This window comes from Triticum urartu, chromosome 2 (genome assembly GCF_003073215.2).
Source record: "Triticum urartu cultivar G1812 chromosome 2, Tu2.1, whole genome shotgun sequence".
Classification (NCBI taxonomy): domain Eukaryota; kingdom Viridiplantae; phylum Streptophyta; class Magnoliopsida; order Poales; family Poaceae; genus Triticum; species Triticum urartu.
The window spans coordinates 375,350,916-375,423,004 of NC_053023.1; the positions used below are offsets into that span (position 1 = coordinate 375,350,916).

The following is a 72,089-nucleotide window of genomic DNA, read 5'->3' on the forward strand; positions in this document are numbered from 1 at the left end:
TCCGAGATATATTGCCATGCAACTTTCCACCATCCCGTTTATCATGACACATTCATCATTGTCATATTGCTTTGCATGATCATGTAGTTGACATCGTATTTGTGGCAAAGCCACCATTCATAATTTTTCATACATGTCACACTTGATTCATTGCATATCCCGGTGCACCGCCGGAGGCATTCATATAGAGTCATACCTTGTTCTAGTATCTAGTTGTAATCATTGAGTTGTAAATAAATAGAAGTGTGATGATCATAATTTAATAGAGCATTGTCCCAATAAAAAAAGAGAAAGGCCAAATAAAAAATGAAGGCCCAAAAAAAGGGGAAATAAAAAAGGGACAATGCTACTATCCTTTTTCCACACTTGTGCTTCAAAGTAGCACCATGATCTTCATGATAGAGAGTCTCTTGTTTTGTCACTTTCATATACTAGTGGGAATTTTTCATTATAGAACTTGGCTTGTATATTCCAACAATGGGCCTCCTCAAGTGCCCTAGGTCTTCGTGAGCAAGCAAGTTGGATGCACACCCACTAGTTTCTTTTGTTGAGCTTTCATACATTTATAGCTCTAGTGCATCCGTTGCATGGCAATCCCTACTCCTTGCATTAACATCAATCGATGAGCATCTCCATAGCTCATTGATTAGCCTCGTTGATGTGAGACTTTCTCCTTTTTGTCTTCTCCACATAACCCCCATCATTATATTCTATTCCACCCATAGTGCTATATCCATGGCTCACGCTCATGTATTGCGTGAAGGTTTATAAAGTTTGAGATTACTAAAGTATGAAACAATTGCTTGGCTTGTCATCGGGGTTGTGCATGATGAGAGCATTCTTGTGTGACGAAAATGGAGCATGACTAAACTATATGATTTTGTAGGGATGAACTTTCTTTGGCCATGTTATTTTGAGAAGACATAATTGCTTAGTTAGTATGCTTGAAGTATTATTATTTCTATGTCAATATTAAACTTTTATCTTGAATCTTTCGGATCTGAATATTCATGCCACAATTAAGAACAGTTACATTGAAATTATGCCAAGTAGCATTCCACATCAAAAATTCTTTTTTTATCATTTACCTACTCGAGGACGAGCAAGAATTAAGCTTGGGGATTCTTGATACGTCTCCAACGTATCTATAATTTTTGATTTCTCCATGCTATATTATCTACTATTTTGGACATTATTGGGCTTTATTATACATTTGTATATTATTTTTTGGACTAACCTATTAACCGGAGGCCCAGCCCAGAATTGTTGTTTTTTGCCTATTTTAGGGTTTCGAAGAAAAGGAATATCAAACGGAGTCCAAACGGAATGAAACCTTCGGGAACATGATTTTCTCACCGAACATGATCCAGGAGACTTGGACCCTACATCAAGAAACCAACAGGGAGGCCACGAGGTAGGGGGCGCGCCTAGCCCCCCCCCCCCCCCCCCCCCCCCCCCCCCCCCCCCCCCCCCCCCCCCCCCCCCCCCCCCCCCCCCCCCCCAGGCGCGCCCTCCACCCTCGTGGACCCCCTATTGCTCCACCGACGTACTTCTTCCTCCTATATATACCTACGTACCACCAAACGATTAGATACGGAGCCAAAACCCTAATTCCACCGCCGTAACTTTCTGTATCCACGAGATCCCATCTTGGGGCCTGTTCTGGAGCTCCGCCGGAAGATGCATCGATCACGGAGGGCTTCTACATCAACACCATAGCCTCTCTGATGAAGTGTGAGTAGTTTACCTCAGATCTACGGGTCCATAGTTATTAGCTAGATGGCTTCTTCTCTCTTTTTGGATCTCAATACAAAGTTCTCCCCCTCTCTTGTGGAGATCTATTCGATGTAATCTTCTTTTGCGGTGTGTTTGTTGAGACCGATGAATTGTGGGTTCACGATCAAGTTTATCTATGAACAATATTTGAATCTTCTCTGAATTCTTTTATGTATGATTTCTTATCTTTGCAAGTCTCTTTGAATTATCAGTTTGGTTTGGCCTACTAGATTGATCTTTCTTGCAATGGGAGAAGTGCTTAGCTTTGGGTTCAATCTTGTGGTGTCCTTTCCCAGTGACAGTAGGGGCAGCAAGGCACGTATTGTATTGTTTCCATCGAGCATAACAAGATGGTTTTTTTATCATATTGCATGAATTTATCCCTCTACATCATCTCATCTTGTTTAAGGCGTTACTCTGTTCTTATGAACTTAATTGTAACACCCATGATGCGGCTATATCTCCCACGTGTCGGAGCACGACTTAGAGGCATAGCCGCATAGTAGGCATGTCGCAAGAGGGGTAATCTTTACACATCCATGTACTGAATAAGAAAGGGATAAAGAGTTGTCTTACAATCGCCACTTCACACAATACATAAATATAGCATTACATCATCCAGAATACAATCAAGGTCTGACTATGGAAGCAAATAAAGAAAGACAACCCCTAATGCATAGATCCCCGATCGTCCCGACTGGGCTCCACTACTGATCAACTGGAAACGAAACAACACAACAAACACGATCTTCATCGAGCTCCCACTTGAGCTGGGTTGCGTCACCTGCACTGGTATCGTCGGCACCTGCAACTATTTGGAAGTAATCTGTGAGTCAAGGGGACTCGGCAATCTCACACCCACGAGATCAAGACTATTTAAGCTTATGGGTAGGAAAACATAGTGAGGTGGAGCTGCAGCAAGCACTACCATATATGGTGGCTAACATACTCAAATGAGAGCGAGAAGAGAAGCAAAGCACGGTCGAGAAACTAAAAGCGATCAAGAAGTGATCCTGAAACTTTTTACGTTCAAGCATAACACAAGATCGTGTTCTCTTGCCGGACTCCGCCGGAAAGAGACCCTCACAGCTACACACGTGGTTGATGCATTTTAATTAAGTTAAGTGTCAAGTTTTCTACAACCAGATATTAAAAAATTCCCATCTTCCCATAACCGCGGGCACGGCTTTCGAAAGCTCAAAACCCTGCAGGGGTGTCCCAACTTAGCCCATCAAAATCTCTCACGGTCAGCTAAGGACATTCCTTCTCCCAGGAAGACCCGATCAGACTCGGAATCCCGGTTACAGGACATTTCGACAATGGTAAAACAAGACCAGCAAAGCCGCCCGAATGTGCCGACAAATCCCAATAGGAGCTGCACATATCTCATTCTCAGGGCACACCGGATTGTCCAAACTTCCGGTAGGCCAACCCAGAGTTTCCCCTGGTGGCCACCGGCGGCTGACAGGTTGGACCAACACTCAGAGGAGCACTGGCCCGGGGGTTTAAAATAAAGATGACCCTTGAGTCTACAGAACCAAAGGGAAAAAGGCTTAGGTGGCAAATGGTAAAACCAAGGTTGGGCCTTGTAGGAAGAGTTTTATTCAAGGCGAACTGTCAAGGGGTTCCCATTATAACCCAACCGCGTAAGGAACGCAAAATCAAGGAACATAACACCGGTATGACGGAAACTAGGGTGGCAGGAGTGGAACAAAACACCAGGCATAAGGCCAAGCCTTCCACCCTTTACCAAGTATATAGATGCATTAAAGTAAGTAAGAGATAAATAATGATATCCCAACAATACCCATCTTCAAACATGGAACAACCTTCATCTTCACCTGCAACTAACAATGCTATAAGAGGGGCTGAGCAAAGCGGTAACATAGCCAAACAACGGTTTGCTAGGACAAGGTGGGTTAGAGGTTGGACATGGCAACATGGGAGGCATGATATAGCAAGTGGTAGGTATCGCAGCATAGCAAAAGAGCGAGCAACTAGCAAGCAAAGATAGAAGTGATTTCGAGGGTATGGTCATCTTGCCTGAGATCCCGCAAGGAAGAAGAACGAGTCCATGAAGAAGACAAACGGACGTAGTCGAATGAATCCTCACAACGCGACATTATCGGAACTAACCCGAAGAAGCAACACCGGAAAGAAGGAAACAACATAGTAAACAACCATCACATAATCATGGCATGATGCACAACCAAGTATGATGCATGCCCGGTTTAAATATGCATGGCATGGCATGACAAAGTGCAACAAACAACACTACAAATTAAGTGGAACTCAATATGCAACGAGTTGCATATTGACGGAACACCACATTCAAGTTATTTAGTTCGATCTCGTTTATGTACCCAACAGTATTAAATGTTGATTAACATGGCAAGAGGTGAAGCATAATAAAACTACCTATCTAGGCAAGTTTTAATGAGGCCGGAAGTAACAAACAACAAGTCCGGTAAATCCCCACATGTAATATTTGAATTAGGTACTGTTCTGCCCTAAACCAAATTTTAGAGTTGTTAAACATGCAAAGTAAAGCCATCATGATAAACTAGGCATTTTTCTACCCCATTTACATATAAAGTTTATTTAAAATGGAGCTACGGTTATTAAGTTATGAATTAAGGCATTTTAACATGGCATATGGACAAAATTACACAAACAGCATTTTAAACATTTGAAACATAGATGAAAGTTGGATATTATTAAACTAGACAAAATTCTAGACATTTTACATATAAAGTTTGTTTTAATCGGATGCAAGGTTAATTAGTTAGGATATGCATGAAGTGCAAGGGTGTTTCTGCAAAACTGGCAAATCTCAGGAAAAAATAGAAAAATCGTTCTGGCAAGAAAAAAACATAACGGGCTGAAACTGGGGGCGGACTGGGCTGCAGAAGCAGTGCACAGGGCGATGGGCTGCCAGGAGCTGCTCACCAAAGGCACTAGGCCGGCTCGGTGATGGGCTGGTGGAGCTGGGCCGGATGCGGATGGCTGAGGCCCATGCATGTGGAGGAGGCTGACCCTGCTCGGCTGGGTTGATGACACAGTCAACGGAAGCGAGTGCTCGAGCATTAGTTTCCTACTCGATGCAGAGAGCTATGGGAGGCTCCTGGAGTTGGAGGGAAGTGGCGGCACGCACAGGAGGTCGGGGATGGATGGGTCCATGGTGGAGGCGGCGAGATCCGAGGCGGGGTCGCAGTTCCCGGCGAGGAACATGACCAGTGGCGGGCTGCTCCTGCTTCTTTTCAAAGAGAAAGGAGGGAGAGCAGGGGAGGTTAGAGCAGCTAAAAGGGAGACCAAGAATGGGGGGTGAGTGGTGGCAGGGCCTCACCGGTGAGGAGTGCCGGCTACCAGCGGGCAAGGCAGCAGAGCAGCAGCTGCAGAAAATGGCGACGGGGCCGGAGGGCGGGTCCGTCCAGGAACAGGGCGGAGGCGAGCTGGGCCTCGAGGTGATGTAGGCCATGGCGACGACGTGGTCCTGTCGACGAATGGAGAGAGAGCGAGCTAATACATTAAGGGAAGGAGAGATAAGCGGAGCAGGAAGGAAGGGAGGCGAGACAGGGACCTACTGGTCCGGCGGCTCTGCTCGGAGTGGTGGCCGGCGGCGTGGGAGGCTAGCGAGGCAGGGGAGCAGTGGCCTGCACGAGGGAGCAAGAGGTTCGTTGGGGGTCTCTGCTCACGGAAAACTGGGAGCGATGCTGCGGTGGCGACCATGGTGGTGCCGGATCCGGTCACGGGAGGTCACCGGGGTCCGGTTCCCTGCCGGATCGAATCGGAGGCGAGCCGGGCGGACTTGGAGCCCCATGGCGCGGGGTGAGGTGCACTACCGCGCTGGCAACTGGTGGGAGCTGCTCGTGATCCCCTCAGGATAGAGCAGAGGAGCCGTTGGTGGATGGAGGGGCTGGATTGATGGAGCGCACTGGTTGGGTGAGAAGCAGAGATTGGTGGAGCGCACTGGTTGGGTGAGAAGGGGATCTGGGAGGATCCCGAGGAAGATGCAGTGGACTGGTGGCGGCGGAGATTCTGGTGTGGGACAATGTCCCTAATTAGGTTTGCCCTGATAGTATATTATAGTAGGGTATGGTGGGGGCTATCTCGGTCCTTGCCGATTAAATCGGACGATCCGAGATAAAGGTTAGGAGCCCCGACGAATAATCGATGATGTTTTAGGGATGTTAGGGATGATTCCGACCCAATGTGCGACTGTCCCGGGTCGGTTCGGGAAGTTTTCGGACGCGCGAGGGGGTTCTCAGAACTGAGCGGAGAGGAGGTCTGACAAAAGGCCACGGAGGGAAGGAGGGTTGTGGCTCGAGAGAAGAGAGAGAGGCCGGCAATGTTCCGGAGACCGAAAACGTCCGACGAGACCGGCTATATTGCCGCTATAGTTATCCGTTGGGGCATCAAACGAACTCTGAATGCGATGAAACTTGGCAGGCGGCCTACTACAACATCAACCGCATGCCAACTTTCAACCCATTCCGAGAACATTTTCCGGCCACTTATAAAATACTATTTCGGACGTGCCGCGGGCGCGTGCAAGTGTGTCTGGGCTCAGAACGGACAACGAGGAACTGGGAGAGACCGGGACGGATGCAAGTTTTGAAAACATGATGATGCAATGCACATGATGACATGGCAAGATGCAACACGCAAGCAAATGACATGGCAACAACAGCGAATAACTGGAAGACACCTGGCGCATCGGTCTCGGGGCTAACTGGAAGACACCTGGCGCGTCGGTCTCGGGGCATCACATTAATGCTCTAGATGCATGCTGGATAGCGGTCGATGTGTGGAGTAATAGTAGTAGATGCAGACAGGAGTCGGTCTACTTCTCTCGGACATGATGCCTATATACATGATCATACCTAGATATTCTCATAACTATGCTCAATTCTGTCAATTGCTCAACAGTAATTTGTTCTCCCACCGTAAAATACTTATGCTCCTGAGAGAAGCCACTAGTGAAACCTATGGCCCCCGGGTCTATCTTCATCATATTAATCTTCCAACACTTAGTTATTTTCATTGCCTTTTATTTTACTTTGCATATTTATCATAAAAATACCAAAAAAATTATCTTATCATATCTATCAGATCTCACTCTCGTAAGTGACCGTGTAGGGATTGACAACCCCTTATCGCGTTGGTTGCGAGGAATTATTTGTTTTGTGCAGGTGCGAGGGACTCGCACGTAGCCTCCTACTGGACTTATACCTTGGTTCTCAAAAACTGAGGGAAATACTTACGCTACTTTGCTGCATCACCCTTTCCTCTTCAAGGGAAAACCAACGCAGTGCTCAAGAGGTAGCAGCGGCCGGTCGCGGTGAGCGTTCGCGGGCGCGGCCCGGTACTTCGAGGCGAGGGGCAGCAGTGAGGAAAGGGGGAGGGGTCCGCGGGCGCGAGCGGGAACGGGAGGGCGTAGGCAGGGGTGTTGGAGCGCGGCGCGTGCGGTGGCAAGGAGGGCGACGGCAACGCGGAGCTCGGGCCCGGGTCAACGGCGTGCAATAGGAAGGGAGGAGAAGAGGAGAAGGAGGCCGTGGCCTCACCGGTGGTGTAGGGGACTGGGCAGCGGGGCGTGGGGAGGACGACGGGGACGGTTCGACGCAGGGGAGGAGGCAGGCCAGTGATGACGTTCGGTGAGGAGGCGATCCGAGCGGCGGCGGTGTCGAGCACCGAGGCGCGGTCATGGGTGCGTCAGGTGCGGGATAGCGCGGGCCCGCGGTGATGGGGGAGTCCGTAGACGGGGTGTGGGCGAGGCATCGCGAGAGAGGGGGGGCGGTTTCGTCCCCGATCCATATTGGATCGGGAGGGGGAGAGGAGAGATGTGGGGAGTGGGGGAGAGTGTGCGGTCGTGGGGGGTTAGGGTTTAGGGGTAGTGGGGGATATGGGCGCGGCTGGTGGGCCGGCCTGGTGGCCTGGTTGGGCTGCTGGGCCGGGACCCAGTGGGGGGGGGGACTTTTCTTGTTTTTGTTTATTTTCTGTTTTGTATTTTTTTGTTTTACTTTCACCTTTTCTTTTTATTTATTTTCTTTTATGTTTTAAATCACTTTAAAATATTTATTCAATTTCTAAAAATAAGTTTTCTTCACAATAATTACCAGTGCAATATTTGGCACCCACCGAACATTTTTGTTTCAATGTTTGAAAAATTTTATCGTTCGACTCGATTTTGAATTTGAATTTTGTATCGGTTTAGAATCAAGCGAGTTTATCAATGGGAACCGAAGTGACGTGGCATCATTAGCAGAGTTTTACTGTGGCTTAATTATCCGGGCATTACACAAACTTGCCTTTCCCTGAGTTTTGTTCTTGTTGTTTTTGAACTTGTTGGGCTGGAAGTTCTTCTTCTGTACCATGTGGGCACTAGAAGCTCCCTCGGCAACTCTAGCACGTGTGTCCTTTGCTCTTGCCTTCTCTTCAACATCAAGAGTACTAATGAGATCCGCAACGGAAAACTCCTGTCTCTTGTGTCTCAGGGAAGTAACAAAATTGTTCCATGAAGGTGGAAGCTTGGCAATAAAGCCTCCGGCAACACACACTTGAAGTACTCAAGTTCTTTTGCGAGCGACTGTATCTCATGAGGCTACTGTACAACAGAGCGCTCATCGGACATCTTGTAGTCATAGAATTGCTCCATGACATACAACTCGCTGCCAGCGGCCGAGGCACCAAACTTGGCCTCGAGCGCAGCCCACATGTCCTTGCCGTTTTCAAATGACATATACGAATCCACAATGGAATCATCCAGAACACTCAAAAGAGCGCCTTTAAAGAGAGTATCGATATTCTTTAAAGAGAGTATTGATCTTCTCAAAAGCTTCTAGTTGTGCTGGATTAAGATCGCCCTCAGGCTTGCCCTTGGTGGCGTCATAGCAGCCCATGGTCTGAAACTAGTAGACTGCTCTCGTGCGCCACCTCTTATATTGCGCCCCCTTAAAGGCAGGCGGCTTCAGATGCGCAACAAAACCACTCGGAGTAAATTGCCTATAATCAGGTTTTTTGATTGTTGGAAATATGAGAAAATTACTACGAGATTTAATCTGAATAAACAAAAGATAAATCATGACTACAGTAGCAGAGATTGAACTAATCATGCGAAATAGCATAGTAGATGAGCAGATCACATCTAGGGAACATACTAGAAACATGAATTCTACCATGATCTTGAACACGAAAGATAGAATCACATACGGTGCAGCGGGAGCAGCACCGCCGGCGTTGACATTGTCGCCCATGTCATCAAGGATGATGTTGCCGAGGTCGGGGAAGAAGTCGTCATTCGCGAAGTCGTCGCTGCCAGCAGTCACGCGAGTGCGCTCCCCAAAAACCTGATCGCCCCTCTCCCGTACAGGATCACGAGAGGCGGGGTTCCGGAGGCCTGCTATCCCTTCTCCCAGTGCACGCCAAACAGAGGGGTGGAGAAGACTTGCTTGGTGGCGCAATGATCTGGAACGGTGGTGAGAAACCATATGAAGCAGTGGCGGCTAGGGTAGACGTCTGCCTGACTATATAGTGCGGGCCAGGTAGGTCATGGGAGTAAATCCACGTCTGAGTCATCACGATCCAAAAGAATCAGAACGGTTCAGTAATTAATGCGTTCGTTAATTATTAATTAATGACTCATTAATTTTTCCCGAGCAGCAAAAATATAGACAAACATGCATAGCTCTTTCCTCGGCTCGGCTCAATCCCGCAACCCGCGGCACGTCGTGACGAGGCGTGGCGTCGCGAGGCGAGCGAGGAGGAGGAGCGCACGTGTAGGTCTCCTCTTCTCATGCTCATACAAGTGGTAGAAGAGCTCACCTTATAAAGAGGTGCAACTCTCCCTCAACTTATGAGGTGGGACTAAACTTTAGCCTCACTCACTCCACTCACATGTGTGCATGAATGGGTCAAGAGAATTTCAAAATTTTAGTTGAGCTTTGGGCCAAAAGCCCACTAGCAAATTCCAACAATCCCCCCAAAGTCTCATTGGCACATCTCACCATTTGGTTCCAATACATTGTTTATATACCGGTGCTTAGTGGAGACTGTGAAGTTGAACTTCCACTTAGAGATTTATGCTACACTAGATCACAACTTGAATAGTGGACTATGCCTTGAACTACAAGTTTTCTACGAGACTAGTTTCACACAAATTCTTGACCGATACTGGGCTGCCATAAGGCTTCCCCGTGGGTGAAGCATATATGTCGTACTCCAGGGCCTTTTCATGAATTTATTAGAGAACACCCAATTCTCACACACTGCGACGTTAACAGTCAAATTCATATAGGTGTGTTCCTCAGAAGATGTTCTGCAGGACAACATCTCTGCTTACCCGAATAAGCCACTTGAAACACATTAAGATAAGTATCAACCTTCCATGCAGATCAGGAGAGTATTGCATCTTCACGGAGTGGGATAGTTAATATAGGGATACTCTCCTCCCAGCTGACCAACAGCTTGTCTCCCACTTCTACTTCACGGGATCTCCGATCACATAGAGTGGGTTACCACTATGGACAACTCATGTGGTGGGTCTCAGACCCATCTCCATCGATGCATTATCTATCACATTGCATGATAGACCCTTTGTGAAGGGATCTGCCAAATTTTTCGATGTTTGGATACAATCCAACGTAATAACTTTAGAGTTCCTCAATTTTCTGACAGATTTTAGTCTCCTCTTCACATGCCTTGAGGACTTTATATTGTCCTTAGAACTGTTTATCTTGATGATCACAGTTTGATTATCACAATTCATCATGATAGGGGGTATTGGTTTTTCAACCATAGGTAAGTCCATCAAGAGCTCACGAAGCCACTCTGCTTCAACAGTGGCAGTGTCTAATGCTGTGAGTTCTGCTTCCATAGTTGACCTCGTTAAGATGGTCTCCTTGCAAGACTTCCAGGAAACAACGCCACCACCAAGTGTAAAAACATAACCACTTGTGGCCTTAATCTCATCAGCATCAGATATCCAGTTTGAGTCACTATAACCCTCCAGTACCCTTGGATACACGGTGTAGTGAATCCCATAGCTCTCGGTGCCTTTCAAATAGCGCATAACTCTCTCAAGCGCATGCCAATGATCATCTCCCGGTTTTGACACAAACTGACTCAGCTTGCTCATACCAAACGAGATGTCAGGCCTCATGGCACTCGCCAAATACATAAGCGAGCCAATAATCTGAGAATACCTCAGATGATCTCTAGCAATCCGTCGATTCTTTCGAAGCAACACACTAGCATCATATGGAGTTGGAGAAGGCGTGCAGTCGCTATACCCAAAATGACTCAAGACCTTTTCCACATAGTGAGACTGAAGCAGTGTGATCCCACCATTCTCATCTCTCAACGGCTTGATGTTTAAGATAACATCAGCTACTCCTAGATCCTTCATCTCAAAACAGCGAGATAAGAAATCCTTAACCTCCTTGATTAAATCAAGTTTGGTTCCAAAGATCAATATGTCATCGACATACAGACAAAGAATAACTCCTTCGCCCCCACCATGGCGATTGTACACACACTTGTCACCCTCATTTACTACAAATCCAGTAGTAGTTAATGTTCTTTCGAACTTCTCATGCCACTCTTTAGGAGCTTGTTTAAGGCCATATAAAGACTTTAATAACTTGCACACCTTTCCTTCCTGACCAGGTACTACAAAACCATCTGGCTGATCCATGTAAATTTCCTTCTTCAACTCTCCATTGAGGAAAGCGGTCTTAACGTCCATTTGATGAACGAGAAGGCCATGTGAGGCAGCCAGTGATAGTAGCACCTGAATTGTGGTTAGTCTAGCCACGGGTGAGTAAGTATCAAAGAAGTCTTCACCTTCTTTCTGGGTATAACCCTTAGCCACAAGTCATGCCTTGTACTTTTCGATCGTACCATCAGGTCTAAGCTTCTTCTTGAACACCCACTTACATCCTACAGGTTTGCACCCATAAGGACGGTCAGCGATCTCCCAGGTTCCGTTAGCTAAGATGGAATCCATCTCTCTACGAACAGCTTCCTTCCAGTAGTCGGCATCAGGAGATGCATAGGCTTATGAAATAGTCCTGGGTGTGTCATCCACAAGGTACACAATGAAATCATTACCAAAGGACTTTGCAGCCCTCTGTCTCTTACTCCTTACAGGAGTTCCATTGTCACCCTCAATAGGGTTCTCAACGTGTTCCATCACGATGGTGGGTTCAGGAATTATAGTGAATTCCTCACTAGATGGACTAGGTATCTCCTGGTTTGATGAACTCGACATATCCTTCATAGGAAATATGTCCTCAAAGAAAGTCGCATCATTCGACTCCATAATCGTACCAACATGCATGTCGGATACCTCATATTTTATTATCAAAAATCTATAGCCAACGCTATGAAAAGCATAGCCCAGAAGAACACAATCCACGGTTTTTGGTCCAAGCTTGCGCTTCTTGGGAATTGGTATATCGACTTTCGCCAAACAGCCCCAAGTACATAGGTAAGAGAGTTTCAAACTTTTCCTTTCCCATTCCTCAAATGGAGTCATGGTCTTATGCTTTGTGCGAACTTGGTTTAGGACATGAGACGCAGTCATTAGAGCCTCCCCCCACCATTCCTTGGAAAGACCCGATGTGTCTAACATGGTGTTAACCATATCAGTTAGAGTTCGGTTGTTTCTTTCGGCTACCGCATTTGACTGAGGTCAGTAGGAAGGTGTCCTCTCATGGATTATACCATGTTCCGCACAAAACAGATCAAATTCATTGGAAAAATACTCTCCACCATGATCAGACCTAAGACGTTTAGTTTTCCGATCAAGTTGGTTCTCTGCCTCAGCTTTATAGTTCTTGAAGAAAGTTAAAGCCTCATCTTTTGATTTCAGAAGATACACATAACAATCTCTAGTGGAGTCATCAATCAACGTCATGAAATATCTCTTTCCACCTTTTGTCAACACGCCATTCATCTCACAAAGATCAAAATATATAAGCTCTAGTGGCGCCAAGTCTCTTGCCTCTACAGTCTTATGGGACTTGCGAGGTTGCTTACCTTGCACACATACTTGACACTTAGAGCCTTTGACAGTAGAGATTTTCGGAATTAAATTCATATTGGCTAGCCGCGTCATGCAACCAAAGTTAATGTGACAAAGTCGTGAATGCCAAATATTAGACTCATTATTGCGGTAAACATTATTAATAACTTTAGTGCAAATATCTGACAAAGACAGGCGGAACAAGCCTCCACTCTCATAGCCTTTTCCAAAAAATTGTCCATACTTAGAAATTACAACTTTATTGGATTCGAAAACCAACTTAAAACCATCTCACATAAACGGGAACCGCTAACGAGATTTTTATTGATGGACGGCACATGATGAATGTTCTTCAGACGCACGCTCTTCCCCGAAGTAAACTTCAGATCGACCGTACCAACACCTCGAACGATGACATGTGACGCGTTCCCCATCAGCATAGGAGAAGTCCCTGTGGCTTGGTAAGAAGAAAACATGAAGGCGTCAGCACAAACATGTACATTGGCACCGGTGTCAATTAACCAATCAGGGGATTGAAATACTGAAATGATGGTAGGAAAATACCGTACCCTGATCCCTTCATATCAGTATCACCAATGACAACATTAGTGGACTTGCCGCTCTTCTCATGTTTGCGCTCCTCAAAGAGGTTAGGACACTTCAGAGCCCAGTGATTAGGATCACCGCAGACATGGCAAAGTCCCTTCCCCTTCTTATGAGAATTCTTCTTGAAGTTGGTAGAATGTGATGGCTTGTTCTTTGTATCAAACTTGCCTTTGCCCTGAGTTTTGTTCTTGTTGTTTTTGAACTTGTTGGGATGGAAGTTCTTCTTCGGTACCATGTCGGCACTAGAAGCTCCCTCAGCAACTCGAGCACATGTGTCCTTTGCTCTTGCCTTCTCTTCAACATCAAGAGTACCAATGAGATCCGCAACGGAAAACTCATGTCTCTTGTGTTTCAGGGAAGTAGCAAAATTGTTCCACGAAGGTGGAAGCTTGGCAATAATGCCTCCGGCAACACACACTTGAAGTACTCAAGTTCTTTTGCGAGCGACTATATCTCATGAGGCTGTTGTACAACAAAGCGCTCATCAGTCATCTTGTAGTCATAGAATTGCTCCATGACGTACAAGTCGTTGCCGGCGTCCGAGGCACCAAACTTGGCCTCGAGCACAGCCCACATGTCATTACCGTTTTCAAACAACAGATACGAATCCACAATGGAATCATCCAGAACACTCAGAAGAGCGCCTTTAAAGAGAGTATCGATACTCTCAAAAGCTTCCAGTTGTGCTGGATTAAGATCACCCTCAGACTTGCCCTTGGTCGCGTCATAGCAGCCCATGGTCTGAAACCAGTAGACTGCTCTCGTGTGCCACCTCTTATATTGCGCCCCCTTAAAGGCATGCGGCTTCAGATGCGTAGCAAAACCACTCGGAGTAAATTGCCTATAATCAGTGTCGGAGTAATGGGCCACGGGTAGGCCAACCCGAGTCCCATAACCTTTCAAGACATCGGGGCAGGGTGCGCCCCTCAAGACCCCAGGACAAAGAGCCGCCTCCTGAGGAGTCGACGGCAAGGCGGCCGACTGCCCGCTCACGGCCGAATCCCAGGGACGACTTCCAGAGAAGCTGGCTTTGGGGAGTCGGCCTGCGACTCCAACAAACCCCATAACCTCATCAAAGGGGACGAGGCAGGGGCGTGGCTACAGCGAAGCCCACCCCCGCCCCTCACCAAGGGCAGGCATGGCCACAGCACGCCGTACCCCGGAAGATCTCTGTGCGGCGTGGCACTGTTGCCATGCCGGCCCTGACATCAGCACCGCAGGGCCGAATCCTGCACCCACGACGGCTTGTCTGTATGGCCTGGAGGCAGCAGGCCCCACCAGTCAGTGAGACCTTGGGAGACAGCAGGAGAACCACCAGTCGGACCCGTCGGGAGTCGGCCCGGGGGAGTCGGCCGAGCCCTCCCCCGGGGCCCACGCGCCATTAATCAAGATGTGATGGGGAGTGGCAACAGTGATCGCACGCCAGGCGGCGGGGCTGTTGCCACGACCTCATGATCAAGCCCGCGTCATCAGAAGCACGGCTACAGTAATCAGCAGCCGGCAAGACCCGCCCGCGACGGACGCGCCTGTCGGCTCCATACCAGGCCAGTCGGCGGGGCCCGCTAGTCGGCGGGCCCCAGCGGTCGGCAGAGAAGACGGAGGCCAGAGGCACTGACGGCTGGGTCCGTGTCCAGTCGGATTACCATTGTACCCCTGGGGGGATAGGCCTATATAAACCCCCCAGGGCACCCATGCAAAGGGTTGGAACCCATTAGCTCTAGACCAGATCATATAGAAGGGAGAGAGCTAGCCTTGCCCTCTCCTACCACCAGAAAACAGCTCAAGGAGCAACCGTGTAAACACTTGGCCCTAGTAATCATGCGGAGACCCCGTAGAGCAGCAGTAGGGGTATTATCTCCCTGGAGAGCCTCGAAGCTGGGTAAGATTCACCGGCGTGCATGTCTTCGCCTCATCCCGTTTCCAGGCACCGGCAACGTTCTACTCGCCCCCACCATGATAAGCCATCCATTGGCATATGTCGCACCAAACCCCCGACATTTGGCGCCCACCGTGGGGCCTGGTGCACCGCCGTCCGGAGATCTTCTCTGGACGTGAACCCTTTTCCTCCCTGGCGAGCGCAGCCAGCCAGGCACGCCAGACGGAGTTTGCGCCGACGCACTAAGCGGCGTCGAGATCGCCTGCGCGGTCAGCTCCTTGGCCGAACTTGTCGGCGAGGTCCGCCTCTTCGACGAACCTGCATCCAACGCAGGCACGGGCGGCCCCGAGAACCTCCTCGCGGGCCTCCTCGATCATCTCCACGTTTCTGGCGAGCCTGCCGTAGATCTGGAGTCCGTAGGCTCCACCGACCCGATGCTGGTCGACTCCGACACTACGTCGCTCGACGCGTTCACCACCAATGTGGTGGTCTATGACGAACCTCTCCCCCATGCAGAGAGCAACGGAAGCACCGTCACCGAGGTGCTAGTCATCAGTCATGACGAGCTCCCCGGTGGAGGAGCGCACGACTCACTCGGCGCGGCGCTGCAAGACCCGCCCGCAGCGGACGCGGCATGTCGGCTCCATACCAGGCCGGTCGGCGGGGCCCGCCAGTCGGCGGGCCCCAGCGGTCAGCAGAGAAGACGGAGGCCAGAGGCATTGACGGCTGGGCCCGCGTCCAGCCGGATTACCATTGTACCCCTGGGGGGGGTAGGCCTATATAAACCCCCCAGGGCACCCATGCAAAGGGTTGGAACCCATTAGCTCTAGACCAGATCATATAGAAGGGAGAGAGCTAGCCTTGCCCTCTCCTACCACCAGAAAACAACTCAAGGAGCAACCGTGTAAACACTTGGCCCTAGTGATCATGCGGAGACCCCGCAGAGCAGCAGTAGGGGTATTATCTCCCCGGAGAGCCCCGAAGCTGGGTAAGATTCGCCGGCGTGCATGTCTTCGCCTCATCCCGTTTCCAGGCACCGGCGACGTTCTACTCGCCCCCATCATGATAAGCCATCCGTTGGCATATGTCGCACCAAACCCCCGACAATCAGGTTTTTGGTTGGAAATATGAGCAAATTACTACGAGATTTAATCCGAATAAACAAAAGATAAATCATGACTACAGTAGCAGAGATTGAACTAATCATGCGAATTAGCATAGTAGATGAGCAGATCACATCTAGAGCACATGCTAGAAACATGAATTCTACCACGATCTCGAACAGGAAGGATAGAATCACATACGGTGCAGCGGGAGCAACACCGCCTGTGTTGACGTTGTCGCCCATGTCGTCGAGGATGAGGTTGCCGATGTCGGGGAAGAAGTCGTCGTTCGCGAAGTCGTCGCTGCCAGCAGTCATGCGAGTGCGCTCCCCAAGAACCTGATCGCCCCTCTCCCGTACAGGATCATGAGAGGCGGGGTTCCGGAGGCCTGCTGTCCCTTCTCCCGGTGCATGCCGAAAGGAGTGATGGAGAAGACTTGCTTGGCGGCGCAATGATCAGGAACGATGGTGAGAAACCATACAAAGCGGCGTCGGTTAGGGTAAATGTCTGCCTGACTATATAGTGCGGGCCGGGTAGGTCATGGGAGTAAACCCCACGTCCGAGTCGTCACGATCCAAAAAAATCGGAAACGGATCAGTACGTGCATAGCTCTGTCCGCACCGCACCGCGCGGCGAGCGAGGAGGAGGAGCGCGCGTGTAGATCTCCTCTTCGCGTGTAGATCTTCTCTGCAGTCTCTTGCCACTTGGCAACCAAACAAAATGCAAACGTAGTGTTTTACCCTGTGTTTCCTCAACCAGTCTATACTTAGCCTGACTCGTTTTTTCCATGCAACCACCAAAAATCGGTGCAAATAACCAAACATGCCCCTATTGTTATAGTTTATCAATCTGCAATGAGATATGTCTCCGTGTTGTAGTTGCATGAATGTTGTGTGTTGCCAAGACATTGTTAACCCAGATCCATAAGAGCAACTCTAGCAGACCCCGCATCTCGCCCCGGCTCGCAAAATAACCGCCAAAGTGCGGGTCGGGGCGGGAAAACCTGCCCGACCAGACCCCGCATCCCGCCCCGGCCCGCAAATATTTTTGCGGGGCGCGGCAAATCTTCTCCCCCAATCTCTAGTTTCACGGGCTAGGAGGCCGACCCGAGATTAGCCCCTATCCATAGCGAGATTTGGCGGGAGGGACATTTTCACGCGCCCTTTCCCACTCCCCACCCTCTGCCACGATCGCCCCGCCTCCCCACGCTCCGGTGCTTTCTCCCTGGCCGTCCCTCGCCGTCATGGACGACTCTCTGCTGTCCCCCGTCACCGCCGAGGTCGCGCACGCCCCTTCCCCTCGGGCAGATCTCGTCGCCGGCCATGTTGGCCTCGCTGCCACCACCCAAGCTAACGTCGCGCCTGCCCACAAGTGGTAGGGCAACGTGGTCTTGCAGGGCGGGAATCCGGCTGCCCCCGCCGCGAAGGCCCGCACTCTGGGCGCCAACGCCGTAGCGCGATCCCGGCCGGCGACGGAGAAGGTCGGCAAGGTCGTCGACGTAAAGCGGAGGAAGATTCCGGCTACAAAGAAGCCGCCTTCTTCATCCTATCACTCCATCCCGGAAAGATGTGCCCCGGGGATGCCGTTCAACGGTGTTGCCCCCCCCCTCGCAAGCGAGGTGCTTGACAAAATGGCCGGAAGGTATGCGTCTTCGGTCATGGCAATTTCCTTTCATTTTTCGCCATTTTTTGCGGTAGCTCGTGACTTGTTATCGTTCACTATAGCGGTGGTTCAAACAATGCAACTGCCGAGTTCGTGAACTTGTTGGACACCAACGCCGTTGACATTGATCAAACCCCGTTCGCCACATTCGACTACAATGAAACGGAGGGCGGTGTGGACGATCATGGTTGTGAGGAAGAATTGGAGAAGATCGAAGCGGAAGCGTATGAGCAATCGCAAACAAGAACTGGGAAAAGCCAAAAATCGAAGAACTACACGATCTTGGAAGATCAAGCTTTGATCAAAGCATGGAGTGCGGTGTCTCTTGATGCATGCACGGAGAATGGTTGGTCGGTTGGTACGTGCTACAGTTCCGGAGATGTTTTCTCTGCTCCATATGGTGGCAATGTCGATGATTTCGATGCGGGAGTTGGAACAAGCGCCGGAGGTGGATTCGTTGGTGGCGATGAACTTCAAGATGGACTCGACCAAGATGGTGCGGAGTGAAGATCGACCAAGATGGTGTCGGACATGGACGCAAACTTTTGCAGGACCCTCTTTTGCATTTGTCTTACTGAACTTGGTTTTTAATTGCGCGTAAAACTGTGTTATGTCGTTTGAATTTAAACTTATTTGTGAAAACCTATGTCAAATGCGAGAATTGCCGTTTTCTGTTTACGGGTCGTCGCGGCGGCGTCCGAGCAGAACCCATAGAAGCCGACCCGTAAAAAATATATTCACGAAATATGCTTTTTTACGGGTCCGTTTGGAGGGTTTGCATTTGTGGCCGTCCGAGCCAGCCCGCAAAAACGGTTTTCTATGACATGCAAGCGCGTTTTGCGGGCCGGTCGGATGCGGGGTTTGCTAGAGTTGCTCTAAGCTGGGATACGATTGTTCAAATCATAGACCCCACGAGTTAGTGACATTTGTTGAGATTATGTGATAATAATGTAGCGAGACCCCTCTCTCTCTCTTTTTTTAGGAATAATGTAGTGACTAGTGAAACCTAATATTCGACAAGTTTAGTCGGTGTTACTGTCACTCTGGTGGCAAACTGATGGCTGTCCAATCCTCAATTCCTGCTTGTACAAATAAGCATATATATTGTGATGCTCTGACAGGACACGCCGTCTAACTCTCACTCCATATATGTGCATCACGGTCTCTATGGAAATGGTTGCAGGTCACAGGCTGATAGAGTATGCAACTTGGTGCTCACCACTTTCTACTGTGTGCCCAAAAACGATGTGCTGATGCCTCTTGTTTGGTACTATGAATGGTGACTAATCAGCCAATGGATGAGGCCGTGGTTAACTTGCCTGACGTTGACGGTCTCTTCCGCAATTAAGACGCTATTGCTGCTCTGTTCCTTGGTGATTCAGTATGTTGCAACCATCAGTTGTTGGGGAACAGACAGGCCTTTCCAACAGTGCAAGAATCAGAATCCTTCAAAAAGTGAAAACACTCGTCATGGAATTTGAATCAAGTCCTTCTTGCTACACATCCCTGTCTGTTCTTTGCTTCTTCTCTCGAGTGAACAAACACTGCTCCAGCTCTGTGGTTACTGTCACCAAGTACTATTGCAGCTACTAGTACTGTTTGCAGGTGAAATGATAGTACAAGTGTACAAGTCATCATAAAGAGATCTGGATTTGAGCAGCAGCCAACATGCTAGTACTACTAGTTAGTAATTGGCAACAGTAGGATTGCTCACTGATTAGCTGCACTGTTACAGTTGGGAGGCACAGCAAAAGCCAAGAGAACTGTACTACCTCATACATTCACAAGGAATCTTGTATATGGCCATTATGCTCGTGTGCTATTAGCTTCTTTTTAAGGAAGCTTCTATAACTATTGCAATCTGATTGCAGAGGAAGTACAGACTACAGACACACTACTCGAGAAATAGTGCTCTCAGGTGCGCGTGAGCCCTATATGCGCCAAATAATTTAGTAATTTCAGAAAAAGCTACAAAGAAATGGATATTTTTCGGAATTAAATATGATCAAGTATTTTATTCATATAAAAAGATTGGCTAAGGAATGATTCTCATTGACTTCATGGTGAAAAAAACAAATCTGTGACGATAATATAGCGCGAATAGTATTTATATATAATGTTTTTTGTCCAATCTTTAACCCAGGATACAATCAAAGTCATTCACTGTCGATCTTATTTTTGTAAGAATGCAATAAATGATCATGTTGGTTCCAAAAATGCTTTAAACTTTTTGACCTTTTTTTGAATTACTAAATTATGTTTGCATAAAGATGATCTCGCACCCGGGAGCACCAAGTTCCCTTCCCACCCTACTCCTACTCCCTCCATTCGGGTTTACAAGGTTAATCCAAAATAATAATGAGAAATTTGGTTATTCAAAGCTCGTCCCACATCTTCAAATCTTGACATTAATTGCAAGCCAATGCATGCCAGTGTTGCATTTAATACAATGCATGCAAGTGATCAAAATACCAGGGCATGCAACGCATTACAGTTTGTTAGTACTCCGTCCTTTAGGGATTATCTCAAAATCTTAGTTTTTTCATTTTATAAGGCTCAATTTGGTTGTTCACCATCACAAGTTCAGAATCCAAGGTGCATTAAATAATTGCATGCAAGTATTAAGAGAAAATTGACCAATGCATGTACATTATGCATGCATGCATTGCAATTAATACATTGGTAAACATAATTTTTTGAGGAAAACAAGATCATTAATTGGGTGCTTTTGCAAATTACAAAAAGTATCCACCACTCACCATCTACCTTGATTGGTGAGATTTTTGAATTGAGCCCTATAAACCGAAAAGGAGGGAGTAGCACATACTCAGAGAGTTAATTAGCGACAGTAATGAGATTTTTTTTGAGGAAAACAACATGACTTTGCTATGTATTTTTATAGATTTTTGGATAAAAAATACAAAGAGAAAAACGACAAAAAGAAAAATAATAAGTTCAAGAAAAGAGTTACAACAGCAACAAGAAGAAGACCCAGTGAACAAACACCCAACCAAACAAACAGACAAAAACAGGAGAAGAAGAAAATTACAAACACAACAATAAACAAGGTGAATACACTAGGACATGATCTAAACCATGGTTCAAAGTGCTGATAAGATTTCCTCTGCGCTCTCATCAAAATCCACTGTAGCTCCTCTTTAAGCTTCTTCCCGCAGCTGTATAGATTGGGAGTCAATCCCTTGAAGATGAAGTCATTCCTGATGATCCAAATGGCCCAAGAGGCTAAAATAATAAGTTCAAGAGCAAACGGTACAATAATGAGATTTGAATGTCAAAATTCTATTTGATATCATCGGCTTTTGAAATGAACCCTCTATATATAAACGAAGGGAGTGGGCATTGAAAAGACTTTCTAAATACTGGAGTTGTATCTATATCTATACTACAATATTGTATGATTAAAATTGAATAACAACTGTACGGTGGAGGCGTAGTAAATCCGAGTGTTGCTGGCCATTGGATCTCTTCTTTACCACACTATATTCTGCAACATGTACCATCTAGAAGTTTTTATGGTTGGACTTAAGTCCTATATATGGACATTTTGCACAAAACTCAAAAAACACTTCTACTTTGTTCTAGAATCTCTCTAGCTTCTTTTTCTACTGAAACTGCCTTTAATCTTTTACTTGGTGACATTGTTATTTGTGTTCAAGGCTACGATGTACCTTCAGATAAAGCAATAGCTATTCTTGTTATTTACTATTAATAATAGCAATATGAGATACAAAAAAACACACCTAGACAAAACATGCTCAATATATTATACCCGACTTTTGCACCTTACTAAAAGGGTTGGGTGTGCTTTCCGCACCATTCATGTTGTTGGGATTTCATAAATAAAATATTTGGTTGACGTGTGGGGAAGATAATGGAGTGTGTTTCCTTTTATAAGAATGCGTTGTTTTTATGGGCTTTCTTAGTTGTGTGGTTATGTGTTATCTGCTAATCAACACATACTCTTATACTTATATGGTCCTCATTCGCCGGTGTTGGTCCAGGATGAACACTCCGGCATGGTAGCCGCCTCACGGCGGATTACGATGTCCACTGAAAGGTCTTTGCGAGTGATACTCTCCAAGATCCAGTGGTTGGTTTGACAGTGATATGCAATCTATGGAGGATGGCTTGATGCAGAGGGTGTGTTTGTGCAGCGGCAACTATTGCTTTAACCCAGCACATGCAGCTGCTAGGATCTCAGAAAGTGGTGGCGACAACAGAAGCTTGACTCCGATGGTAGTGCTTTTTGAGTACCCGGTCTCGAGTTCCGGGGTGAAAACCTAGGTCTGGCCCATGATGGATATACCTGGCAATGACGATGTTTTGACGTCGTTACCTTGTTGAAGGCATTGCTCGGATATGCTCAGACCGCTTCTTTAGGTGAAAACCTAGACTCTGACCTTTGGTGCTTGGTTCCAGTGACGGCGGCACTCGAGTGTCGCTCCCTTCCTGAAGACGTTGCTGTTGAAGAATCTCGTTGTCTTTGGGGTGTCATGAGATGGTTGGTGCAGATACGGTCATCGTTGTAGTTTGTCGATCACGATTTTGATCGCTTCAGGGTGGGTTTTTTCTCTCGCTTAGGCATAGTTTTGGTCTTATATGACTTTGCTATTTGCCGGTGTTTTTTGTATGCGTGCGTTGGTGTCGGCTCTGTGCATCTTAGTTATGCAAAGGCCAGGCGTGTGCTCACTATGTTAGTATCCTCTTGATGCTTCATTCTGAGTAATAAAATCCACCCATTGTCGAAAAACATATACTTATATGCGGAAGTTTCTTGCGCTGGTGGCCGCATATATAAGGTGCTACAGTGTCACAGGTTGGAACTTTTTCCGGATGGTGAGAGAGTGCACAAGACTTGATTTGTTTTTATACACTGGTTGATGCGCATTAATTTCATAGATTGCTGGCTCGGTCAAAATACTAAATCCAAAATTGTGAACCTCAATTAAATGCGAGAGCTCTTTTAGAAATTGTTGACCCAGACAAAATCGTGAACCAAATTCAAAATTGAACACCTCAATTGAATGGAAGGGTTCCAAAATTAGGGAGCATGGTGAATTAGAAGATGCTTCATGCATATGCCTCAAATTTTTCTTTCACCTATTATAGTAGAGTAACGGTGTCGATCTTTGGTTCTAATTTAATCATCTGAGATCTGGCAATGCACGTATAACTTACTAGGATGAAACATATAGAACAAGATTAATGCTCTTTTCAAAGGTATCACCTACTATGGCTGCAATCCTGAAATCATCTTGATATCGACTTCCTTGGCAACTAACACTAATTATGGTACCAATGATTAGCTTCAAGGGTTTACCTGTTCTATTTTTGTTTTCTCTTAATGTTGTTTATCTCAGATGTATGTGCTTGTTTCATTGTAAACATCCCACATTTGTCACATCACATTCAATCATATGCAGCCACTCGATGACATTTGACTGAAAATGAAGATGAGAACAAAACCATAATGATCATGGTACAAGGAAAAAGTTATCTCAAGCACTTTGTGTTTATTTATGTGTAGCAACGTGGGGGGTTACGTTTCACCATTCAAGCTCAATCTAGTCCATGGATTTTCAAAAGAGTTCAATTATCTCTTCTATTATGCGATTGGCTAGGGTTAAACGATGATCCACATTTACTCGGAAATGTTAGAAAATGCCCACATTAATCAGCCAAAAAACTATATATCCTATCGTGTGGGTACATTTTGATGATTAAAACACTTTACCGAATAACTACAAAAATTGTTACAGTTGTGCTGTGATTGGGGCACTATGCTATAGACTGATGTTTTTCGATAAATGACACATTTATTAACTCAAAACGTAGCACTAAGCGGATAAAAAATGTGATGAGCGACATTTGATTTCTGCGTACCAAAGATGCACGCAGTCAAAAACTTCCAGTCTGATGCAAGTAAAGAAATAATATATGTGCTCATATGGGCTATGCCGATGTTGAAGGAGATGGTGGACCGATCAAGAGATTAGGCTGCCATCTATGTCAGGAAAACCTCACTGTCCACCCACTCCAACCGCACCCACACTACCTTAAATAGTGGTTAGTATTCCATGATGTGTAATGTAGACTACGTACAGGGCCAATGAGCACAAGGATATATAACATAGATTTTTTGCCTTTAAAAACAATTCTAATCTCTACATAGGAAGCAGCCTAAGGCCTATTTGGTATCGGGTCGAGCCTGTGACAATATATATTGGCAATGTTTATGGGCAGATACAATTTAGACGCTATTTGAATGACCGACCACCTAGAATGCGCAAACTTGCATTGAAAAAAAAACTATTTGATTGTCTCATCGCGAGTACAAAAACTAAATTTGTCGCTTCCTTGCTAGTTTCGATGAGCGAGGTTGTCTTCAGTTAGCACAAATCCCCTTCAAAGATTCCACATGAAAATCCTCTAAATGTGTGAGTGCACAGTACATTAGGTGTTTAAGAAATTCCATTACGTGTACTGTATTTATTTGATTTTCTTATGTTGATACTTTTCTCTATAAATTTGGATCATTAGGTGTCTCAGAAATTCCACAGGGAAATGTTAGACAGTTCATGATGGATGAAATTTTGGCTACAGCCTATTCAACTGGGTAACGCTAAGGAATTATACAACTTTAAAGCTGCTGAAATTTTCATACAATATACACGTTATCGTGACCATATCCACCTCAACTGTTAACAGAAAAAACCAATGTACATAAGTGATTCAGATAGGCAACTTTGAACATGTTTCACAAATCTGAAACATACAATCATATCAAATAGGAGATCCAAATACATCTAAACTGCAACCCATCGAATCGAAATTTACAACATTACGGGAGAACTATATGCCATCACTGAAACTAGAGCGAGCCTGTGAATCCGGGAAGGTCCCAAAAATTCAATAACAATGTCCATGTATTTTAACCAGTGCTGAATACAGATATCTTTTCCAATGTGACAATCACCTTTCGCCAGATCAATTGTTCAAGTAGGTTCACGAACCAAGGCGGTACATGCCGTCAGCCATGAACTGACCGTCCATGTAGAGGGCAGCGGCATTCTGTGGGTGGAATCCTTCCATCATGACAAACGGCATGTCCTCAGACGGTTTCCAATGCCGTTTCCTCTGGTTAATGAACCAGTTGTTGATCTGTTTCTGGTCTAGCCCTGTCGATTCCGCAAGCGCGATCTTTTCTGTCTCCTACACTCGATACATAACGCAGCTTTCATTTTGATGGAAATTACATGCGGCTCCGAAATGAGTGGAACAGAAAAGAAAAAAAACCCGTAAATTTTAAGGGATGGAAGCATTTATCATACCGAGGGGTAAGGCCACTTGTAGTGCAGCTCCCACCAGTGAAGTAGCTTCTGCCTGGCCTCCTTTGGGAGCTTCCCCTTCTTCTTCTTCTTGGAGAACTCTTGCCGGAGGCTGCTCAGGTAGCCACTGTACTTCTTCAGAAGCTGGTACTTGAGCTCCTTGTCCTCAGCGCGTGGGTCTATCTCTGGCGGCTCATTTTCACGCCCGCTAGCGTTCATTTCATCCTCAGAAGAGCCAGCGCCTTCACATTTGCCATCTGTAGGTAAAAAATTGGTAATGGTAAGATACACGTGTGTTGTCGAGATCAGAATGGTTATCACGGCCAGACCTGGTTTCAGACTTTCAGTCTCCACCATGTCGGACAACAATGGGGTGGTTGCAGTATTCAGAAAGCCCATCGCTTGTCTATAAACAAATCTATCATTTTAGGAATGCATGCAGGATTCGAGTGTAACAGTGTAATTTTGGACATCTAGTAGTGTGGCTACAGTCCCAATTAGCTGGACTTTGCAATGAGCTGAATAAGACCGAATCGGACCGAAAAGGCCATGGTTTGTCAGTTGAAACTGATACCAATCTGACCATTACCTGATAGACCAGTTCCGAAGTGTTTATTTGAACGTATCACAAAACAGAGGAAAGCCAGCAACTATAGCTATAGTCTTGTAAGCTGTAGTGGATCCAATGTTTTTCAAAGATATTTGTTTCCACACAAGACTGATTTTATAGATGCTCAGGGAGTCAGGGTAGCAAAGCAGTTGCCCTGCAATATACTCCCTCCGTCCCATAATATAAGAGCTTTCTTCACACTAATGTAGTGTCAAAAACGCTCCTATATTATGGGACTGAGGGAGTAATTGTTTTTGCATGGCATGATGAATATTGGAAGAAAAAATATTACAAAATTGACTGTTTTCTAAGAAATTTGCCAAACTATATATATCTTACACCAAAGTAGTAAATGAAAATGAGCAAACCAAAGGAAAGAGACAAAATGTGCACCATACCATCAGAGGAACCCAATTGCTTATATTAAACATTATCTAGGCACAATATAATTGAATATAGTGAAGATCGCCTTAAGAATAAACAAATATCGTTTGACCATAACTTCAGTTCGGATGTGCAAGAATAATAGTGGATCTACAGATAAGAATAATACTATTTTGTTGAATGACTTGAATGGAATGGAATCCCAAGAAATGTCCTCAATATTTCCTGAATAACGTTTTTTCTAAAATTCCCTCAAACAAAATGTCTACAATATGTTACCCTAATTTTAATTTGTTTAATCTATGCAACCTTAAATTGGTGTGCATGCACCTTAAACAGACCGCTAAGGATGGATGGAGGGGCGCTCAGGCACCAAGCCTCGGCATCCCTTAAACCTCACTTGTTTGATCTCTTAATTGACACATGGTTAGCTCAAATGATATTAGAGGTACTAGAAGAATAGGAGGACAAAACTAGTTCATTGTCTCTCCACGTGCACCATATATTGTTCTGTGTGCACATTCAACAAACAGACAATTGAAACTGTAACCAATAAAATAAATAATACGTAGTTGCTAAATTTGATGCAGAGGCCAGGGATAATCCTCCTTCTCGAAAAAAACCCGTAGTTGCTGAATAAACAAGATCTAGATTTTTCACCAAATTTGTTGAGATTCTAATGTTCCATGTCTTTGAGAAATCATATATGTATTATGCTGATTTAAAAAAAACAGCTTCAAGAATTTCTTTTCCCTGAATACTATACGCGCAATTCACCTACGAGGCGAGTAGGGTGGATCCGATAGTTTACACCTCCTAAGAGATGAAACATTTAGTTCAAGTTGCAGTTAAAATGTTCTCACTTTGACTTATAATGTTGATCTGTATATAAGTGGTGGTAACTACCACTGGTGGTAGAAAACATTTGTCCTATATATATATATATATATAGGAAAATGGTTGTGTACTCCTGGGAGTACGTACTCCCGCTTCTCATATACCACATAGATGAATTTTTTATACCACTTTATTATTTTTAATATACTTTATTAGTAATTATTAGATACCCCAAAATGAGTTCCATGAAAAAATTCATGTGAGTCTACATATTTTTAAATGTTTACGTATATACTGATGTGTTTGTATGTGAAAAAGGTATATTACAAAAAGTACATCGCAGATGATATTTTTTCAACAAAACTCATATTGAGGTATCTTAGAATATTTAATGAAGTATATTGAGAATAATAAAGAAGTATAATTAATGCGTATATGAGGTATATTGAGAATGGGAGTACATACTCCCAGGAGTACAGAAGAGGAGTCCTATATATATATATGTGTGTGTGTGTGTGTGTGTGTGTGTGTGTGTGTGTGTGTAAGATGATAATAATGACATATTATTAGTTTATGCATTTTGTAATGTGCCTTAATTACATGGCCATTATTCTGTACACAAGGAATTATTCTCTGAACACATATATACCACAACAATATATAACACCTTGAGCTGTTGATCTCCTTGGAATGCATGCATACCACAACCATGGAGATAGGAAGAACACAGTAGTCGTCCCCTGGCAACAGTGCATCAGATATCCCCATTATTCTGCTAAATCTACCCACACACTGTATATATGTACTAATGTACATGTCCTACCCACAAGCAGAATAGTGCCCCTTGAATACCCCCCGGAAGACACGACCGCCAGCACATCCGTGCTGCACCCTGCACTGCACCCAAGCTGTAGAGCTGGAAGAACAATAAAGAGCAAAAAATATACGGACTAGTCCTTGGAACAGTACTGGAACACTTCTTTTTGCGAGACTGGAACACTGGTGATCTAGCTAGCTTGCTAGCTATAATGGAGTTTTCACAAGGCTTCTGTGATGATCTGTAAGAAAATTAATCAACTATATATGTTTTCCATGCTAGTAGCTGGTGCAAGAAAAGAAGAGATGATTTGAAGCTTCATGCATGGAGATCGATGACTCTCCTGCAAACTAGCAGCCTTGGAACCCTAACACAATGGATTCTAGTGTCTTGTCGTGAAGTGAAAGGAAAAGAAAAAGGAGAGAAAGAAGGGATTAAAAATTAAAAAAGGGATTAGTTGAAAAGCTAGCATGTGTAGTGTGCTCAATTAGGCATATGCAATATGATAATCCTAAACGAGAGGAGGAGAACCATGAGACATGGCTCCTCACTGTGCCCTCCATGCCAACCGAAGCTAGCTTCAGATTATTAGTTGATTAACTAATCAGTCACTACTACTTAATTAAGTTTAACTAGTGGTAATAATTTATTAGTGCACACAAAGGAAAGGTCTCTGCCATTCTCTTTCCAAGCCCTCCCATCATAAACTAATACACGGGTTAATTAAGAACAGGCTAACAATGGCTATGATCCAAGGCAACCACCTCAATCATCCGGAGCAACCGTTTCCCAATGCGGAAGGCCTTCCTCCGAGACCCACATGGATGCAGCCAGAGATACATATATAAAACGAACAAGCATGTACTAGTAGATGGGATGGGTCATGGAAGGGATGGTTTACCGGCAAGGGAGAGGCGCGCGGAGCCGTGGCCACCGCCGGTGATGGAGTCGAGCTGCGCCTCCACTCGCTTGAGGAACTCCATGGCCTCCTCTATCGGCCGCGTGAGCTCCTCCCTGTACTTGGCGAGCATGTTGCAATACGCCTCCTGCAATTTCACTAGCACAAGGAGTCAGTTCGTTCTTAGTACTAGCTGGAACAAGAATCGGCGGATGAAGAATTAAACGGCCATGGCATGGTGTGTGTGATCGGAATCGGGGAAGAAGAAGACGTACCATGAACTGGTCGAGCTCTGGGTCGCGAGCCTCGTGCAGCCGGCCCGGCGGGTGGGCGTCAAGCTTCGCTGCCATGGCCGTCAGCCGCTCCAGCACGTCCGGCGGCGCACCGACCTGCGAATCACGCAAAAGAAAAACGGGTATATATCATGCTTGCTGATACAGTCGAGCCGTTGGATTAATGAAATTAGCAATTTTCATGAGCGTATAATATATGTACTTTCTGGCAGTCGAGGTAGGCGACGAGGAGGGCGGTGTACTGGGGGTGCGCCATGATCTTGGCCTTAATGGCCTCAGCCTCCGCTTGCGAGATCTCCTCGCCGCTGCTCTTGTGGTGGTGGAACTGGTACTGCGACGACCCGGCGGCTGCGGCGGCCTGGTGCAACGCGAGCGGCGTGCCGTAGTACGTTCCGCCCATCGGGCCTCGCCCGGAAGCCACCGTCGTTGTCGACAGTGGCTGCAGCTGCAGGAAGGATGAAGAAGCCTTGGAGCTGCTGCTGCCCCCTTCTCCAGCTCCGAGATTCCCAAAGCTGCTCTGATCCATGAGCAAATTAACAAACCCTAGCTCGTAAGAAGAGAGAGAAAAATAGAGCTCAACCGATAGAGATCTCTTCTCTATGCCTCGCAGCTCCGTGTACGGCAGTAATGGCGGCTTGGGAGAGGGAGGGAGGTGGATATTAATGGGCCGGAGAGGGAGATGGACGCGGAGTGGAAGGGAAGGGAAAGGTGGGGGAGCTAGCTAGCCGGGCTGTGCGTGTGAGTGGCTGGTGGCGATCCTCTTTCTCACGTCAAATCACAGCGGAGGGGGAGATGTATATGTACACCTGCTTCCTTCCTGCTGCGGTCGCATGGAATACTAGCAGCCTGTTCGGAACTGGAGCTTGTTTTTCGCATATATTGTTTTAAATAACCAGCTACGCCAAATCCAAATAGCAGCTCAAATAGCTATAGAGTGGCTATAACGGTTATGGTCCATTTCTTTTTTACTTTACTGAAGAATAACATGAATATAAATTTATTTTTTGGAAAAACTTTTCATATATTCATTTTCAATCATGGTAGTACAACGAATACTAGAAATAATAAAAATCCAGATTCGTATATCGCCTAGCGACGACTACAAGCTCAAAACCTTATAGCGGCATTTACAACTTTGGTTTTAGGTGACTTTATATATAGCGGCTGTTTACAACCTTATAGCGGCTATCTTCAAGTATTACTAGTATAGATGAACTAATCAACACCTTTTTATTCAGATGAAGAATGAAATTTATTTGGTAAAAAGGCCTATATGTAGAAACACTGCAGAAAATATTATCAAAAAACAATAACGAACAACAACAGCAAAGTCTTTAATTCCAAACAAATTAGGGTAAATTAGAGGTGAAAAACATAAAATTTCATGACCAACTCATGGTTCTGGCACATGGATAGTAAGCTTTCACGCATCCCTGTCCATAACTAGTTCTTTGATAATACTTCAATCCTTCATATCTCTCTTTACGGACTTCTCCCATGACAAATTCGGTCTATCCCGACCTCTCTTGACATTATCCGCATGCCTTAGCCGTCTGCTATGCACTGAAGCTTGTGGAGGCCTGCGCTGAATATGCCCAAACCATCTCAGACGATGTTGGACAAGCTTCTCTTCAATTGGTGCTACCCCAATTCTATCTCATATATCATCATTCCACACTCGATCCTTTCTCGTGTGGCCACACATCCATCTCAACATGCACATCTCGGCCACACCTAACTGTTGAATATGTCGCCTTTTAGTCGCCCAACACTCATCGCCATACAATATTGCGGGTCGAACCGCCGTCATGTAGAACTTCGCTTTTACCTTTTGCGGCACTCTCTTGTCACACAGAATGCCAGAAGCTTGGTGTCACTTTCATCCATCCGGCTTTGATGCGATGGTTCATATATTCATCAATACCGCCATCCTTCTACAACATTGACCCCAAATATCGAAAGGTGTCCTTCTAAGGCATCACCTTCCCATCAAGGCTAACCTCCTCCTCGCGCCTAGTAGTACTGAAACCGCACCTCATGTACTCGGTTTTACTTATACTAAGCCTAAAACCTTTCGATTCCAAGGTTGTGTCTCCATAACTCTAACTTCTTACTGAACCCCGTCCGACTATCGTCAACTAGCACCACATCATCCGCGAAGAGCATGCATCATGGGATATCCCTTTGTATATCTCTCATGACCTCATCCATCACCACTCCAGAAAATATTATTGTAAGATCTAAATACTGATCCCTAGTCTTAGAAGTTGCATACAACAAGATCTTCAACTGAAATCTACATTTTCCACGATCTGATGGCTTGTCATAGACTATCAAGTATTTTCCACGAATAAGAAAAAATCTACATTTTTTCCTTCTGAGCAACGTGGCATACAAACCAATGCATACAACTACATGTATGTAGTCAAAAATCATTAACTGAAATCTGTTGTCACGAAACATTGAGGCTGGGGCACTGACGCGGTGGCAAACCATATGGATCGGCTGGGGTAGGGCTACCGGGGGACGCGCGTGCAGTGGCTAGGGAGGCGTCTCTAGTCGTGTGGCTGCGGAGTTCGCCCCCCTGGCCGACGGGAACCCGCGTGTTGTATGGCGATGGTGGCACGACGATGGTCGGGATCTGGATGCCTTCCAGATCTTCATCAGTTTTGCCCGTTGACAGACGACGACATGATGAGGGGTCGGTGAGGGGTGCTGGTTCCCTGCCGATTATCCAGTGGTTACGCGTGCCATCATGGCGTGGGTCTGCGCTGACCCGGGTAGCAGCTGGTTTGGAGTGGCACGAATGCCTGTGAAAACCATCTTGACCTCGGTCATGGCAGACAATAGCGGTGTCTTGGGCGACGTATCCTTGTAGAAGGCATCACCAGTTACGATCGTCATCACCTTGTTCCGGCTGCTCTAGGGATCCCGGATCAGGAGATGATGGGGCCTTCAGGGCATCATTCTTTATAGTGACCCTCACACACTTGGATATGATTTTGATATGGTTTCCTCTCAGCAGAGTTTCCAGAAGATGATATCTCGGAGGTGTCGAGTGTCGACCATGCCCCAGTGGACGTGGCAAGTGACGCTGAGTCACAATACTGATATGTATCCAACGTATCTATAATTTTTGATTGTTCCATGCTATTATATTATCTATTTTGGATGTTTTATATGCATTCATATGCTATTTTATATTATTTTTGGGACTAACTTATTAACCCAGAGGCCAGTGCCAGTTTCAATTTTTTCCTTGTTTTTGAGTTTTACAGAAAAGGAATATCAAACGGAATAAAACTTTACGGTGATTTTTCTTGGACCAGAAGAAACCCAGAAAACTTGGACAGGGGGCCAGAAGACCTACGGGGAGGCCACAAGCCCTAGGGGTGGGCCCCAGGGGGGCCCTGGGCTTGTGCCCCCCTGTAGACCTCCTAACCCTAATCTTCGCTCCATAAATACCCAAATATTCCCCCAACACCAGAAGCATCCACGCAAATACTTTTCTACCGCCGCAAGCCTCTGTTCCCGTGAGATCCCATCTTGGGGCCTTTTCCGGCACCCTGCCGGAGGGGGATTTGATCACGGAGGGCATCTACATCAACTCTATTGGCCTTCCGATGAAGCGTGAGTAGTTTACCACAGACCTACAGGTCCATAGCTAGTAGCTAGATGGCTTCTTCTCTCTCTATGATCTTCAATACCATGTTCTCCTCGATGTTCTTGGAGTTCTATCCGATGTAATATTCTTTTGTGGTGTGTTTGTCGAGATCCGATGAATTGTGGATTTATGATCAGATTATCTATGAATATTATTTGAGTCTTTTCTGAATTCTTATATGCATGATAGAATATCTTTGTATTTCTCTCTGAATTATCGGTTTGGTTTGGCCAACTAGATTGGTTCTTCTTGCAATGGGAGAGGTGCTTAGTTTTGGGTTCAATCTTGCGGTGTCCTCACCCAGTGACATAGTAGGGGTAACGGGGCACGTATTGTATTGTTGCCATCAAGGGTAAAAAGATGGGTTTTTCATCATATTGCTTGAGTTTATCCCTCTACATCATGTCATCTTACTTAAGTTGTTACTCCGTTCTTATGAACTTAATACTCTAGATGCATGCTGGATAGCGGCCGATGTGTGGAGTAATAGTAGTAGATGCAGGCAGGAGTCGGTCTACTTGGCATGGACATGATGCTTATACTCATGATCATTGCCTTGGATATCGTCATAACTTTGCAATTTTCTATCAATTGATCGACAATAGTTTGTTCACCATCATATTATTTTCTTTCAAGAGAGAAGCCTCTAGTGAAACCTATGGCCCCCGGGTCTATTTTCCATCATATATTTTCAGATCTACAAACCAAAAAATCCAAAAATACTTTGCTCAATTTATTTGTTTTTACTTTGTTTTGGTAATGTTTTATATCTATCTCTATCAGATCTCATCCTTGCAAGTGAACGTGAAGGTATTGACAACCCTTTATCGCGTTGGGTGCAAGTGTTTGATTGTTTGTGCAGGTGCATAGATTGGAGACTTGCGTGTACCTCCTACTAGCTTGATGCCTTGGTTCTCAAACTGTGGGAAATACTTATCTCTACTTTCCTGCATCACCCTTTCCTCGTCAAGGGAAAAACCAACGCAAGCTCAAGAAGTAGCAAGTACCACGAGGATAGCGACGAGAAGGATGAGAGTGACAAGGAGTCCGACACCGAGGAGGGCGATGAGGCCGAATCTTCCCTATCCGAGAACCTTCCTAGAGAGCACCGCACCAAGGCACACCATGACCCGAGCGCTCGCGCGGGCGGCGTTGAGGCGCTAAGTGCCCTAAAGCAGACTGCTCCTATTCCTAGCACGCGCAGCTCGAAGCGCGACCGGGCCGATTCTGCAGAGCCAGTCGAGAAGCGGCCCAAGCATACCGCCACCAAGCCTCGGAAGGCTGTGGCCCTGCTGAAGATCAAGGTGGTCGTGCCAGTGGCCTCGACGTAAGTATGAGATTGAGTCTCTTCGTTGTGTAAATTTGTCTTAATTAACAGCCGAGTGATTCCATGACTGCAGCGCCGATACGTTGACGACTTCACCAGATTCGAATGCTCCTGGGAAGGGCCAAACTGAGGCTGATGCCACAGACGCCGCTACTCCCAAAGGCATTGATTGGTTTGTTCTTCGAATTATGTCCGAGTGGTTGATTGGCCGAAGTTCTAACACGCTAGTGAATGTAGCATCGACTGACGTGATCTAGCTCAACAACGACAAGCCAACTCGCCTAACCTAGAGGCTGATGAGAGGGTGTCGCCTGGCATTGATGCCATCATGCTAGAGGTTGTCTTCGAAGGCCGAGTGGATCGGGTCTCGCCAGTAGAGACCACTGCCAAGACTGCTTCACCGACAAATGCCATCGTAAATCCTACGGGCCCAAGTGTGATGACTCGGGTTAGTACTGATCTCGCGGCTACGGATCCAACTCCTCTACCAGCGTCGACCCCGCAACCTTCCATGATCACCCCATTCTCTCTACAGAGAGTCCTAGAAGACCAGGTGGGGCGAGCAAGGAAGCCCTGATTCAAGTCAACTTGATGAACAAGCGTTTGAACAAGGTGTACGACGCCAACAAGGCCTTGAAGAAGAATGTCCGAGTAAGTACCATTGTAAGTACAATTTTAATTCGGCGTCTTGAAGTTTTTTGGGTTTGCAGTTTTATTTTGAGTTGCCAGTGGTTTTATAGGGGGTACATCCACTGGGTGTGTTTGTTCCAGTGGGGCACTTTGAGTGCACCCGCTGGGTGTAGTCCCCGAGACTGTCATTGATTGCGGGCAATTGGCGGGAGTATGAGACTTAAGTTTTTTTCGTATGGTTTTTCACTTGGATTAGCTGGAGCCATTCCAAGTTAGTTTATTCTAGTGGGGGCACGTTGAGTGCACCCACTGGGTGTAGTCCCCAAGACTTCCGTCGACTGGTAGCAGTTCGCGGGAGTCTTAGAACTTTAAGTGTATTTTGCTCTGAGCATGATTGCTAATCGTTTTTTCTGTACGTCCTTTAGTAGGGGCACATTGAGTGCACCCACTGGGTGTAGTCCCCGAGACAGACATCGATTGGGGACAATCGGCGGGAGTCTTTTAGAACTGATACTTTGCTGATTGTCGCACTCACAGTGCAACCACCCACATGACTGGCCAAATGGGTGTACTTGTAAGTTTTGAAGTGTGAAAAACTTCTAACTATGAACTAATCATGAATCAAAGTTTGGGATTGAGTAGACCTGGTAGGTTTTTAAGGGCGAAAAACTTCTGACTATGAACAACTCATGAATCAGAGTCTGGGCTTGAGTAGCCCAGGTACTCGCATGTTTGTTAAACTTTGTATCCGACTGATCGTCTTGTTGCTTTGTAATAGACGGCCTGCGAGCTCAGGAGTCAGTATGCTTCTCTAGAGAAGGAGGTGATGTAGCTTCTCTTGGACTTGGACGCTAAGAAGCACATGAGCGAATGCCTTGCCCAAGAGAAGCGCACCCTAGGAGGTTAGTTTCACCATCTGACTACTCATTGAAGCTTGCTTCCCATTTGATCTAAATGAACTCACTTTAGCAGATGTTCATAGCAAGAATGCCCAACCTGTAAAGAGGCTTAGGACATGTATTTCCTGAGAAACCATGAAGCAGGCCCTAGAGGATAACACTACTGCAGGATGCTGCTAACGCGACACTACGATCAGAGACCCTTCGAGAAACTGTGTGCGATGCAGTAATCACAAACGGTGGTGTATGAAAACCGTCAAAAAAGGTGCAAAACATTTCCGATGGAGGATGCATCAAACATGGTTCATATTTTAGTTGCGTGTGTGATTCAGGTGGTTAACCCGTTCGAACTGTTTGTGATGGGGCAGAACAATAGAAACGGGAAGCCATATCAATGTGTGTGCGATATACGACATACAGTTCGCTCCGATGAACCGTTTGCTATTAGGGTGTGCAACATAAACGGTTAGCCACATCAAGGTGTGTGTCATATAGGGCATACGGTTCACTCAGACGAACTGTTTTCGATTAGCGAATGCAATAGAAACGGTTCAACTTAACAAGATGTGTGTGATACGTGGCAAACAGCTGACTCGGATGAACTATTTGCGATGAGAATTTACAACACAGACGGTTAATACAGTTAGTTCGTGTGCGATTCTGTCTGTACAAAAAACTTTGAAAAATGCAAACTAGTTGCTTGTGGTGGCTAGGAGTATCACACACGATGTGTCTGCGAGTACTCGTGTGCGATGATTAGTAAGTTACACATGCATTTCCTTATGTTAACACTTGTGTGATAAATAACATGTGGCGATGGCTACGGTATTCGGGTTGTGTGTGTGCTCCACTTAGTCTTCTCGCGTTCCAGTGAATGCTTCTTGCGCTCCACATGGGTGAATTGTAAAATCTACGCCTATTCCCTCACCGGTTTCCCGCCACCAGCTAACGGCTTGCTGCATATAACCTAGGCGGCAACGCACCGCCACGACACTCTGCGAAGATCTAGTCCTCACCCATCCACCATTAGTTATTCCAAGCATGCCAGGCAATGACCAAAGCTTTGACGTCGATGCCTACTCGCGTTACATCTTCGGCAAGGAGAACGAGCCAGAGTAGGTCGGGGAGCAAGAGCTTCATCGGTCGGTGCAGGCACCATGGCCCATCGACAGCGATATCGGCGTCACAGTACTTGGGAGCACAATCGACATATTGCAAAGGAGGTGTGATAAGCAGTTTGCCATCCACCGTCCAAAAGATCTAGAGCTGCTCGGCGGCATGATCGACGACCCACCCGAAGAACCGCTATCACTAGTGCTCATCAAGAGCCTGATGCCCCGCAAGGAATGGGCACAGGACCTCTGCGATCCAGTCAAGACAAAGGCAGCCGACAGCTTCATCATTGCCCGCGGCGGCCGTGTCAACCTCGATCCTGATGATGTAGTGGCTAGGCTCGAGCGCATCCTTGGCGGAGGTGACGTCCCCGACGAAGTAGAACATCGCGAACATGATATCTTGAGGATGCAGGTGATCGACGGAATTTGCTACCAGGCCAGAGACATGGAAATGGAGCGGTTCCCCGGAGTTGTCATGCGCGCAATTGCATGCTGTCAAGCTCTTCTGGAAGAGGCCCAGCAGCCCCAAGAGCCTCCCATCAGCTCTAGCAGCTCCGTAGGCGGAGGCGGGCCGGGACACTCGGAGTGAACGGTCGCAAGGGTGCTATGCTGATCATGGAGTCTGAGAAGACCATCGTCGGAAGGCCGCCAGCTCAGCCTTTTAGCTTATATTTTATTATAATTGTATGCATATGTAGGTCGTGAGTGTTCTGGGCCTTGCCACATTTGGCATTTAAATTATCCTGAATATGTAAGACAATTATTAAGAATTATTAACAGTTGCCATAGTAACTTTGCCTCAACGGCGAGCAGAGCGTGCGCAGGGACGCCAGAGCGGAGCGCGTCGCGGCCACCTCAACGGCGAGCAACCACGTGGTCAACCTTCTGCCATCAATAAATTTTGACCTTGTTTCTAGTCACATTGCTGATTACAACGCAATAAGTAATTGCAAATCTGTTCACACCTCTCAAACTAATATGTGTTCACACTTAGCACCAGGCTATAAAAACTACCCACTCAAAAATTACTTCACAGTTCCTCTCCTCATTACCCACAAAACTGGTTTTCTCTGTCAAGTCATTCCGCCATGACCAGTAGGAGGAGTTTAGGGTGGACATATAACCAGGAAGCAAAGACTAAGGCCGCGAAAGCACTAGAGAGGTCCCGCTGCGAAGCCACAGCCGTAGCCGCAACAGAGATGTCCGGGCGCGTCGCGGAGCCCTTGAACGAGCTCTCACGGGTACACGAGGGCTCTCACAAGCGCATTCATGACGTCGGCCATCACGACGAGCCGGCATTCCTGAAGTCCTTCACCGGCGACGAGGACATTCTCGCTGGCGTCACTACGCAGCAGGAGCTGGTCGACGGCTCGATGAAGCTGCTCAAGATCAGCGATGCCTCGGTTGACAAGGAGACCGACCTCATCGAGCAACTCATGGATGATAATGCGAAGCTCCTCAATTTGGTTGCCGAGAAGGAGGAGGAGGCCGCCGGATGGAAGATGCTGCATGAGCAGAGCAGTGCCTCGGAGATGACGCTGAAAGCGATCGTCGAGGAACTGATGGGTGGCTTGAGCGAGCTCCGGATCGAGCGTGAGCAGGAGGTGGAGGAATCTGTGGCTGCTTTCAAGCAAAGTCACGAGGAATTGAAAAAGGAGCTAGAGGATTTCGCCGCCCGGCGATCCACTAGTAGAAAATAGGGCTTTGGTCCAGGCCGAGTCAGCCCATTAGTCCCGGTTCAGTCCAGAACCGGGACCAATGGGGGCATTGGTCCTGGTTCGTGAGCCCAGGGGGGCGGCCGGGCCACGTGGGCCATTGGTCCCGGTTCATCTGGACCTTTTGGTCCCGGTTGGTGGGATGAACCGGGACCAATGGGCCTCGCTCCTGGCCCACCACCATTGGTCCCGGTTGGTGGCTTGAACCGGGACCAAAGGCTCCCCTTTAGTCCCGGTCTCATGTCACCAACCGGGACCAATGAGGTGCCTATATATACCCCTCGCTCGCGAGCAGAGCACACTGCATCTGTTTTTGATTAAACTAGGATGCTAGCCGATGACGCCGTGAGAAGGGCCGCCGCGGTGTAGCGCAGAGGACGCGGGTTCGGCGGCAAGGATGGCGACGGGGCAGTGGCGTTGGTGGTGCTCGTGAGGGGTAGGGCCTTAGCGCTCCTAGGCAACACCAGGCGACGGCTGTCGTGCTGATGGAATGCCGAGCCGGCGGCGACGCGACGCTTCGACTGAATAAGCGTTTGCTCTGCTCCTTAGGTTCAACTGCCAGAACTCTCCCTAGGCAGTGCCAAGCGTGCGCGTTCTGTCACAACGTAGGCCATGGGGACTAGTCTAGCTAGCGGTCTGACGTGAGGGCGCGGGCGACGGCCGGGCGGCAGGCGCGAGGGGTGCGCGGCAACGGCGAGGGCGCGGGCGACGACGGGCACGGGCGAGGCGACGCGACGGCGGGGCAGCCTGGCGGCGTCGGCGTCGGGGCGGCAACTGCGAGAGATGAGAGTGAAAATTTCCGAAGTGTGAACTTATATAGCAAAGCCTTTAGTCCCGGTTCGTGGCACAAACCGGGACTAAAGGTGGGCATTAGTCCCGGTTGGTGCACCAACCGGGACCAAAGGCCTTTTTCAGCAGCCCAAAGGGCGGGAAGCGGCGGCCTTTGGTCCCGGTTGGTGCACCAACCGGGACTAAAGGGGGGCATTGGTCATGGCAACCGTGACCAATGCCCCCTTTAGTCCCGGTTGGTGCCACCAACCGGGACCAAAGGCCTTGTGCTGCTGCGGCGTCGAAAGTTTAGTCCCACCTCGCTAGTTGAGAGGGGTGCGCAGTGGTTTATAAGCCCCACTGCCGCACCCCTCTCGAGCTTCTCTCCATTGCAGGCTTACGGGCCTAATTGTCACTGCTATGCCTGTGGGCCTACTGGGCCTCCTGCGGGCCTGATATCCTAGGCCCTTGAGGATGGATTAATCTAGTCGTATCTCTCAACTTGTGACTGCCGTTGCGTAGGCATAGATCACTCTGTACTCAGTATAGTTTGTTGGCACTTATCTTTTAAATTAATTATTTATATGTATGCGATACCTTTATTAATTTTATTTTCTTTTGTTTTTTGCATATAGCTATGACGATGCGTGTTCTTGTCGTAATCCCGGCCCCCTGCTTTCGGCATCCCTGCTTCGCTTTTTATGTTTATTTTAGAATTCGGATGTAGGATATATAATAACTTTATTTTATCTGTATGCCATAATTATCAGTATTCTTTATGGCCACATTAATTTGAATAACTACTGTTTTAATTAGATAATCTATTACTGCCAACCAACGTGACATAGATTTTTTTTGTGATTTATTCGTTAGTTGATTGTATGTGAATCGTGTGATATTTTAATTCCAACCGTCACTCCCCTAATTTGCTCAACGATGCTGTCATCATAAATCAATTACAAGCTTAGCAGTACAGAATAAACTTGTTGCAATTTAGCTTGTAAGTGCACTACACCACTAAAATATATCATATTTTGTAGGAGGTTATTGTATACGTAGTGCATATTATTATGTGTTCTTTAGGTTTTTTTGCATTGTTTTTAGTTCATGATTTTGTCGTCGATGACTTTATTTATGTCCACACAGTTTATCATAGTTGTTATAGACAATGTGAGCAATTAGTAAAACTATCTGATTGATGCTATAAGTTATTCAAAAAGTATTGTTAATGTGTTAGATTTTTTGATTTTCTGTGTGCATTCATTACCAGTGCGCTTCCTGGTATTATATTTTATTTTGCCGTTTTGGAATTTCTGAGATTGTTACCTTTAAGCTTTAACCCTGATTTACTCATATAAAGAATACGCCATTTTGTTTTCGCATTCGTAATAATTTGTTTCCACTCGATTAGCTGAATATCTAATTGGTTTTATGTCGTTTTTTAGACTTTAATTTATTATGAATTGTCCATTTTTTGGGAGGAGCCTCCTATTAATATTGTTGTCTTAGATGATGAAAATCTGTATTGCTATTTGCTATTCGTGTGCTGCTCTTTAAAATTTTTTGAATGACTTTTTTGTTGACTGCCAATCTATGCTTTCTCCAATATTTTCAATAAGGTTTAATTTGATGGAAATTTTGGTGGAATTTCGCATATGTTAACTTAATAGTTAGCGCATTTGGGATATCAAGTTAGAAATAATATCAACTCAAAAATATACTATTAGTCAGACAGATGATATCTAGGTGCAATGAGATGCTTCAGTGAAATTTATCCTCTCGAATTTAGACGTGATCTCAGAAACACCTCTATCTCCTTGCCTGATCTAGCGGCATCAATTTACGACTTGAAGAGGATATGAAGGTTGCACGTGCACAAGATGTAAGAGGTTGTCATCGGATGCGGGCCTCATGAGGCTCAAACCCGCCTCGGTCTAGCTCGCCATCCTTCGGTGTTTTAGCTGAGGTGTGCCACTAATGACCCAACCTAGCACTCTCGGAACAATGGACGCAACGCGTTCTATGATGCTCCTACAGCCGTGAACCATACATTCACCCTACAACCCCACCTGCCCGGGTTACTTACTATACCAGTGTGTCCCATGAGGCGCGACACGACTGAGAGCTCCAATAATTTGGAACTGATATGCAAACTTTTCTTGGTCTAGTGCCCATTAGCTTTGTGAGAGATAAAATCTATATATAAGAGCTTAGTTGGTTAGTTGCCATAGGTTCTTTGCCAGAATTTGAAATAGAGTATACAGAAGCTTTGGACCCGAATAGCTTATGACTTAGCTTTTTTACTTTTTGTTTTTTGTTTTGCATTATTTATTTTCTTTTGTTTTTTTTCATTTTTTAATTCTTTTTGCTTTTAGGTCAGAAAAATTATAAACTTTCTGTTAGTGCCATCAGTTTTAGAAAAAATTATAAACTTTCTGTTAGTGCCATTAGTTTTCAAATTTGAATAGTTAAAATTTGAATAATGGTATTACGAGGGCCGAACCATAAGACATTAAAGCATTTCAAATGAACTCTGAAAAAGTTGAAAGTTGGCATGGTATCATAATTTCACCCACATAGCATGTGCATGTACAAAACGGACAATGGTAGCATTATCTCGTGTTACAAAGTTGGCATGGTATCATCATAATAGTTGCGGGAGAAAGTCTTCACTTTTTCTTCGCTTGTGTCATTTGCTTATTGCGCCGTAACCATGGATAATCTTCATCGTTTATCAGGATGCTTGGGTCAGCCTTGACATTGAAGGGAGGAATTTCATGAAACTTTTCATAATCTTCAGACATGTCTGTCTTGCCGTCCACTCCCAGATGTCCCTTTTTCCTGAAAGAACTATGTGGCGCTTTGGCTCATCGTATGATGTATTCGCTTCCTTATCTTTTTTTTTCTCGGTTGTAGACATGTCCTTCACATAGATAACCTGTGCCACATCATTGGCTAGGACGAACGGTTCGTCAGTGTACCCAAGATTTTTCAGATCCACTGTTGTCATTCCGTACTGTGGGTCTACCTGTACCCCGCCGCCTAACAGATTGACCCATTTGCACTTAAACAAAGGGACCTTAAAATCAGGTCCGTAGTCAAGTTCCCATATGTCCACTATGTAACCATAATATGTGTCCTTCTCGCTCTCGGTTGCTGCATCAAAGCGGACACCGCTGTTTTGGTTGGTGCTCTTTTGATCTTGGGCGATCGTGTAAAATGTATTCCCATTTATCTCGTATCCTTTGTAATCAATACAGTCAAAGATGGTCCCCTGGACAACAAGTACAGCTCATCACAAACAGTGTTGTCACCTCTGAGACGTGTTTCCAACCAACTGCTGAAAGTCCTGATGTGTTCACATGTAATCCAGTCGTCGCACTGCTCCGGGTGTTTGGAGCGCAGACTGTTCTTGTGTTCATCGACATACGGGGTCACCAAGGTAGAGTTCTGTAGAACTGTGTAGTGTGCTTGAGACCAAGAATATCCGTCCCTGCATATTATTGAGTCTCTTCCCAAGGTGCCTTTTCCAGGTCAGGACTCTGCTCATAAACGCAATTAGGGAGACATCTTTCTAGGCCCAGGACTATTGAAGTCATACACAGTAGAACCAAAGTAACATACCAAATTAGCCGCATGGTATTGAGCAATGAAGGATCTCCATGGGAATCGATGTATTAGCGTAGTGATCACACAAAAAGCTTGTACCCCAAAGTCGCCTGTAAAGGCATGCCGGCAAGACTATAAACAGGGCTCATATTTATTAGACTCCCATCGGAACCTCTCGGCTACAAACGTACGTACAGAGAGGATAAATTTTTGCTGCAGTTGGAATGAGGCAAAGAGAAATGAACTTAGTGGCTCGCCACAACAAAGGGATGGATCTTGCAGCAAAGCACAATATTCTCGAAAATATTGAAGAAGAAGCTTCCAAAGGATTAACCCGAAACATTGCCCGGACATAGATCTATAACCCGTACTGCCAAGCTCCAATAGAAAGGAAGTCTTGGATGACAACCACCCCCATCTACGGAAATGGCATGATGGAGGAAGACACACCTCGACAGGCACACCTATACTGTACCACCTCTACCCATGCAGTGCTATCCACCAACAAGGATCATCTGGAGAACGCACTGATGCACCGGCATTAATGCGGGTGCCAGCAACAGGGAATTCCTATACAAATCAGATCGCAGATACCACTGGTAAGAAATGCCTGCACGGCGAGCCCCCCAGGACCGCACGATCGCTGATGAAAGGGCCGCTCGAATGATGGTATGCCAACGTCGGCCATCATTTATAACTCATTCCACGGGCGTTTTTGGAAAACGACATTTCTGCCTTTCCTCGAGACATACGAAATGGCCATGTCACTTAATCTGTTGATGTGCGTATGGCCACAGTGAGGAATCACGAATAGAAAGATTCTGACAGACAGAGTCCATGTACGTTGAGCACCACCGCTCGTGATCACGTGATGAGGTCCAAAGCGACTAGTCAGATAGGAAGATATTACTTTCATCTTCTTTCTAAGAGCGTAGCTGGCAGACCTTTATACTGCTTCGGAGGCATGCCGTCTTTTCGTGCAAACGTTGCAGGTCCTCCCGTGCCTCAGGTGTATCTTTTGTCTTCCCATACACGCCCAAGAAGCCTAGCAGGTTCACGCAAAGGTTCTTCGTCACGTGCATCACGTCGATTGAGGAGCGGACCTCTAGGTCTTTCCAGTAGGGTAGGTCCCAAAATATAGATTTCTTCTTCCACATGGGTGCGTGTCCCTCAGCGTCATTCGGAACAGCTAGTCCACCAGGACCCTTTCCAAAGATTACGTAGTGTAAATCATTGACCATAGCAAGCACGTGATCACCGGTGCGCATGGCGGGCTTCTTCCGGTGATCTGCCTCGCCTTTGAAATGCTTGCCTTTCTTTCGACATTGATGGTTGGTCGGAAGAAATCGACGATGGCCCAGGTACACATTCTTCCTGCATTTGTCCAGGTATATACTTTCAAGTGTCATCTAAACAGTGCGTGCATGCGATGTATTCCTTTGTCTGTCCTGAAAGGTTCTTGAGAGTGGTCACATCGTTGATGGATCGCGATAGAGCTTATAGATGAGAAGGCGGAGCAGCAACTTCGCATTAGTGAATGTCGGCGGGTCAGTTCTCATCCAAGTCACCTAAGAAGCCAACAAATCCAACGCCTTAAGGTTAGAATCCCTACACTGTACTCATGCTAGATGCGCATGTACCCTACCAGCTCCCATGAGTTGACAGAATTATATCTACGTAGTCTGTGGAATGGAAACTCGTGCTCGACTACGTTCACAGCTCATGATGCGAAGTTCATAATGGCCACCTGTGAAGGTGATGTGGTATGCTCCTATAATACCACGGTTGAAACGTCTGTTCAGAAACGAAGAGCATGCCAAGTTGATGCGATGGCACAGTGAGAACCGAAAGAAAGATGGGAAGTTGAGAGCACCCGCTGACGGGTCACAATGGAGAAAAATCGAGAGAAAGTACCGGGATGAGTTTGCAAAGGACCCAAGGAATGTATGGTTTGCTTTAAGCGAGGATGGCATTAATCCTTTCAGGGAGCATAGCAGCAATCACAGCACCTGGCCCGTGACTCTATGTATGTATAACCTTCCTCCTTGGATGTGCATGAAGCGGAAGTTCATTATGATGCCAGTTCTCATCCAAGTCCCTAAGCAACCCGACAACGACATTGATGTGTACCTAAGGCCATTAGTTGAAGAATTTTTATAGCTGTGGAATGGAAACGGTGTACGTACGTGGGATGAGCACAGACAGGAGGAATTTAACCTTAAGGCGTTGTTGTTCGTGACCATCAACGATTGGCCCGCTCTCAGTAACCTTTCAGGACAGACAAACAAAGGATACCACGCATGCACGCACTGTTTAGATGACATTGAAAGTATATACCTGGACAAATGTAGGAAGAATGTGTACCTGGGCCATCGTCGATTTCTTCCGACCAACCATCAATGTCGAAAGAAAGGCAAGCATTTCAAAGGCGAGGCAGATCACCGGAAGAAGCCCGCCATGCGTACCGGTGATCACGTACTTGCTATGGTCAATGATTTACACGTAATCTTTGGAAAGGGTCCTGGTGGACTAGCTGTTCCGAATGACGCTGAGGGACACGCACCCATGTGGAAGAAGAAATCTATATTTTGGGACCTACCCTACTGGAAAGACCTAGAGGTCCGCTCTTCAATCGACGTGATGCACGTGACGAAGAACCTTTGCGTGAACCTGCTAGGCTTCTTGGGCGTGTATGGGAAGACAAAAGATACACCTGAGGCACGGGAGGACCTGCAACGTTTGCACGAAAAAGACGGCATGCCTCCGAAGCAGTATAAAGGTCCTGCCAGCTACGCTCTTACGAAAGAAGAGAAAGAAATCTTCTTTGAATGCCTGCTCAGTATGAAGGTCACGACTGGCTTCTCGTCGAATATAAAGGGAATAATAAATATGCCAGAGAAAAATTTTCAGAACCTAAAGTCTCATGACTGCCACGTGATTATGACGCAACTGCTTCCGGTTGCATTGAGGGGGCTTCTACCGGAAAACGTCCGATTAGCCATTGTGAAGCTATGTGCATTCCTCAATGCAATCTCTCAGAAGGTGATCGATCTAGAAATCATACCAAGGCTAAGGAGTGATGTGGTGCAATGTCTTGTCAGTTTCGAGCTGGTGTTCCCACCATCCTTCTTCAATATCATGACGCACGTCCTAGTTCATCTAGTCGACGAGATTGTCATCCTGGGGCCCGTATTTCTACACAATATGTTCCCCTTTGAGAGGTTCATGGGAGTCCTAAATAAATATGTCCGTAACCGCGCTAGGCTAGAAGGAAGCATCTCCATGGTCCATCAAACAGAGGATGTTATTGGGTTTTGTGTTGACTTCATTCCTGGCCTTAAGAAGATAGGTCTCCCTAAATTGCGGTATGAGGGGAGACTGACTGGAAAAGGCACTCTTGGAAGAGACTCAATAATATGCAGGGACGGATATTCTTGGTCTCAAGCACACTACACAGTTCTACAGAACTCTACCTTGGTGACCCCGTATGTCGATGAACACAAGAACAGTCTGCGCTCCAAACACCCGGAGCAGTGCAACGACTGGATTACATGTGAACACATCAGGACTTTTAGCAGTTGGTTGGAAACACGTCTTAGAGGTGACAACACTGTTTGTGATGAGTTGTACTTGTTGTCCAGGGGACCATGTTTGACTGTATTGACTTACAAAGGATACAAGATAAATGGGAATACATTTTACACGATCGCCCAAGATCAAAAGAGCACCAACCAAAACAGCGGTGTCCGCTTTGATGCAGCAACTGAGAGCAGAAAGGACACATATTATGGTTACATAGTGGACATATGGGAACTTGACTACGGACCTGATTTTAAGGTCCCTTTGTTTAAGTGCAAATGGGTCAATATATCAGGCGGCGGGGTACAGGTAGACCGACAGTACGGAATGACAACAGTGGATCTGAAAAATCTTGGGTACACTGACGAACCGTTCGTCCTAGCCAATGATGTGGCACAGGTTATCTATGTGAAGGACATGTCTACCAAACTGAGAAAAAAAAAGATAAGGAAGCGAATACATCATACGATGAGCCAAAGCGCCACATAGTTCTTTCAGGAAAAAGGGACATCCTGGGAGTGGACGGCAAGACAGACATGTCTGAAGATTATGAAAAGTTTCATGAAATTCCTCCCTTCAATATCAAGGCTGACCCAAGCATCCTGATAAACAATGAAGATTATCCATGGTTACGGCGCAATAAGCAAATGACACAAGCGAAGAAAAAGTGAAGACTTTCTCCCGCAACTATTATGATGATACCATGCCAACTTTGTAACACATGAACATGCTACCATTGTCCGTTTTGTACATGCACATGCTATGTGGGTGAAATTATGATACCATGCCAACTTTCAACTTTTTCAGAGTTCATTTGAAATGCTTTAATGTCTTATGGTTCGGCCCTCGTAATACCATTATTCAAATTTTAACTATTCAAATTTGAAAACTAATGGCACTAACAGAAAGTTTATAATTTTTTCTAAAACTGATGGCACTAACAGAAAGTTTATAATTTTTTTGACCTAAAAGCAAAAAGAATTAAAAAATTGCAAAAAACAAAAGAAAATAAATAATGCAAAAAACAAAAAAAAACTAGAAAAAGTAAAGTCAAAGAATTCAAATTTTAACTATTCAAATTTGAAAACTAATGGCACTAACAGAAAGTTTATAATTTTTCTAAAACTAATGGCACTAACAGAAAGTTTATAATTTTGCTCCTCGCCCCTGGCCCATGACCATTAGTCCCGGTTTGTTGCACAAACCGGGACTAAAGGGTTGGTCCTCGTTGCGGGCAGAGTTTAGTCCCACCTCGCCAACCGAAGGGGGCTCACACCGGTTTATAAGCCCTTCCCTCTCTACCTTGTTGAGCTCCTCTCAAAGTGAAAATAGATGCCCTAATAGAGAAAAGTTTAACCTAAATTCATAGTGAATTTCTCTGAAATTCATAGAAATTTACTATGAATTTAGGTTGAATTTTCTCTATAAGCGCATCTATTCTCATTTTTTAGTAAGTTAATCACAAACTTGCGATTCACACAAATTTCAAAGAATTCAAATTTTAACTATTCAAATTTGAAAACTAATGGCACTAACAAAAAGTTTATAATTTTGCTAACCTAAAAGCAAACAGAATTAAAAATTAAAGCAAAAATAAATAAATAAATAATGCAAAAAACAAATCAAAAAAACAGGAAAAAACTATTTTTATAGTAAAGTTAATCACAAAATAAAATAAATAAAGCAACAAAGAAAACAAAAAAACTAAAAAAGTGTTTTCAAATTTGAAAACTATTAGCACTAACAGAAAGTTTATAATTTTTCTAAAACTAAAAGCAAAAAGAATAAAAAAATAAAACAAAAAACTAAAGAAAATAAATAATGCAGAAAACAAAACAAAAAAAGTGGGAAAAAATAGCAACAATAAGTATTTTGTTGTAAGTAGAAACAAAATAAAATAAATAAAGCAACAAAGAAAACAAAAAAACAAAAAAATTGTTTTCAAATTTGAAAACTAATGGCATTAACAAAAAGTTTATAATTTTTCTAAAACTAAAAGCATAAAGAATTAAAAAATAAAGCAAAAAACAAAAGAAAATAAAATTAATAAAGCAACAAAAAAACAAAAAAATGCCACCTACTGGGCCCCCACGGCCTGAATACGACTAGAATCCCATCCAAGGGCCAGGATTCAGGCCCGCAGGAGGCCCAGTAGGCCCACGGGCATAGCAGTGACAATTAGGCCCGTAAGCCTGCAATGGAGAGAAGTTCGAGAGGGGTGCGGCAGTGGGGCTTATAAACCAGTGCGCACCCCTCTCAACTAGCGAGGTGGGACTAAACTTTCGACGCCGCAGCAGTACAAGGCCTTTGGTCCCTGTTGGTAGCACCAACCGGGACTAATGCCCACCTTTAGTCTCGGTTGCTGCCACGAACCAGGACTAAAGGATCTGCTATATAAGTCCACACTTAGGAAATTTTCACTTGGTGGCACCAACCGGGACTAATGCCCACCTTTAGTCTCGGTTGCTGCCACGAACCAGGACTAAAGGATCTGCTATATAAGTCCACACTTAGGAAATTTTCACTCTCATCTTGCAGTTGCAGCCCCCGACAACGTCGACGCCGCCAGGCTGCCCCGACGCCGCCCGCCCCGGCCCGCCCCTGTCGTCGCCGTCGCCCGTGCCCTGCCCCAACGCGTGCCGCCCCGGCCCGCCCCCGTCGCCCGCGTCCCTGCCCCGACGCGCGCCGCCCAGGCCTGCCCTCGCCGTCGCCCGCGCCGGCCCCTTCCCCGACGCGCGCCGCCCCAGCCCGCCGTCGCCGTCGCCCGCGCCCCCTACCCCGAGCGCACGCCCACTGCCCCGTCGCCATCCTTGCCGCCGAACCCGCGGTCCTCCTGGTACGGCCGGCGCCCTCCCTAGCTAGCTAGCATTTTTTTCATATATATGCTTATATGCTTGTTTTTTATATATATGTATATATGTTCTCTGTGTATATATATGTTCATGTATATATGCAAAAGATAGTTTTTTTAGAAAAATTAGAATTTTTTTTTCTGTTCATAGATTTTTTTGGTGATATTAATTATTGTAAATATGCAAATGTTTGTATATTCATATGAACAATGAATTAGGCAATACTACTTCATGTATTTTTAAGAAGGAAGAAGAAGAAAAAGAATGAGAGGAAAAAGGAAATAAGAAGAGGAAGAAAGGAGAAGAAGAGGGGAGAGGAAGACGAGGAGAAATAAATAAGAAGAAGAAAAAAGAAGAAAAAGAAGAGGAGAAGAAGAAAGGAATAGAGGAGAAAAGAGAAAATAGAATATCTCCTCTGTTCCTTTCTTCTTCTCCTCTTTTTTTTTCTTCTTTTTTTCTTCGACACGTCGGGGGGGGGGGTCGAGAACGTCGGACATTCATGAGAGAGGCGAGGAAGAAGGGGAAGAAGAGGGAGAAGAAGAGGAGAGGAAGAAGAGGAAGTCTTCTCCTCTATTCTTTCTTCTCTTCTTTTTTCTTCTTCTTCCTATATGTATTAGTTTTTTTATTTAGGTTGTTAATTAGTAGATATTAATTTTGTTCATATATGTATGGATGCATGTTATATGTATGTATGTATCGGGTATGTCGTTGTCGATATACCCCCTACCCGATAACTTCGACATGAGGGGGTCGAGAGGGGGTCTAGGGTCGCCGAGGGGTCGAGGGTCGTCGAACATGAGAGGAAGAAGAGGATAAAAAAAGAGGAGAAGAAAGAATAGAGGAGTTCTTACTCCTCTATTCTTTCTTCTCCTCTTTTTTTCTTCTTCCTCTTCTTTTTTTATCCTTGAAGCGTTGTCGAGGCCACCCCAAACCCTAGAGAAGCAGTGTCGAGGCCACCCCAAACCCTAGAGAAGCAGCATCGAGGCCACTAATTAATATTAGTTCTATGTTTGCCACTAATATATCCATCTGTCATGTTTGAATAATAATTGCCATGTTGTCAATATTTGTAGAAACTATGGACACCGCCCGAGACGAAGTACAAGAAGAGTTGTTGGGGACATAATCGCACGAGGAAGTGATGCCGTCTGCTCGTTGTTTCTCAACGACACCGATGGTCTGGAAGCAGCTAGCTATGATTATGATGGCTCCGGTGACCTAATGCCGGTGCAAGAAGGAGACCGTGAGGACGGCTCCGGTGACCCAATGCCGGTGCAAGAAGGAGACCGTGATGACGTCTCCGGTGACCAAACCGAGTCTGGCCAGGTATATATATTAGTTAAGATTTTGCTGACTAGCTAATTGATGCATTCATTGTTTTGGTATGTACACATATTAATTAAGTCTTTGTTCTTTTTTCTAGCCCTCCGGATCGAGCACAACTTCGGTAAAGAGACGAGGCCCGAAGAAAAAGTTGAGCTCGGATGAAAAGTTTGAGATCATAGCAATCGCGCCCGACGGCCAACCGATTGAACCCCTCCAGACAAAGAGCGCATTTGTTGCTCAGTGCGGGGTTTTGGTTAGGGACAAGATCCCGATTAGCATCCAGCAATGGTTAAAGCCGACTACAGAAGACCCTGAGGTGTCTTATGTCAATGATATGCAGAAAAATGATCTTTGGACTGAGCTGAAGTCAAATTTCACCCTACCGCCAGAGGATGATCCAGAGAAGCCAGTTAAAGAGCAATTAATCAAGTCTTTTGCTCTTAAGAGGATGGCAGAACTATTCAGGAGGTGGAAGAAAGAGCTGAATAAGCTGTCGAAAATAAAGAGACACTAGAATTCAAGGGCAGATATGAGAAGATCAGAGATCACTGGCCCGCATTTGTGGCCCACAAGAGATCGGAAAAGAGTAAGAAGATGTCGGTGACAAACAAGCAAAATGCTGCGAAGAAGAAGCATCACCATCGCACGGGGTCAGGTGGCTACCTCGTAGCCCGGCCTAAGTGGGCCAAGACTGAGAATGATCTGGTTGATAAAGGGATCGAACCAGAGACAATTAACTGGCCAGACCGTTGCCGGACTTGGTTCTTCGGGGCTGGCGGAACCTTGGACCCTGTAACAGGGAAGTGCATTTGGACAAACGATCAAATGGACATACCAGTCAGGAAGCTTCAGCAGTATATCAAAGCAGCGCAGCAAGGGACGTTCTTTCCAGACAGAGAGAACGACGAGCTCAGAATGGCCCTCGGGAATCCTGAGCACCCTGGACGGACACGAGGCATGCCAGGCTCCATTCCGTGGAAGGTTGGGTTTCCGGATGCAGGCGGTTACAAATCCCAGGAGAGGAGGAAAAAATTGCAGCAGACCCAAATGCAGGCGCTGCAAGCAAGGGTACAAGCGATAGAGGAACGAGAAGCAAATCACAGCAAACGTACTGCCGAAGCTTCCCCCGAAGCTACCCCGCCATCTCAGCAGAGAAGCAGCGTGGCTTCCACCGAGCTGCTTCAACCGGAGCATGCCTTGACGGCTCCTGCCAGCTATCCCGTGGATGCTATCACGGAGCCTCAAAATTGCCACCTTATGACGCAATGGATGAATTTGAAGGTCAAGGCGGCTGTTGGCTCTGTTTATCCTACTCAACCTGGCGCAACTTTTCACTGCCGGCCGATTCCAGAAGGATATGCTAGGGTGATGGTGGATGAAATAACGGAGGGATTTGATGACCTCCAGCTTGACCACCCTACCGGTGAAGGGGAGACTAGGCTGGAGTCTGCTCTGAAGACTCCATGCCTATGGCGGAAGGAGCTCATCAACCTTCCGAACTGGACGCCTCCGCCTCCTCCTCCTCCTCCGGCAAGTCAGGGCACTCCGCCTCCTCCACCGCCTCCTCCTCCGGCGAGTCAGGGCACTCTGCCTCCTCCACCGCCTCCTCCTCCGGCGAGTGACGATCAGGGCACTCGACCGGCTCCATCTCCGACGCGTGGCGGCACTCCGCCTCCTTCTCCGCCTGCGCCGACGCGCCCGAGCAGCCAGCCTCCTCCTTCTCCGCCTCGTCAGCAAGGGCGGAAGAGACCTGCCGCCGCTCCGGCTGCTCCGGCGCATCGTAGTCCTTCTCCTCCGCCTCGTAAGCAAGTAAAGAAGACAACTGCTCCGTCTGCTCTGCCGGCATCTAGCAGTACAGCTAGAGGCGGGAGGAAATACAGATTCGGTCCTTCTCTGAAGACTCCAGAGAAGTTACCATACGAGAGGACCCCGGAGGAGAACGCCGAGATCGCACGAGAAGAAGTGAGGAACTACTTTGAAGGGGTGAAAGCAAAGAAACATCCACCTCCGGAGGAGAAGGTAGATCCGGTGAAAGCGAAGCACACTCTGGCTGCCCTGACAAAACCACCCAAGTCTCCGCCGAAAGGAAACTATGAGCGTATTATTGGAAAGGAATTTGCCGAAGCGGAGCGTTCGGTAAGTACTGTCAGTGATCAAAGGCTGAAAGAACGACGAGCTAGGAAACAAATTTCCCAGCTCGGCGAACAAGCGAAGCAATCGTGTCCCCCGCTCAAGGTGCCTAGCGACAACGTCGCTAATGATCCGAGGATGGTGCCCGGTTATAGCAATCTTGGCGATTACCTGCCCAACGATGTACATTATGATTTCATGGAGGTGCAGATACAAAGATACGAGTACGGGAAGCCTCTCGTCAAAGATGAAAGATCTCTATCAACGATGATGCGAAGATTGCATGATTGGTACTTGAAAATCTGCAGAGACTCTGGGGGGAGGAGTACTTTGTATGTGAAAGTTAAAAAGGAGCATGACCTCGTTGGAATTGAACTGTTGCCTGTTCCATTTGAGGAGTTCTTTCAGTTTTTCAATCAATTGGCCCTCGATAAAACAACGGTCACCTGCTACTGTCTGTAAGTAGTACTACTTCTGTCATTAAGTCTCTTTATATAGCTCAGCTCTTTCATTGCATGTATTTATAATCATCCTCACTATATTATGCAGATTGAAGATCGCCGAATTGAAGAAAAGACAAGTCGGTGATATTGGGTTCATTAACACATATCTCATAGATGCAACTCAGGTTAAATTTCATGCCGCAGATACCGAGGCCAACTTGCTACGATCGTTGGTAATAAATGAAAACAAAGATATAATACTCTTTCCTTACAACTTCAAGTGAGTGTTACTGTCTTGTGCGTATTCGGTTTCCCTTATATATTAGTCAAGGTTATAGTAATGGAATTGATGAGTTATGCATGCGTGTACAACTACCACTATATTCTCCTAGAGATTAAGCTTGAGCAGGGACTAGTAACCGTCTTAGACTCAAGACGAAAAGATCCCCAAGACTATGCGGACATGACTCAAATGCTCGAGAAGTAAGTTAAATCGATCATTATCCACCATGTCAGCAACTTTGTTCATTTCCTAATATATCAAGTAATTCTTTTCTTTGTCTGGCAGGGTTTGGAAAAAATTCTCCAAAAAAGCTCCAGGACTCCCGAAGAAGCTGCAATTTAGACACCCGAAAGTAAGTACTATAGTAGCATGTTCCGCGCATCTCCTATTGATTCAAGCGCTAGTTTCATCAATACCATTTGGCATTCTTGGTTATTAGTTTGATTGACCTCTATTTCTTGTAAAGTGGTTGTGGTAGGAACAAGGGAATGATTTCTGTGGATACTATGTTTGCGAGTCCATCCGCCACACGACCTGTGGGCGGGGCTACACTGACGAACAATATGAATTACGTAAATAACAACATTCACAATTTTATTTTATTACCATCATTTGTGTTGAGTTTCATTCATTCATATATATATGTATTGACCCCCTTCTTCAAATTAGATGTTTCGGAAGCGGGATGAACTTCTAGAACCAGCTCGCATGCGAGCAATTCAAGAGGAATTGGCGGCATTCTTTCTTGACCACGTGATCACTGAAGACGGAGAATACTATGTGGACCATGAGTCCGTATGATGATATTTGTAAGAGATAATTATTGTATATATGTAGCCGGTAGTGTCGGATAGATATACGAGAACTTGTTGTTCGACCAATCTCCCGGAGAAGGAGAGGTGGTCGATATCACTTCTCTCTGTATGCATATATGTTCATGATGATCTTCTGTTTCCTTCGTTTGCTTACTAGCTAGCTAGCGTGTCTAGTCCTCTCTATACGTATGTATAGTACGTAGCGTCGACCAAGCATGGACATAAAAGAGGACACTTCTCTCTATTAATTATAGCTAGCTAACACAATATCTGAAACACCTAAATTAACCCCCAAAAACCCCAACCCCCCCCCCCTTTCAAAAAAAACAAAAACCCCCAGCCACAGAAATGCTGACGCGTGGATGCCTATTGGTCCCTGTTGGTGCCACCAACCGGGACCAAAGGGTCTCCTGCCTGGGCTCCGCGCACAGGCCACGTGGAGGCCCATCTGTCCCAGTTCTGGATTGAACTGGGACTAAAGGGATAGGGCATTAGTACCGACCCTTTAGTCCCGGTTCAGGAACCGGGACAAAAGGCCCTTACGAACTGGGACAACAGGCCCTTTTTCTACCAGTGATCCATCGACGAGTAGAGACAATAGCGACCCAGATCGTTGTCTGCAATTTCCTTCTTCTCTTGCGCATGTGTCTTCCGGGCTTTGCCGCATGTGGCATTTTAAATTATTCGAAATATGTAAGACAATTATTATGTGCGCCATTGTAAATTTTTCGTTGTATTATCCGTTGCCATTTTATTTGTGGTCGTATTATCCATTGCCCTATGTGGCAATTTAAATTAGGGCGGAATACTAGTTGAAAACACGAACAAAGCAAATGCTGCCATGGGATCACAAGCAAACACCCTCCGTCCAGGTGCTTTAATTAACCCAATAATGGAGAAGTTGTGAGCGAGGCGGGCGACGGCTGGTGCATGGAGGTCAATGAGCTCGCTTCCTGGTGAGCATGGGTGGCCTTGCTACTCGCACGTGTCCCGTCAAGCCTGCAAGGTGGACAGGATGCACGCGTCCCATCGAGCCTACGCAGCGGATTGCTCGGACATGTCCCGTCAAAGCTGCACGGCGGACTTCTCGTGCTCGTCCTGTCTAATCAAACAGCTGCACGCACGCCACCGAGTATGGTTAAATTTCGACACGGTAAATATAATACAACCGTTTGCGATATTAACGTGTCAGTTTTTTTTTTCAAAAAGGACTTCGTTGGCTACTAATGTGTGCGCCTCTTCTCAAACTGGACGATTTTTCTTACCACGACATATATGTGGCATGTCATGAAACCATGCCAAGTTTCATGTTTTTTGGGTGACTTCTTTAGTTACTGGGATTTAAAAACTGAGATTCTCATTGTTTCAGGACGACAACAAGTTTGTAATTCATTCTCATTCCTTAAACGAGACCTAAACATGCACCCAATGACACACAGATGATCTCCCACCCATTTTGCTTCACTGGAGCATGTGGTTGTAGTTCAAATTTGAATTATGGACTACATTAAATGCATAGAAAACTTAGTAATTAGTAATATATATACAATGGACAAACGAACCCTGAACAATTTCAAATTTCAGCCCGACACTCCTGTTATTCTATGTTGCCTATAGAAAACAAAGTTCAAGGCGAGAAGAGGCATCGATTATCGTTTCGCCCACAAGAGGGGCATGTTTCCCTACCGGAACCACGAGGGTTGCGACAGGCTCCGGTTTGTAAAAGGCTTGTAATATAGCTTCGCCCAAACTGGACAATTATATATACCATGTAGTGACACCATACCAAGTTTCATGATTTCCTGGTGAGTTTTGGATTTACAACATTTAAAAACTGAGATTTGCAATGTTTGTGGCCAAGACGGCGAGACGGTTGAATTCGTTCCCATTCGTTCCATGGGACCTAAACATGCACCCCAAGGAAACATGTACATTTTTCCTAGCCATTTTGGTGCACTGGAGCATGTATTTGTAGTTCAGATTTGAATGATGGACATTAAATGCCTAGAAAACTCAATTAATGAATAAAAAAGGTCAAACAAACCCTGAATAATTTCAAACTTCAGCCCAAATCTCCAGTTGTTCCATGTTGCGTGTAGAAAAAAATATGAGGCTAGAAGAGGGAGTGATTATCGTTTGGCCCACAAGGGGACACGTTTCCTTATCGAAACCACGACGGTTCTTACGACAGGCTTCGGTTTGTAATAAAGCTTGGCCCAAATTGGAAATGTTTTTACCACGACATATATGTGCCATGACATGACACCTTTCCACCTTTGATGACTTTCTGGTGAGTTTAGGATTTATGGGGACTTAAAAACCGAGATTCGAAATGTTTGAGGAAGAGCCAGGACACCAGTACAGTTGTAATTCATTCCCATTCCTAGCATGAGACCTAAACATGCACCCAAGGACACATGTATAATTTTTCTAGCCATTTTGGTGAACTGGAGCATGTATTTGTAGTTCAGATTTGAATTATGGACATTAAATGCCTAGGAAACTCAATTAATGTATAAAAAGGCCAAACGAACCCTGAATAAGTTTAAATTTCAGCACGGATATCCTGCGGTTCCATGTTGCCCGTGGAAGGAAATACAAGGCGAAAAGAGGCAGTGATTACGTTTCGCGCACAAGGGGAACACGTTTCCCTATCAGAACCACGAAGTTTCTTTGAGAGAAGCTCCAGTTTTTGTAAGAGGTTTGTAATAAAGCTTGGCCCAAATTGGGCAATGTTTTTTACCACAACATATATGTGCCATGACGTGACACCATGCCACCTTTGATGACTTTCTAGTGAGTTTAGGATTTATGAGGACTTAAAAACCAAGATTCGAAATGTTTGAGTACGAGCCATGACACCAGTACGGTTGTAATTCGTTCCCATTCCTGGCATGGGACCTAAACATGCACCCAAGGACACATGTATAATTTTTATAGCCATTTTGGTGAACTGGAGCATGTATTTGTAGTTCAGATTTGAATTATGGACATTAAATGCCTAGGAAACTCAATTAGTGTATAAAAAGGCCAAACGAACCCTCAATAAGTTTAAATTTTAGCACAGATATCTCGTCGTTCCATGTTGCCCGTAGAAGAAAATACAAGGTGAAAAGAGGCAGTGATTGCGTTTCGCCCACAAGGGGGACACGATTCTCTATCGGAACCATGAGACTTCTTTGAGAGAAGCTCCGGTTTGTAAGAGGCTTGTAATAAAACTTGCGCCACAATGGACGAAAAAAATTCCTCGACATATAAATGCGATGTCGTGACACCATGGCAGGTTTCACGATTTTCAGCTTAGTTTTGGATTTATGGGGATTTAAAAACCGAGATTCTTCTCACGAAATGTTTTCAAATAGCACACGGTTCACTCACGAAAGCCGATATTCAATGAAAACTTCGTGGAAACCATATTTTAAAGTTTCATAAAAATCTGAAAAAATGTGGGATGTTAAGAAGGTGATGTTTTATTGTGACACAAAATTTCAAGTTGAAAAACATTACGAGATGTGAGCTATGAAAAAGACAAATTCTGCCCTGAATTTCGGCACTATTCAACACTGATTTTGTCTTTTTTCATAGCTCACATCTCTTAATGTATTTCAACTTGAAATTTTGTGTGCCAATAAAACATCACCGTATTAACATCCCGCATTTTTTGAATTTTTTTTGAAACTTCAAAACATCTTTTTCTCGTGGTTTTCACCAGTTTCCACCGGATGTTGGTTTCCTTATGATATCCCCCCCCCGCTGCGCGCGCCATCTGAGTCCTGCGTTCTGACTGGCTAGAACACAAACCCCACGGATCGTACGTGTGCACCGCTGGATGCTCCCAGATTGAACGGCAACCCTGAGCCCTTTCGACAGCACATGCAGTACATGGGTAAGCACTGTGCGCATGCGTCGTGTAGCTCACGCTTCCTTCTCTACTAGGTTTTCATTCAAAATAGGCTATCGTTTCTCGCCACTCCTCTCATCGGTTTCCCACCTCTTCTCCCAGATATGCATGATGTAGATGTTTGTTTAATTCTTATAGTTCATCTCATCCAAAATCAATTAGTTTTGTAAAAAAAACTGTTTTAAGATTCATGGAATTGTGCATCGTAAAGGTAAAAACAAATAGTGACAATTCATTTAGAAAAAAAGGTTTGGGCAATTAAGATATGGAAGATTCTAGAGAACAAAGGAGAAGTGCTTGTGTTTAGAGGTTTGTGCATTATGCTTAAGTTCAACCATGGAGTCTTCTAGATTGTACATGTGGCAGAATCTGGTCGAATGTAGATGATATCCAACAGCCAGTAGTGCTCGAATTAGCCATCTCTGTACTGTCGGATTGGCTTCATCCAACGAGCAACTTTCATAGTTATTTACACACTATATATGTGTATAGATGTATAGATGTATATATATATATAGATGTGTCCCATGCTAGACAAAATAAAGTTTGAGCACATGCGTGGGACGCCCCCCCCCCCCCCGCTGCCGCCTCGAAGTTGGGAAACTGACATAATAGGTATTGAACCAGGCTTGGAGTCAGGTACGGTGTTCGATTGTAATGTACTTGGCATGGCCCATCGAAGTTGTGCATTTGGGATTTAAACACATCATACACCATCGTACCCATACATATTTTCGGGCCGCATGCAGTGTATACGGGGTCTTCTGATCGACCACGTCTCCCTTGTGCGGTTTTTTGTGACGACATGGATATATGTGGGCTCCCCAAGTGTATATATATATATCATCCCTTTGACCGATAATGAGGGGTATGTGTTTGCCATGAATGGATTCCTCCTAGTTCATGTTAGGGCCGGTCACCGTCAAATGTAGGTCAACCAAAACTCGAGCTCATGTGTTGTTAGGACTCCCTCCCAGATGCTCGGATTGCTGGGTTCGACCTACATCAAACCCTACATACGTATCTCGTCCTTAACTACCTTGCCTTCATGGTTGTCTGTATTGAGAGGTAGGCACCACATCTAAATTGTACATTATTATATATTGAAAACACACATCACCCCTTCCCAACGTACATCATTTTGGGCCGCATGCAAGAGGTGCTGATTTTGTGGTCCCTCTCGTGCGATGTTTATGATGGTTCAATCTATTGGCCCAAGCGGTTTATTGACAACAACAACTGTCATTTGACCAAACGAAAGGTTCATTGGTCCGTCTTATGTAGGTCATGTCGACATGCATGTATGACCAAAGTATCGATCATTACGTGCATCCGCCCCGCTGACACGAAGTGGGAGGTGGTGGGCCAAGCATCCTAGCTAGGTACGACATTATGTCATTATATATATCCTAGCTAGGTGGTTGTTAGGGTGCTTTTGGGTTTGCGAGGCAGGTGCCACCAAAGTTATGCATTGTGTATTTAAAGTTTTAAACAACCCTAATATTCATACATATATTTGGCCACTTCCAGGTGGTTCTTGACTTCTGGCCCCTCTCATCGATCTTCAATGACGCGCCCAATCATGGGCCCGCGAGGTCAAAGTTGTGCATTGGAATTTTGAACATCACATACCACCCTTTTCACTCATATATATTTGGGCCACATGATGGTGTGGCTGTCTTTTGACCCTCCCTAACGCTATATTTTGCTGCAAAGACTCTGATGATCCTCAACGGACACGGGGTATAATATCTAAACCATGTGCGATACAAGTGCGATGTGAATCACCACGACAGCGCAAGCGCGAGAAAATTAAGGTGGAGGTACTGGCTCAACCGTGTGCGATGCAAATGCGCTGAAATCACCACGACTGCGCAAGCACGAGCGAAGGGTGGAGGTACTGGCTTAACCGTGTGCGATGCAAGTGCGTTGTAAAACCACCACCCGTGGAAGCTAAAGGCGGGTAAGTTTATTTGGAAATTAGGACGAACCGTGTGCGATAGACCAGCTAGCTAGAAATATAAAAAACAAACTACCCGCCTTGAGCATTGCAAACATCGACGGATCCGCGCCACTTTTCCTTATTATCATACACACATATTGTTATTGGACCGTGTGCGACCTTGGGCACTCCCGCCCCGCATTAATTCCTTTACCCAAATTTTAGTAGCCGCTTGTAACATCCCAAATTTTCAATTTGGAATGCTATACAATAGATCATCATTGCATATCATATTTTATTGCATTTTGGTTTGATCCAAGAAATTCTACGCAACTCAAGGACCAACGGAGAGAGTTGGGGATTTCATTATTTTCATATTCGAGTTTTCTCGTATTTTGAAAAGAGGATCGTTTGATTTTAATTATTTTCTCTTTGAATATTTCTTTTATAAAAATAAAAAGAGAGAGGATAAAATGACTTCCTCAAAATAAAGAAACATTGGGGATTTAATATTAAAATCAAATAAGATTTTATTCGGAGTTTTATCGCTATCTTATTTGAATTAGGAAAAATGTGCGTTTTTCAAAATTGCATTTTAGGCCCAAATAAATGTTCACCTTGTCCGGCCTATTTTTAGAGGACGGGAAAATTGTATTTCGGGATATTTGGAGTCTGTTTAGTATTTCTTTTTTTTGTTTTTTTGTGCAGAATATTAAAAAAAACTAACCGACTTATCATGCCGTGTCCGACCCGGACACTGCGCCCGGCCGGCCTTTAAGAGCCGGGAGGCCCAAGCCGCAGCCCAGCCCCCCCGGAACCCTAGCGCCGCCACCCGCCGCAAGTTGCCGCCGCCGCCCGCGACACCGCCACCCTCGGAGCCCCGCCGCCCGCCGACCCGTCGGCCATTGCCGGAGTCACCGCCGACCCGCCACCCGCCGACCCCGTCCCGAGGTAGCCGCCCGATCCGCCACCGGTTTCGCCGGAAAAACCATTCGTTTTTTTAAAACCTAGATCCATTTTTTATTTTAGATCGGTTCGGTTTTTTTCCCGGTTATGTTATTTAGCGAACGCCCGTTCGTTAGTTTGTTTTAACGATCAGTTTTCACCATTTAGCCGCAGACAGCGAACATTCATTCGTTAGCCTGTTCGTCAGTTTTTCTTTTTCTCGAATTTTTCGCGATTATTTTCGATCGCGATTTCTGATCTGATTTTCGTTTTAGTATACTTTTTGCTCGTTTATCGGAATCAGGCGATTCAAGCGCCTAGAGTTCCGTCTCGAAGCCCTCTTTCTGTTTAACCAACTTAAACAAGTTTTTGCTACTGTAAAATTTGACTTTAGTCCAGATTAGTAAATGAAGCTTGTTTCTTTCACCGTTTGAGTTTTGTTGCTTCGTTTGATTTGATTCTTTTTGCAAACCGGAGTTCTTAAGTTGAACTTTCTGGTTTGATCTCTTATTTGAGTTTTACCCGTGCCCTTGATTGATTGCTTATTGTATGCTTGTTTGTTTGCGATGGAGTACCCGGAGTGTGAAGCGTGCTACTACGAGTCTCTAGGTTTCGCGGATCATCAGCAAGGCAAGTAACACTTTGATCATACCTCTTTACTACCCAATTTTCTTGCATTAGATCAATCATCAAACAATTGCACGGTTAGGATCTAAATTAAATTGAGGGTTGGGAAGTAGTTGAGGTAGTACCTATTCACCTGTTTACTATCAAACCTTTGGGAGTTACTTCTATGTTGTTTATACTGCTAGCTATGCTCGTAGACGTGGATTGGGTGAGTGAATCCATGACAGATGTGAGATTGTAATTTAATGGTTAACTTAAGGTGGCAAGTTTAATACACATCTAGGTGGACTGAGGCACCTGGGGAATTCCAGTGATTGCCTGTATTTTTGGAAATCCCAGGGTACCGTGTGATTCTCCTATGGACTGCCACCCAGGCTCAAAGGGATCATGAGATTATTCACGCTAGAAACTTCTGTGTGCAGCCACAAGCCATTATGGGCTCTAGCATAGTTGATTAAGTCGTGTGAAGTCTTACAGTGGTAGACTAGCAGATGTAGGGGATGTAGGTGGTACTATCTACCCATCGTAAGGTGCTAACGCTTCTGAAAGACTGTGTCTCGGTCATCCATTTCTCAAACACCCTGTAGTGCGAGAAATCCAACGGAGAAGATCGAGTCTTGTGGGGAAAAGTGCGCAAAACTCTGCAGAGTGTACAAACTAATTATGGTTAGCCGTGTCCCCGGTTATGGACATCTCGAGTATCTGGTTCTTGGATTATCATGTGGATTTCATCACTCTTAATTATAAAATTTTGATTGGGTTGTTAATGATTACTTCTAATTGGGATTGAGAGGGGGTTTACCTTCTCAATGTTTTCAACAAACGTTGTAGTTAAATAAAATATATTCCTTTGCAGTAGGGAAAAATTGGCTTTTCACAGAACATATTAACCATACAGCCTCCACCAGCCATATATGCATGTAGTGATAGCATTATTCTGTTCATTACTCTCTTGTGTTACATTGCCAGCATATTCCATGTGCTGAGCCGTTTTCGGGCTGCAACGTATCATGTTGCAGACTTTTCAGACGACGAGTAAGGAGCCTTAGGTCGTGGTCTTTCACTCAGTGATGCCGTTGGAGTTGATGGACTCACTTTATATCCCAAGCCTTTTGCTTTTATCGTATTAGATGGTCTTAAGCCATATTTATTGTAATAAGTTCTCTTTTGGGACATTCGGTGTAATAAGTGTGTGATTGCTACTCTCTTATGAATCCTTCAAGTACTGTGCGTGTCAGCATTACCGATCCAGGGATGACACTTATGCACATAGATTAGACTGTTTGAGGTCTGGTCGCTACAAGATGGTATCAGAGCACACGCTGACTGTAGGACACGACCACTAAGCCAAAGCCCTAGAACACTACTCTCTTCTCATTTCTGACTCCTCTCCATTTTCTACTCTTTAGGATGGCGGATGCAAGGAACAAGTTTGCACAACCAGATGAAGACACACCTTTTGGACGCCACTTGAAGGTAGTCACTAGGTACCTGAACATCGGAATACCAAGCTTCACCGGGACTTACAAGGCCACTCTACCAGAGGAGGAGCGCTGGATGATTCAAGTTCAAGTTCCAGGAAGGACATTCACACCAGTCACTGAGCCGATAGAGTTTTCCTTTGATGCACCAACCTGGAGTCTAGGCAAGAGTATGGCAGCCCACATCACCATGGGACACATTGGAGAAATTTACCACAAGGATGTCAAGGATACTATCTACCAGATTTGTGGGCGCCGAGATGAGCAATGGGAGATGATCAGCACCAGGAAGGATAGATCCATTGCAGCTTTTATCCAGGAGTTAAACTATCATATTCGCCGCCAGGAGAATCAGATGTGCGCAGGCATGATAGATCTGAAGAAGGCAATGACCAAGATCGTGGAGCTGGAGGAAGAACTGAAGTCTACACGCGATGAATACGAGGAGGAAATGACGATACTAGTGGATATGAATGACGACCTGACAAGGAAGCTAGGAGTTTTCATGAGAGACCCCGCGCTGGGAGGAGAAGACGATGAACCCAAGGAGATTCGTTCGAAAGACTACATCATCATCGACGACACCGACTCGGACCCTGACGATAGCGATGATGACTATGTTGATGAAGCTGGAGCAGATATCATGGAGTCTTTGACCGAACAATATTTCTAGTCGACCACCATACCAGTAGTAGTATTCCACCATGTAAATAGTATGGTCCAAACACTTTGTAACGATAGTTCTAGACCGATTGTATGCCCTTGCTTGATTGATTGAGTGATATGATTGTGTTTGTCTCATGTGCATATTGGTAGTGTTTTCCCCTAGACCTCATTCTACTCTGTTTTCTCATCTTTTCTAAACCCTCAGATGCCTCCGAGACATGACCCCGGATTTACTTTTCCACTGGAGGTCACTCAGGTGATCCAGCAGTAGAATACCCTGATAGAGTTGTTAGTTCAGAACCAAGGCAACAACAACAACCCACCACCACCACCCCCAGTTGACAACTTAGCCTATTTTCTGAGGTTGCAGCCTCCGGTGTTTTCCTGTAGCACCGAGCCGATAGTTGCAGATGATTGGCTTCGCAAGATTGGAAGGGAGTTAACCACTGCAGGATGCACGGATGCTGAGAAGGTGTGTTTTCCACACACCAATTGGATGGACCAGCAACCTCATGGTGGGAGAATTACACTATCACCTATCCTATAGCCACTGTTACATGGGACCAGTTCCAGCAAGCTTTTCACACTGCCCATGTACCAGCAGGAGCTATGGCCATGAAGAAGCGTGAGTTTCGCAACTTACGCCAAGGAGGGCGCACTGTAGGCCGGTATGTGGATGACTTTAGTAAGCTAGCACGTTATGCCCTAGATGACGTCGCTACAGATGCAACTAAGAAGGAGAAGTTTCTTGAAGGACTGGATGATGAGTTGAGCATGTAGTTGATGGTGGCAAATTTCAATAACTACCAGGAGTTGGTGGATAGAGCTCTTATGCTAGAAGGGAAGTAGCAGCATATTGACAGCCGCAAGAGGAAGTATGGACAAGGGAAGTATAATTCTGAAGCTCAGCAGAGACCCCGTTTCACCCCGAACTCGGGAGGACTTGTGCATAACCATGGAGGCCAAACTCATAATGGAGGAAGTTCGCACAACCATAGTGGCCCCAAGAATAGGAATGGAAATGGAGGAAGTAGTGGACAGAACCGTTCCAACCTGGCAACACCGCCAAGAAAGATCTAAGCCATGTTACTTGCTACAAGTGCCAGAAGACCGGACATTACGCCAATGAATGTCCTGAAGCTAAGAATGGAAATGACAATGGAAGCTCTGGGAAGAAGCCCAACCCTTTCACCAGGGGACAAGTGAACCACGTCAACGTGGAGGAGGTTGAAGCCCAGCCAGATGCAGTAATAGGTAAGTTTTTGGTTAAGTCATTTACTGCAGTCGTTCTTTTTGATACAGGTGCATCGCATTCATACATATCAAGGGGATTTGTGGATAAGTTTAAACTTCCAACCCAAGCCCTTAGGTCACCCATGTTAGTAACCTCGCCAGGAGCAGAGTATATGGCTAGCCTATGGTGTGATCGGTTACCATTAAGGATTGGTAACTACCTGTTCCCCTCAGACCTAATAGTATTGGAGTCACAAGGATTGGATGTGATATTAGGCATGGATTGGTTATCGAAGTATGGAGGGAACATTGACTGCGCCAGTAAGTTGATTTTTCTCACCACCCTAGAAGGAAGAAGGATCAAGTATGTATCCCGGCATGTGCCGATTAGGACTCAAGTAAATTCCTTATCAGGAGTTGTACAGGAGGAAGTACCAGTGGTGAAGGATTTTCCAGATGTATTTCCAGAAGAGTTGCCAGGCATGCCACCGGATAGAGACACCGAGTTTTTGATTGAGCTTTTGCCAGGCACATGGCCAAGAGACCGTACAAGATGCCCGCACAAGATTTGGAGGAAATTAAGAAGCAGATTAAGGAGTTACTGGATAAAGTATATATTCTCCCAAGTTCGTCACCTTGGGGATCCCCAATACTTCTAGTGGAGAAGAAGGATGGATCGTTAAGGATGGTTGCTGCTTATCGTGGATTGAATGAAGTAACGATCAAGAGCAAGTACCCACTGCCGATGATCAATGATTTGTTTGATCAGCTTCAAGGAGCTAAGGCATTTTCCAAGATTGATCTGCGATCAGGGTATCACCAACTGAAGATTCGAGAGAAGGATATACCTAAGACAGCTTTTACCACGAGGTACGGGCTATATGAGTATACCGTTATGTCATTTGGCCTGACTAACGCACCTGCCTATTTTATGAACATGATGAACAAGGTGTTTATGGAGTTTTTGGATAGGTTCGTTGTGGTGTTCATTGATGATATTCTGGTCTACTCGAAGAATGAAGAGGAGCATAAGGAGCATTTGCGTTTAGTACTTGGGAAGCTCAGAGAACATCAGCTATACGCCAAGTTCAACAAGTGTGAGTTTGGGTTGAAGGAAGTTGGATTCCTTGGACATGTTATATCCGGAGAAGGAATTGTGGTAGACCCCACCAAGCTTGTCACTGTGACAAATTGGGAGACACCCATGACAGTTGGATAGATCCAGAGTTCCCTTGGACTCGCAGGATACTACCGGAGGTTCATTGAGAATTTCTTGAAGATTGCAAAGTCCATGACGGAGTTGTTGAAGAAGGACACCAAGTTCAAATGACCTGAGGAATGTGAGGCCAGTTTTCAGGAGTTGAAGAGACGCCCGGTTACATCACCAGTGTTGATTCTGCCAGATCAACGCAAAGATTATGAAGTGTATTGCGATGCTTCTCGTCGAGGACTTGGAGCAATTCTTATGTAGGAAGGAAGAGTTGTTTCATATGCCTCACGACAGCTTAAACCCCATGAGTTAAATTATGCTACACATGATTTGGAGTTAGCAGCCGTAGTGCACGCATTGAAGACTTGGAGACATTTTCTCATCGGAAACCATTGTGAGGTATACACGGATCACAAGAGTTTGAAGTATATCTTCACGCAGAAGGAGTTGAATCTCGGGCAGAGGAGATGGTTGGAACTCATAAAAGATTATGATATGAAGTTGCATTATCATCCCAGAAAGGCTAACGTAGTAGCCGATGTGTTGAGCCGCAAGAGTCATGTCAATACACTCATGACAGGAGAGTTACCCAAGGAGTTAGCAGAAGACCTTCGTGAGCTATGTTTGGAGATAGTTCCGAGAGGTTATGTAGCAGCTTTGGAGATTCAGTCTACCTTGATGGATAAGATCAGAGAAGCACAGAAGACGGACAAGGAGATTGCCAAGATAAAGGAAAGGATGAGCAAAGGAAAAGCCAAGGGATTTCGTGAGGATGAGCACGATACCCTATGGTTTGAGGACCGCGTATATGTACCAAATGATCAGGAGATCAGGAAGCTGATTTTGCAGGAGGCCCATGATTCGCCATATTCGATTCACCCAGGAAGTACCAAGATGTATCTGGATTTGAAGGATAGTTTCTGGTGGACCGGAATGAAGAAGGATATTGCGGAGTATGTAGCAGTTTGTGATGTATGTCAGAGAGTGAAGGCAGAGCATCAGAAGCCAGCAGGATTGCTGCAACCATTGCCGATACCCGAATGGAAGTGGGATAAGCTAGGCATGGATTTTATCACGGGATTACACAGGACTTGTTCAGGCTATGACTCGATATGGGTTGTAGTCGATCGTTTGACGAAAGCAGCTCATTTCATCCCAGTGAAGACCACTTACACCAGTGCTAGGTTGGCAAAGATATACATGACCAGGATAGTATGTTTGCATGGAGTTCCGAGAAAAATTGTATCAGATAGAGGAACCCAATTTACTTCAAAGTTTTGGAATCAGTTGCATGAAACTTTGGGAACCAGGCTAGAGTTCAGTACAGCTTTTCACCCGTAGACAGATGTACAGACTGAGAGAGTAAATCAGATTTTGGAGGACATGTTGAGAGCTTGTGCACTAGATTATGGATCTAGTTGGGACGATAATTTGCCGTATGCGGAGTTCTCTTATAACAACAGTTATCAAGCCAGTTTGAAGATGGCCCCTTTCGAAGCATTGTACGGAAGAAGGTGCAGAACACCGTTGTTGTGGGATGAAGTTGGAGACCGACAGTTATTTGGACCAGATTTGATTAAAGAGTCTGAAGAGAAGGTTAAGCTGATTCGCGATAGACTCAAGGTAGCCCAATCCAGGCAGAAGAGTTATGCGGATTCAAAATGCAAGGAGACAGTTTACGAAGTCAGAGACCGAGTGTATCTTCGTGTATCACCACTCCGAGGAGTTAAGGGGAAGTTAGCACCATGTTTTGTGGGACCATACAAAGTTTTGGAATGTATGGGAGAAGTTGCTTACAAATTGGAATTGCCCGAAGGATTGTCAGGAGTTCACGATGTGTTCCACGTTCTCAGTTGAAAAAGTGCCACGTAGAGATGGCTGATATTTCTCTAAGAGATACAGTGCTGCTGGAAGCGATACAGTTGGATAGTAATTTGACATATGAGGAGAAACCAGTCAAGATACTCGAGTTTGCTAGCCGAGTTACACGCAACAAGGTTATAAAATTTTGCAAAGTTCAGTGGAGCCACCATACCGAGGATGAACCACCTGGGAACGAGAGGAAGACCTACGGAAAGATCATCCTCACCTATTTTCTAGCCAACCCGAATCTCGAGGGCGAGATTCATTTTAAGGGGGGGGGGGTAGGTTTGTAACATCCTAAATTTTCAATTTGGAATGTTATACAATAGATCAGCATTGCATATCATATTTTACTGCATTTTGGTTTGATCCGAGAAATTCTACGCAACTCAAGGACCCACGAAGAGAGTTGGGGATTTCATTATTTTCATATTCGAGTTTTCTCAAATTTTGAAAAGAGGATCGTTTGATTTTAATTATTTTCTCTTAAAATACTTCTTTTATAAAAATAAAAAGAGAGAGGATAAAATGGCTTCCTTAAAATAAAGAAATATTGGGGATTTAATATTAAAATCAAATAAGATTTTATTCAGAGTTTTATCGCTATTTTATTTGAATTAGAAAAAATGTGCGTTTTTCAAAATTGCATTTTAGGCCCAAATAAATGTTCACCTTGTCCGCCCTATTTTTAGAGGACGGGGAAAATTTATCTCGGGATTTTTGGTGTCCGTTTAGTATTTCTTTTTTTGTTTTTTCTGTGCGGAATATTTAAAAAAAACGCCAACCGACTTAACAGGCCGTGTCCGACCCAGACACTGCGCCCGCCCGGCCTTTAAGAGCCGGGAGGCCCGAGCCGCAGCCCAGCCCCCCCGAAACCCTAGCACTGCCACCCGCCGCCGCCGCCGCCGCAAGTCGCCGCCGCCACTGAGTCCCGATGCCGCCGCCCTCGGAGGCCCGCCGCCCACCGTCCCGCCGGCCATCGCCGGAGTCGTCGCCGCCCCTCCACCCGCCGACCCCGTCCCGAGGTAGCCGCCCGATCCGCCGTAGGTTTCGCCGGAAAAACCGTTCGTTTTTTTTTGAAAACCTAGATCCATTTTTTTATCTGTTCGTTTTTTTCGGTTTTATTATTTAGCGAATGCCCATTCATTAGTTCGTTTTAACGAACCGTTTTCACCGTTTAGCCGCAGACAGTGAACATTCGTTCGTTAGCCTATTCGTCAGTTTTTCTTTTTCTCGGATTTTTTGCGATTATTTTCGATCGCGATTTCTGATCCGATTTTTGTTTTAGTATAACTTTTCGCTCGTTTATCGGAATCAGGCGATTCAAGTGCCTAGAGTTTCGTCTCGAAGCCCTATTTCTTTTTAACCAACTTTAACAAGTTTTTGCTACTGTAAAATTTGACAATAGTCCAGATTAGTAAACGAAGCTTGTTTCTTTCGCCCTTTGAGTTTTGTTGCTTCGTTTGATTTGATTCTTTTTGCAAACCGGAGTACTTAAGTTGAACTTTCTGGTTCGATCTCTTATTTCAGTTTTACCCATGCCCTTGCTAGATTGCTTATCGTATGCTTGTTTGTTTGCGATAGAGTACCCGGAGTCTGAAGCGTGCTACTATGAGTCTCTAAGTTTCACGGATCATCAGCAAGGAAAGTAACACTTTGATCATACCTCTTTACTACCCAGTTTTATTGCATTAGATCAATCCTCAAACAATTGCATGGTTAGTATGTGAATTAAATTGAGGGTTGAGAAGTAGTTGAGGTAGTACCTATTCACCTGTTTACTATCAAACCTTTGGGAGTTACTTCTACGTTGCTTATACTGCTATGCTATGCTCGTAGACATGGATTGGGTGAGTGAATCCATGATAGATGTGAGATTGTAATTTAACTTAAGGTGGCAATTTTAATACACATCTGGGTGGATTGAGGCACCTGGGGAATTCCAGTGATTGCCTGTATTTTTGGAAATCCCGGGGTACCGTGTGATTCTCCTATGGACTGCCACCCAGGCTCAAAGGGATCATGAGATTATTCATGCTAGAAACTTCCGTGTGCAGCCACAAGACATTATGGGCTCTGGCATAGTTGATTAAGTCGTGTGAACTCTTACAGTGGTAGACTAGCAGATGTAGGGGATGTAGGTGGGACTGTCTACCTATCGTAAGGTGCTAATGCTTATGAAAGACTGTGTCTCGGTTATCCGTTTCTCAAACACCCTGTAGTGCGAGAAATCCAACGGAGGAGATTGAGTCTTGTGGGAAAAAGTGCACAAACGTCTGCAGAGTGTACAAACTAATCATGGTTAGCCGTGTCCCTGGTTATGGACATCTTGAGTATCTGGTTCTTGGATTATCATGTGGATCTCATCACTCTTAATTATAAAAATTTGATTGGGTTGTTAATGATTACTTCTAATTGGGATTGAGAGGGGGTTTACCTTCTCAATGTTTTCAACAAACTTTGTAGTTAAGTAAAACATATTCCTTTGTAGTAGGGAAAAATTGGCTTTTCGCAAAACATATTAACCATATAGCCTCCACCAGCCATATATGCATGTAGTGATAGCATTATTCTGTTCATTACTCTCTTTATGTTACATTGCCAGCATATTCCATGTGCTGACCCGTTTTCGGGCTGCAACCTATCATGTTGCAGACTTTTCAGACGGCGAGTAAGGAGCCTTAGGTCGTGGTCTTTCACTCAGTGATGCCGTTGGAGTTGATGGACTCACTTTATCTTCCAAGCCTTCCGCTGTTATCGTATTAGATGGCCTTAAGCCATATTTATTGTAATAGATTCTCTTTTGAGACATTCGATGTAATAAGTGTGTGATTGCTACTCTGTTACAAATCCTTCAAGTACTGTGCGTGTCAGCATTACCGATCCAGGGATGACACTTATGCACAAAGATCAGACTGTTTGAGGTCTGGTCGCTACACCGCCGTACTTCAACCGTCGCCCACACTCCTCCAGCACCGACCTTATAGTAAAATTTTAGTAGCCAAGGCATTTGAACCGTCGCCCTCCCTCGTCGACCACCATGTCCACCCACCATTACTAAAATTTTCAGTAGGCGCGGCATATCCTCAAACACCCCCCCTCCATAGTCCCCCACCCTCCGCCCTCCCCCTTCGAACCCTAGCTCGCGGCGGCCGCCGCCGCCGCCAACCCTGCCAGTCTGCCCGTCCTCCTAGCCTAGATAATAAAGTTCAGGTTATCCAGCGATTCCCATACCGTCACCCCACTCCCCTGAGTTTTTAGATGAGGCCTGCGGTGTTCCTCCCCGCCAGACCCACATCCCTTGCTCCAGAATGTCGCAGCCTAAGCTCGACCACGTATCCCGGGGAGCCTGACGAGCGTTCGGCCAAGAAGAGGTTTATCATGGCCTCTCCGATGGACGTTGGCGAGGTGGCCGCCGTTCTCCCCGACATGTCGATCCCGGAGCAACACGTTGCCGTGGAAGCCGGCGAAGACATTGACTACGTTGCCATGCTGAAGGCTTCATGTTAGCAGGCTAGCGTATTACTGTATCTCGGGAAAGCTGGCTACGACATCAAGCTCGTCCACACCGACGGCTTCACGCGGGCCATGTCATAGGTTAAGTGGTCCATCACCAACCCCTCTGGTCCAACCGCCGTCGATCTCTTCGACGGCCCTACGGCTGATCTCTTTCGCCAAGCGGTCAAGGATTTGCGAGCTTTATACGCCATCGAGCCCATTTTGTCACTTCTGAAGGACACGTTCTACAGCGGCGGCTTGGGATCCTCAATTGCCAAGTTAGATCTCATCGACCACGACCACGATCGTGAGGAGGGCACCCACGAAGGTTCCT

General features: G+C 45.6%; 1 protein-coding gene across 2 annotated transcripts; it reads right to left on the minus strand.

The window, feature by feature from the left end:
- Positions 1-24,748: 24,748 nt before the first annotated feature.
- Positions 24,749-30,007, minus strand: LOC125537359 (homeobox protein knotted-1-like 12). Of its 2 annotated transcripts, XM_048700666.1 has the most exons (6): positions 29,815-30,007; positions 29,437-29,746; positions 29,217-29,330; positions 28,945-29,089; positions 25,399-25,652; positions 24,749-25,279 (listed from the first exon to the last, which is right to left on the minus strand). In XM_048700666.1, the coding sequence occupies exons 2-6, from the start codon at positions 29,632-29,634 to the stop codon at positions 25,073-25,075; spliced, it is 918 nt and encodes a 305-aa protein (XP_048556623.1). In that variant the 5' UTR covers positions 29,635-29,746; positions 29,815-30,007; the 3' UTR covers positions 24,749-25,072. The 2 variants fall into 2 exon arrangements, with proteins under 2 accessions (XP_048556623.1, XP_048556622.1); XM_048700665.1 differs by having other exon boundaries at positions 29,437-30,007.
- Between the last annotated feature and the right edge of the window lie 42,082 nt (positions 30,008-72,089).

Coding starts and splice junctions, on each gene's coding strand:
- LOC125537359 (XM_048700665.1), bottom strand. CDS start 29,760: ATGGATCAGAGCAGCTTTGGGAATCTCGGAGCTGGAGAAGGGGGCAGC. Junction 29,331..29,436: donor CCTACCTCGACTGCCAGAAA/GTACATATATTA, acceptor CGTGATTCGCAG/GTCGGTGCGCCGCCGGACGT. Junction 25,280..25,398: donor ACAAGTGGCCTTACCCCTCG/GTATGATAAATG, acceptor TATCGAGTGTAG/GAGACAGAAAAGATCGCGCT.